The sequence below is a fragment of the Haliotis cracherodii genome, unplaced genomic scaffold (assembly GCF_022045235.1).
Source record: "Haliotis cracherodii isolate W230 unplaced genomic scaffold, xgHalCrac1.p SCAF_2, whole genome shotgun sequence".
NCBI lineage: Eukaryota > Metazoa > Mollusca > Gastropoda > Lepetellida > Haliotidae > Haliotis > Haliotis cracherodii.
Window position 1 is genome coordinate 12416393 of NW_027266275.1, and position 62910 is coordinate 12479302.

At 40.6% G+C, this 62910-nt stretch overlaps 4 protein-coding genes and 3 pseudogenes across 4 annotated transcripts; all 7 read left to right on the plus strand.

Annotated features, from left to right (window-relative positions):
• The first annotated feature begins 427 nt into the window (after nt 1-427).
• LOC139468699 (tripartite motif-containing protein 3-like) lies at nt 428-2716 on the plus strand. Its single transcript, XM_071250820.1, has 2 exons — nt 428-728; nt 1089-2716. Exons 1-2 carry the CDS (start codon nt 428-430, stop codon nt 2714-2716), a joined length of 1929 nt encoding a protein of 642 aa, XP_071106921.1.
• A 7294-nt stretch (nt 2717-10010) lies between these two features.
• Nucleotides 10011-10975, plus strand: LOC139467449 (uncharacterized; annotated as a pseudogene).
• An 11225-nt stretch (nt 10976-22200) lies between these two features.
• On the plus strand, nt 22201-22812 carry LOC139467450 (uncharacterized). The gene has a single exon (XM_071249004.1). The coding sequence runs from the start codon at nt 22201-22203 to the stop codon at nt 22810-22812; it is 612 nt and encodes a 203-aa protein (XP_071105105.1).
• A 1943-nt stretch (nt 22813-24755) lies between these two features.
• On the plus strand, nt 24756-25561 carry LOC139468700 (tripartite motif-containing protein 3-like; annotated as a pseudogene).
• A 4276-nt stretch (nt 25562-29837) lies between these two features.
• On the plus strand, nt 29838-34425 carry LOC139468701 (E3 ubiquitin-protein ligase TRIM56-like). The gene is made up of 3 exons (XM_071250821.1): nt 29838-30001; nt 31568-31859; nt 32148-34425. The coding sequence occupies exons 2-3, from the start codon at nt 31568-31570 to the stop codon at nt 33800-33802; spliced, it is 1947 nt and encodes a 648-aa protein (XP_071106922.1). The 5' UTR covers nt 29838-30001; the 3' UTR covers nt 33803-34425.
• A 7680-nt stretch (nt 34426-42105) lies between these two features.
• On the plus strand, nt 42106-43891 carry LOC139468702 (uncharacterized; annotated as a pseudogene).
• Nucleotides 43892-55400: 11509 nt separating this feature from the next.
• LOC139468703 (uncharacterized) lies at nt 55401-58356 on the plus strand. Its single transcript, XM_071250822.1, has 3 exons — nt 55401-55455; nt 55960-56260; nt 56589-58356. The coding sequence occupies exons 2-3, from the start codon at nt 55960-55962 to the stop codon at nt 58217-58219; spliced, it is 1932 nt and encodes a 643-aa protein (XP_071106923.1). The 5' UTR covers nt 55401-55455; the 3' UTR covers nt 58220-58356.
• Nucleotides 58357-62910: the final 4554 nt, after the last annotated feature.

Consider the following 62910-nt stretch of genomic DNA (forward strand, 5'->3'; position numbering starts at 1 on the left):
TATGAAATAATGCAGTTGATTTTATATGAAGAATAAACCCTATTACGATGGTAGCTGCTGATGGTTTGAGTGGTCGAACCTGGACATACTACAGATCACTATGATGCAGTTGACATGTGATGTTGATGGTGAAGAAACTTCATTGAGACAAACTACACATTCGACAGTCAATAACAGATGTCTCAATATATTTAATGACGCACTCAACACGTGAATGAATTTGGATATGTGCCACTTTGAACAGTATTTCAGTTATGTCAGCTTGGTGCGGAAGGTAAGTCCCATGTGGCTTTCAACAAGACATTTTCAAGATGTGCCAGCCAAAATACACATTGCCCCATTACAGAGACCTAAGAACTCCACCAGAAAAAACATATTTTGAAAATTTGAAAAATGATTGATGTGACCTTCAATTCTGGTTTTTCAGATGGCGACATCCCAGAATGAGAAAGTGATGGAATTCCTCACCTGTGTGATCTGCCAGGAACTGTACACAGACCCGTGTACACTGACGTGTGATCACACATTCTGCAGAAAATGTGTCACCAAGTACATACAAACCAGACCAGATGCTGTGCAGTCCAAGACGATACCATGTGCCTTCTGTCGACAAGATACCAAGGTCCCCCACCCCAGCAGGCCAGTGGAGGAGTGGGCGGGGCAGATCAAACCCAGCATCATTATACAGGGGCTGATTGACACCCTAGGGACTGAGGGTGGTGTACCAGGTTAAGTTCAACCAGAAGTAACATTCATATGGATCAGTTAATCATGTTCATCGAAAGATAAATCTATGACAAAAAGATCTTAAAACGTATTAATCAGAAATGATGTATGTCAATCCAGTTTGATGAATTAATTGGTGGAAGGTTAGCCAAGTGAACAACGTAAAGGTACAACCAGTTGTAATATTTAAGTTGATTTAATCACCTGTGTTTATGATATGGTATTTATTCATGAGAAATTGAAACTTGAAATAGTTCATCAAGTTGGATCGGTTATTGAACTTAAAATAAAGACTGTTTACATGCTTAGCATTCCCATATTGGTTTGTTTTAGAAACAATACAATCGTTTTTCTGTTCACAGAGACGTCAAGCACCTGCTGCATGATCTGTCAGCAACTAGGGGAGACAACTCCAGGTGCCTTGTGGTGTCCTGAGTGTGAAGTGGTCCTCTGTGACAGATGTGTGAAGACACACCGGGTGAGCCCTACGTCACAGAACCATGACCTGTGTGACCTGTCATCTAGGTCAAAGGGCAGACGGAGGGTCAAGTGTACAGAGCACAAGAGTAACAATGTAGAGTTCCACTGTAAAGACTGTCAGAAGGCTGCTTGTCAGACCTGTTATATCACCTACCACAGAGCTTGTAAAACTGTCGTCACCATTGACTCAATGAAGCCAGAGATGGAGGCAGCACTGCTGGAGAAGAGATTTGACATGGGGAAGAGACTGAAGGTGAGGTCGAAGAAAGTAGAGCTGAAAAATAAAAAACTCAACACTATTTTTAGAGCTAAAGAGTCAGCTGTACAACATATTAGGTCAATATGTCAGACAGCTATAAACAAGATTAAACAGAAAGAAACACAACTCTTGGATGAATTGAATCACATTACACAGACGTACACCGGCCAACTCCGCTCTGGTGTGAAGCTTGAAGAGATTGAAATGCAGATGTACAGACAACATTGTGAGTTCATTGACCAGGCCTTGGTATCGGACTGTGAGATGGACCTGTATGACGCGTATCAGGCCTGGGAGTTGGGGGCTGTAGAGATGGGGGATGTCAGGGACACAGATACAGCAGACACCTGGAGAATAGATAACATCAGGTTTACATCAAACGCTGAGCATGTCCAGCACATCATATATAACCTACATCTGGGAAAGATTCACGTCACATATCAGGATCAGAAGAAATGTCTGCTGTCGCCTGTGCTAGTTGGAATTACAGACGGGAGGATGGCGGGTGATGAGAATGAGCCTGATCTACGCGACGTCACAGTCCTGGTTGTAGACGGTATACAGACTGTTGTGGTTACCGACATGAAGAATGAGTGTGTAAAATCTTTCTACACAACAAACAACCAGCGATGTCAAAGTAAACTTCCCCTTGCTGACCTTCCATGTGGTGTAACACAGTTGAAGGAGAAACAGGTGATGGTTGCTGTCCCTGCATCCCGTCAGATTGTAAAAGTAGAAGTAACCCCTGACCTGGCCCTGCTCTCGTCCTTCACAACAAATAAGGTGTATTACAGTCTCGCTGTTCTGAATCCCTCCTGTCTAGCAGCAGGTGGATACGGCGTTGTTGATATCCTGGACATGGCGGGGCACGTGCTGAGGACACTCACTAAACGCAACAAGACCCTGTTTACTTTCCCCTACTACATGTGTGTCAACAGCAAGGGCAACATACTCGTGTCTGACGAGAGGAAGAAGTCTGTGACATGTCTAACTACAGAAGGCGATGTTGTGTTCAAATACGCACCTACCGGAGACAGAGCGCTCAGCTTGCCTCGTGGCATCGCAACTACCAGCAAAGGAGACATTCTGCTTGTAGACAGGAGCACCAATGAAATGATTCAGCTGACAGAGTCGGGGGAGTTAGTTGGAGATGGTCTCAAGTCAAAAGACGTGTGTGATGTATTCTGTGATAAATACGGATTCTTCTTTCTGTGTACAAAAACGGATGTGAGAGAGTATATGTTAGTCTGATAGAAAAAACAAAACAATCATGGATTGTGCATCATGAGGTTATTCTGAAAAGGTTATAAATTTATGTAAAGAGAATAGATCGAGTGAAAGAGTAGAATACATAATAATAACAGTCTTGGGTATCGCTTTTTCAGTCAAGCAGACAAACGATATTCAAATAGGTTACTTCCTGCAATGAATAATCCACGTGATCACAAGGTGAAAGACACCAGTCGTGACAGTTGTTATAGAGATACTTGTGGTGACATCGGCCACAGAAGGTCTACTTGGTCTCACTGTGGCAGACACAAGTATTAACATACAGTTTTGTTGTACATATGTTTTATCTATTTGAGGTCCTTTAGGTTTGTAATATTATTTTAAGTTGTTAAGAAAGTAGGTTCTTAGTTCAATATCTATTATGGGCTTCTGGATTAGTTTACTTATAATGTAGAGGGTGGTTGGGTTGGTCTGTGTTTGTGTCATTGTTTCTCCTCTTTGTTCTAACCCAAGCCTTGTTTCCATTGGCTTGTTCAAACTGTGCACTTTTCATTCATCTTGCACTTGACAATACACCAATTCAGAAGTCAGTCAACAATTTGGACTTGGACAGATCTGGCATAACTAATTCGATTATTAAGGTTGGTAATCTATAAAATTGCTAGCTAATCTCCATGTATGTATTTAAATAATAATATAACTTATGTTATCTAAGTTATGTGGAATGTTATTTCAGTATTATGAACATGCTTATCTTTGGTATGGTGATTGTGTCACCATATTACTAAGTTAATAATTAAATAAGGCTAAGTAAACACTATAAATGCTTTTCATCCTTCTTCTTTCTGTGTCTGAATGTTTGAATGAATGCGTTGATTTTTATCATTGTGTAAATACTGAATTTGTATGCAATGTCAATCATTGTATGATAGTTTGTAGTTAGTTATATTTCCTCAATTGTATTCTGTGTGTTACATTTATTCATAATTGATTCTGTAATTAGGAGCGTGCTGACAGCTACATAGCTACCACGCAAGGCGGCTGCCTGGAGAGAACAAACACCCCAGTGTCACCCACAGGGTACGCATAATTTACATGTTTGATGTGTCATGAAGTATATTTTGTAAATAGTGTATCATACCAAATGTATGATCAGGTAATGAACTAATATAGTAGTTTCAACAAAGTGGTAATTGTATTTGTAATGTTCATTGTATGTTAGAACCGTGGACCATCTATATATTGTAATCTTATCAGTAATGTCGGGATCGAGTTATCGCCCTTGATAAATCGTTTGTTTACTTCAGGCTAAGATAATGATTTTATATATCATTGATTATTAAGTTCATGTTGATGTAATGAATATAGACTATGTTTATATCAAATGAAAGGTCGCTTTGTATTGTATTAATATATGTGTGTATGAAACCTGTGTACTACTGTTTTTATAATCTTATTGTTTGTACATTACAGGGTGTCATTGTTATCTACTAAGGCAATAAAGACTCACACCCGTAGCCTGTGTTGGACCTTGTATTTGCCATCACAAAACCGGTTACAAAATGGAGCCCCCAGTGAGGATTTTTGCCTAAGAAATGTCAGCCAGCCTCTTCGTGGGATAGACAGCTCCCCTTTCATTCTGTGTACAGGCACATGTACTGAGATCTGTCAAGCCATGTGATTCCCTTCACTTTCACGGTATCTGTGACTGACTTGTGTGTATTGACATTTGTGGATACAACGTGGATATAACGTTGTGTATTTTGTAACTTGTACCTTATTCCCGTACACAAAGCATATTTCTGATATCTGGTAATTTGTAAATTACTTCCCTTTGCAATCAATCATGTAATATATTTTACATTTTACATAGTGTTTATTTGTCTTTGCCGGCTTAAGTTTTTCATTATTGTACATATATTTCAATTATTTGCATCTATGTAAGGTTTTCGTAATTGTAATTACATTCAACCTTTCTCTACATTTGTAATTATAGATATGTATCTGGCCAGTAAACCTTGTTATGCAGCATTTAGCAACTTGTGAAAACATTTTTTCGGTGATCACCAAGTTTGTATACTTTGGTATTGTGTACATTTGTTTACGGCATGTATCCTTAGTTTAGTTTAGTTTAGTTTAGTTTGACTATTGGATAAACTGTTTTGTTAGTTTCAATAAAGTTTGACCTTTCTACACATATGCAAATAAACTTGGATAGGTATTTAATAATAATAATAATCAGATTAGAATTAGTTTGGGTTGTTGTTTTTTCTGACTGCTCTACCACAGACTGACTTAGTTTGAAATCATTTTCCCAATCTGCACTTCTTTTTTTTTCACATTTACATAACAGCATGCCTTGATCTATTCCTTCGTGTTGTTTTGTGGGTCTTATATTCACACCGGGTTTTAGTTATCTTAGGTACTTTATTTCATTATGTAGCATTTTAGTATCTACTTTTATTTTTCACTGAGATTATTTTTTTTAGGAAATATTTTGCAATCAATTTTTTTATATTCCATTGCAGCTGTTTTTCTTTCAGATTGCAGTTGTGACTCGGTGATCATCTCTATTCATTTTCAGATTTCAGTTATCAGCATCTTTCAAAACTTCTGTGACTTCTGTGTCTTTGCACATCTTCTTCACATGCTTTTGTGACCTTTATTTGGATTTTGTAATTCTTCCACTCGACTGCATCGTACTCTTACATCATGAATCTTGAAGAAGAGGAGATGAAAAGTTTGTTAACTATATTTACAAAGATGGGACTGTCTCCAAAGGTTGAGAATCCGGATGACTTTAAAGCTTGGATTCAAGGAATGGCCCAACAGGAAGGACCTACTGTAAAGACAGAGCCTGATGTCAAAGGCGCCTCCTCAGCCACTAATCCTGAACTTGCTGCTCCACCTTCAACATCTGGCATAACATATCACCACTTTCCCAAGATACCATTCTTTAGCGGAGAGACTGGAAAGGACACTCCATATGACTTGTGGAAATATGAAGTTGACTGTCTTCTACAGTCAAAGACTCATTCTCTAGATGTTATACTCCAGGTTATCAGAAAATCATTGAAAGGGGAAGCCGCCCTGGTTGCCATGAAGCTTGGACACACTGCCACAGCTGAGGACCTCTTGATCCATTCTGCTTTTGGAACTTTGAGAAGGAAGGAGACCCTGATGTCACAGTTTTATGGTACTTTCCAAGGAGACAAGGAAGATGTTACAGTATGGGGTTGTCGGCTGGAGAACCTCATGTACCGGATAGCCTCCCAACGTCAGATGAGCTTTGAGGAAAAGGATGAAATGCTCCGAAGCAAGATGTGGGATGGCCTTAAGCCTGAACTGAAGTGCCTTGCTGCCCACAAGTATGATAACATCTTCAACTTTGATGAGCTCCGACTATGTTTAAGGGAAGTTGAGTTTGACATGAAGCGGGATCAAAGTCACAGCACAGGAAAGAAGACAGCTACCATAAAGATGGCCTCTACCTCTGACTCTTCTACTGCTGTTGCTACTAAGGAAGAAGTGATGGATCTTAAAGCCATGATGAGGGATATCAAGACAGAGCTAGCTGACCTAAAGGAGCAACGTCAACATTCAGCTCAAGTATTTCTTCAACAGCCTCATCAACCATCACCAGCCTCTCAAGGTACTCCTCAGACTTCCTGGAGGAGGAACAGCAAACATTATGGGAAACGGAATGGACCATCACATCAGACAAGCTCGTTCCAGTCCCAGATGCCATCTGTTATGCCTCAGCAACAGCCTTCTTACAGTCAGCCCGCGCCTCCAAGGCCACAAGCGCCATATATGCCCCAGCATATTCCACCACCACAACCACCTCAAGTTCATGGGTATGGATTGCAGCCAGAACCACAGGAACCCATCTATTGTTACCGCTGTGGATACCCTGGACATATTGCAGTTGGGTGTAGAGTGAGACTGGACCATCTTCGACGCCCTTTAAACTTGGCCAGGCCTATGGGAGGGGGCAACCATTAGGCTTTATTGGGCGCCCCAAGTATAAAGAGATTCCAGACGGACTAGTAGGAGATGCCACAGAAGTTGAGATCAGCATTGAAGGATTTCCTGTTCGTGCTCTGTTGGAGACTTGTGCTACAGTCTCTATTATATCTGAGACATTTTACAAGAATCATTTACAGACTTTGCCCTTGGAACCTATCAGTGATATCTTGGATATTGAGTGTGCCGGAGGGGAACAGCTTCCATATCTTGGATATGTGAGTGTAAGACTCAATATCATTGGTGGAGGAATAAGCAAAACTTCGGATTCGTGCCTCATGTTAATTGTTCCTGAAACAAGATACAATGCCAAGGTACCTGCTTTGCTTGGAACTAATGTGTTGCAGCATTTCTTGAATGAGTGTAAGCTACAACACGGAGCACGTTTTCTTCAGAAGGCCAATCTCCACACTCCTTGGTACTTAGCCTACAGGACTTTAGCATTACGGGATAAAGAACTAGAGCGACGAGGACACTGCCTTGGATTTGTTCGCAGCACCGAGAACAAGAACCTCATCATTCCACCCAACACCAACATGGTTATCAAAGGACAAGTAACCAAGGGGTTCAATTCACCAGTCATATGTGCTTTACCCCAACCTACCAGCTTTGCTTCATTACCACAGGATTTGGACATAGCGCCTACGCTTATATCTTACAACTATGACAGTCGGAACCCAGTGCTGTGCACATCTCCAACATTACAACTAGAACAGTAGTTGTCCCTCCTAGAGCTCTGTTGTGTGAGATTCAGCCTGTATCTATTCCGGAGCTACAAACTGGAGAACAAGGAGACCCAGATGACATCATCAACCAAGTCGATGTTGATGACACTGACCTGACAAGGGAAGAGATACAGATGGGACTTGACATCATCATGAAGTTCACAGACGTCTTCTCCAAACATGATGATGACATTGGATGTAGCAACATGGTGCATCATCGGATAGACATTGTTGATGAAGTTCCCTTCAAACAGAGACATCGCCGAATACCACCTGCAATGTATGATGAAGTTCGGAACCATCTTCAAACACTACTCTCAGCTGAAGTAATCAGGAAGTCACACAGTCCTTGGGCATCCAATATTGTACTTGCCAGAAGGAAAGATGGGTGTCTCAGGATGTGTGCAGATTTTCGCCAGCTTAATGACCGAACCATTAAAGATTCCTACGCTCTGCCGAGGATTGAAGACTTACTGGATTGTTTGGGTGGAAACAAGTTCTTCTCAGTCCTTGACATGAAAAGTGGTTATCACCAGGTGGAGATCGAGGAAGCTCATAAAGAAAGAACTGCCTTCACTGTAGGACCTCTAGGATTCTACGAGCACAATCGTATGCCATTTGGACTTACCAACGCCCCAGCCACTTACCAGCATCTCATGGAACGATGCCTTGAAGGTCTACACCTTAACATCTGTTTGATCTATCTCGATGATTTGATCATATTCTCTAACACGTATGAAGAACATAATGAACGACTCAAACAAGTTTTCCAGCGGATACAAGAATGTGGGCTCAAACTAGCCACCAAGAAGTGCAAGTTCTTCAAAAGAAAAGTTCGGTATGTGGGGTACATTGTTTCAGAACATGGAATTGAAGCTGACCCTGAGAAAATTGACAAAGTGCAACATTGGCCAACTCCTTCCAGCCCGGAGCAAGTCAGGAAATTTCTAGGATTTGCTGGCTATTGCAGAAAATTCATCAAAGATTTTGCCAAAATTGCCAAACCACTTTCAGAGTTAATGCCAAAGTCAGCTTCAAAGAAGTCAAAGCCCAAGGACGTTAACTGGATGTGGGGGGAAGCCCAACAGAGTGCTTTCAACGAACTAAAGCAGCGACTCTCCATGCCACCAATTCTGGGATATGCTGACTGTACCAAGCCCTTTGAACTACATACAGATGCCAGTGGTCATGGACTAGGTTCAGTACTCTACCAGGTGCAGGACGGACAGCCACGAGTAATAGCTTATGCAAGTAGAGGACTCAGTCGTTCTGAGAGAAATTATTCAGCACACAAGCTGGAGTTTTTGTGTCTGAAATGGTCTATCACAGAGAAGTTTCATGACTACTTGTGGGGTCATGACTTTGTGGTTATCAGTGACAACAATCCATTGACGTATGTGCTGACAAGTGCTCGATTAGACGCCACGGGTCATAGATGGCTTGCTGCTCTCTCCAGCTATAATTTCAGCATTAAGTACCGCCCAGGGAAATCCAACAGTGATGCCGATGCTCTGTCCAGGTTACCAGTCAAAGAAGACCCTGATGACATGGATGAGATTGCAAAAGATTATGTCAGAGCTATTTGTCATTCTACCCATGTGACGAATCTTGTGGAAAGTTTGTGCCTCTCTGCAGATGTGGTTGAAGAGGAAGACCTTGACTTAACTGAGGACAGATGTGAACAGAATGCCAGAGACTGGAGACGATCACAGGCTAAAGATCAAGCCCTTGTAGAAATTATCAAACACTTGAGGAATGGAGCAAGATCAGACCGGATGAACTACCTGAAGGATCCTGAAATGACATCATTGATGAAGAACTACACTCAGTTCAAACTCAAGCGAGGAGTTCTATACAGATTCGCCAGTGTTAATGGCGTAGACAGGGAACAGCTAGTTCTACCCTCTCGATTAAGAACTACGGCAATGAGGAGCCTCCATGACAATGTAGGACACCCTGGAAGAGACAGGACTGTATCACTTCTACAGGACAGATTCTACTGGCCAGGGATAACACGTGACGTGGAGACCCACCTAAAACATTGTGAGCGTTGTCTAAGGAGGAAAACAGCAACCAACATCAAAGCTCCCTTAATCAGCATCAAGACTTCCGAGCCACTAGAGCTTGTATGCATGGACTTCCTTTCCCTAGAACCTTCTAAAGGAGGAATAGAACATGTCTTGGTTGTGACAGATCACTTCACTCGCTACGCCCAAGCCTACCCAACCAAGAACATGTCCGCAAAAACAACAGCAGAAGCCTTTTTCAGCAATTTTGTCATCCATTATGGTCTTCCAAAAAGAATCCATTCTGATCAAGGAGCCAATTTTACAGGGAAGGTGATGCAGGAACTGTGCCAGCTTCTGAAGATAGAAAAGTCACGGACAACGCCATACCATCCAATGGGCAATGGGATGACAGAACGGTTCAACCGTACTCTTTGTAACATGCTTGGTACTTTGGAACCAAATGAAAAGAAGAACTGGAAGGCACATGTAGGTCCACTCGTCCACGCCTACAACTGTACCCGCCATGAGTCAACATCTGTAGCTCCCTTCTTCTTGATGTTTGGAAGACATCCAAGACTTCCAGTTGACCTTGTTTTTGGATTGGACATGGAAATTCAGGAAAGCAAGTCCATAACAGAGTACACCAAATCCTTGAAGGACCGTTTGAGGCAAGCCTATGACATAGCTTCAACAGCATCTCAGAAATCTCAGGCCAAGCAGAAGACTTACTATGACCAGAGGGCCAGAGCTGCAATGTTGGAACCAGGAGATCGAGTCCTTGTAAAGATTGTGGCCTTTGATGGAAGACATAAATTAGCTAACAGATGGGAGGAAGATGTATATGTTGTGCTGCGCCATCCCAATTCATCGATACCTGTCTTTGAGGTTGGAAAGGAGAATGGAGAGGGAAGAAATAGAGTGCTACATCGTAACCTCTTGCTGCCAGTTAGTTCTTTGCCAGTCAAAATGCCACCAGCCATTAAACCCAGACGACGACAAGTACCAATACCTGTGCCTAAGCCGAGGAAGAACACTGCTGTCGAAACAAGTGATGATCTGTCTGATGAGGAATCAGCAATTGGCTACACCCGTTCTTCAGAACCTTCAGTTCCTACTGAGATCACAGTGGAAAGGCCAACTGAAGGAGAGTCAGAAGAAGCTTTAGAAGGAGATGAGATTCCTACTGAAGAAGGGAGGGAAGAAGAAGAGCCAACTGATGATACTGTTCACCAGAACGAGCAAGATGAAGACAGATCTGAGACTGGGGCTACAGGTAGTGAGGATGACAGAGAAGAACAAACCAATATGCAGCCAGAAGATGCTTCTCAGCCACGGCGGTCAACCAGGACCAGGTCACAGCCCAGAGAAGTGGAGAATATGTTCTTTCTGCCATAAGTGATCCTGGAAATCCAGAATGGCTTGCCAGAGCCAACTATCTCAATTCTCTGCTAGCAGATGATAGGCAACACCGAGGGGCTGATACTCTTCTCGACCTTGTTAGCGGCAAGGTCAAATCATGAGACATCATTTTCCTGTGCAGGGAAGTATGTGGCAGACACAAGTATTAACATACAGTTTTGTTGTACATATGTTTTATCTATTTGAGGTCCTTTAGGTTTGTAATATTATTTTAAGTTGTTAGGAAAGTAGGTTCTTCGTTCAATATCTATTATGGGCTTCTGGATTAGTTTACTTATAATGTAGAGGGTGGTTGGGTTGGTCTATGTTTGTGTCATTGTTTCTCCTCTTTGTTCTAACCCAAGCCTTGTTTTCATTGGCTTGTTCAAACTGTGCACTTTTCATCCATCTTGCACTTGACAATACACCAATTCAGAAGTCAGTCAACAATTTGGACTTGGACAGATCTGGCATAACTAATTCGATTATTAAGGTTGGTAATCTATAAAATTGCTAGCTAATCTCTATGTATGTATTTAAATAATAATATAACTTATGTTATCTAAGTTATGTGGAATGTTATTTCAGTATTATCAACATGCTTATCTTTGGTATGGTGATTGTGTCACCATATTACTAAGTTAATAATTAAATAAGGCTAAGTAAACACTATAAATGCTTTTCATCCTTCTTCTTTCTGTGTCTGAATGTTTGAATGAATGCGTTGATTTTTATCATTGTGTAAATACTGAATTTGTATGCAATGTCAATCATTGTATGATAGTTTGTAGTTAGTTATATATCCTCAATTGTATTCTGTGTGTTACATATATTCATAGTTGATTCTGTAATTAGGAGCGTGCTGACAGCTACATAGCTACCACGCAAGGCGGCTGCCTGGAGAGAACAAACACCCAAGTGTCACCCACAGGGTACGCATAATTTACATGCTTGATGTGCCATGAAGTATATTTTGTAAATAGTGTATCATACCAAATGTATGATCAGGTAATGAACTAATATAGTAGTTTCAACAAAGTGGTAATTGTATTTGTAATGTTCATTGTATGTTAGAACCGTTGACCATCTATATATTGTAATCTTATCAGTAATGTCGGGATCGAGTTATCGCCCTTGATAAATCGTTTGTTTACTTCAGGCTAAGATAATGATTTTATATATCATTGATTATTAAGTTCATGTTGATGTAATGAATATAGACTATGTTTATATCAAATGAAAGGTCGCTTTGTATTGTATTAATATATGTGTGTATGAAACCTGTGTACTACTGTTTTTATAATCTTATTGTTTGTACATTACAGGGTGTCATTGTTATCTACTAAGGCAATAAAGACTCACACCTGTAGCCTGTGTTGGACCTTGTATTTGCCATCACAAAACCGGTTACATCACCGTAATGCTATAATTGATACTACCTGAAGTATAAACGTCCTGGGCACAAATTCAGCGAAAAAGAGGCCCCAAGAAAAAACATACTACACTGCTCAAGGCATGCATGGGACGCTGGCAACACTTACACACACACGCACGCACGCACGCATGCACGCACGCACGCACACATGGACAAAAGTATTGGTGATAAGGAGTTTAAAGGGTTCTAAATCGATTACTTTAAATATTTTGAAATATAAAATACACACGATAACCATGTATCTGCATTGATTCAACATTCTAGATTAGATAATATCCATTTTATTCATTTGTTCTGTAAAAAGGTCCGCCGTTTGCACCTTAAACACACATCATGGTTGGACAAACAAACTTGAAATCTATTGAGGCTGTGATTCTTGTCTTCAACTTTTTTGTGCATTTCATGGGTATTCGGTAATGCCAAACGTCATTGAAACTCTGTCTGTACTTATTGTCATCTAGAATAGTATGGTAAGCATTGGGTATCAAGCCCTTCATGCATTTTCTTTATGCGTATTTTAAATCTTTTATGTCCTTTTTTTGACGGATATACGCAGGAGGAAAGAAACTCTGCATATAGCTTTGTATTGCCTCCTCACTGTACAACCCCTAACAAGCTAGTGCAGCAGACAATACAGTGCATCACCAAAGAAACCCCCAAATCCCCTTCAACAATCTCCACCCTTTGTCATCAGCCTTTTGGAATTGCCAGCCATACAATTCAGAGACTCTAAAAGAAGCGGGCCAACATTGACGCCATCAAAGCCAAAGGAAAACCGCCAAACAGCCAACAGCAAGAACCATCAGGAGGTGTGTACCACATTCCGTGTAATTGTGGACATGCCTACATTGGCAAAACGTCAAGGCCCCTGAAAATCAGAATTAAAGAATTTCAGAGCTCAGTGTCCAAAGTTGATTCTAAATCACCTTTATTAGACCATGTCCGTGACGACCCCTGTCACAGCATCCAGTGAGACCAAATCAAAACCCTTACAATCAACCTCAAAGACTTCAAGATTTGAAAATTCCAAGAAGCAATCCTCATCAACAGACTCCAACTTGTAATGAACTGTGATCGAGGCTGTTACATACCTTTTGCCTACGTAACTCATTAAAATATTCAATCAGTCGTAATCCCCTTGTATATGTAACTGGTTTCAGCCCCTTGTTTATGTTACTGACATTTTTACCCGCTTGTGTACATAACAGGCTTCTCCATGCGACTAAAACCACACGTTAATTAACGTTTCGATCTGTGAACCTATTTTAACATATCGTATGCAACATATAACTCTGTTCTCGTGTCAACCAACATTAGTGTTTTGTAAATCTAACATGTAGATGAATGAGTGAGTTAGTAATTAACAAGTGCAAAAGTGAGCGTGGCTCACTAATACCCCCGACCCACCTAGTACTAGTGTGTCAGTAGTCACAAATTAAATAGCTAGGATGGGGTTCGGCAGGGTTCCCCCTAGACTCCAATATCTGAGAGTCACCTTGACTCAGCCTATGCATTTTGGGGAGTCAAAAATATTTTTTGAGAGTCAAATGTTTTATTGTATGATTAATGAAATTTAAAGTGTTCACTGTTAATGTTACACTTAAAGTTAAGTATCTTTTAAATATCATATGTCTTTAGTTTAAGTTAACAAGTGCTAATTAATGTTCTCAGGTGACTGTACTACAGAGAAATAAAGGAAAAATGAATGAAAAACAAAGTTTGTTGGTTTTATTTTTCACAATCTTTAATTACTTCACAGCTCATGAAACAATTTACAGTGACACTAATACAGGAGGAATAAATAACATCAATCTCAACTGTGAGACATAATTTTTAATCATGGATGGATATTAAAATACATTTCATGTCAGATTATAATTTAATACCACTAACTCATTTACATCTTTTATCTACTTATCTTGTATTATCTATCAACAGTGAAGTTGAACTGAAGAATTGTGAACACTCGTAATATTTTCTGGTTGAATACAGTTTATTAGCAACACCAAACACGCCCAAAGCTTAACATTTCGTATATACCATATTTATTCGTGTATAATAAACACTCGTGTATAATATGCACCCCTAATTTGGGGCAATTAAATCCTGAAAAAAATATCTCTTGTGTATAATACGCACAGACTTTTCTTCGGTCTCATTTCAGGCTGTCATGATCGGTCATCGGAAATAGCATAACAAATCCGAATTGAATTACCCAAGTTAATCCTGTTGTTACACTATCTGGTAATAAAAACGTGTTCTCTGTATATCTGACCTTATGTTTGTCATCTATTTTATTAATTTTATTTAAAATTTCATTCAATAATGTTTACCTAAATTTCGGCAAAAACATGTGTCCCTCCGATACTTACAACTTCCGTTTATCCCGTTCCATAGGTTCTGCTTAACCACATACTGTGACCGCGCAAAATCACATTATTCATCGCAAAAATGATAATATTTTCTTTTGTTTCATTTTTTACGAGTCTACACATCTAGATAAACATATGTCATGGTTAACTTTTAGTGAGAAAATTTTAAGGGTTTGAAAAATTCATAAAAAAATGGAAAATTAATAAACACATATTTTTTTCTTTTGACTGCACCCCTTCATATGACACAGATTATATGTACTAAGTTTGAGATGAATCCACTGAATAGTTTAAGAGAAATTGTGCGGACAAAGTTTTCAGACGGGCGTTAGGGTTTGAAATATTCATAAAAAAATGGAAAATTAATAAAAACAAAAAAATTCTTTTGACAGCACCCCTCCATATGACACAGATTATATGTACTGAGTTTGAGATGAATCCCCTGAATAGTTTAAGAGAAATCGCGCGGACAAAGTTTTTGGACGGACGGACGGACGGACAGACGGACGGACGGACGGAATTTTGGTATAACTATATATCCCCGACATTTTGTCGCGGGTATAATTAAAATATGATTTAATGCTGCGTTGAACAATTTTCAGTTATGCCATGGCGTGGTCTTAAGATGAAAAACACACGCGTGTGTCAATGCGTTTTTAACAATATCTAATTCCACTCCTACAGTGAAAGGTGATTGATAAACAGGCAAAGCCTATATAAATATATTACAGTATCTCCCCATTAAAGTTCGAACAAGGGTCAGTAGTATATATGTTATACAGCAGAATGAACTTGAAATTATGTCACACGAGGTATATCAGATGTAAACAGTTATTGGTGAGAAATATTTGCGTGCATGTTCATAGAGATTTTTAACTCATTGTGAAGAATCAAACAAGTATATATTACATTGTTTATCACAGACAATATCATTGGTGAATACTTAAAATAATAAGGGTCCTAACAGTGAACCTTGAGGGACAGAGGCAAGTACAGGTTTAACATTCGATTGATGTCCATTAATAACTTATATTGCTTTCTACCAGATAAGTAACTTTGGAACCATTTACAAAGAACCCCTTTATTCCACACTTGCTTAATTTCTTAAATTAATCAGAAACCTTTGTGCCAAACACGATCGAATGCGTTGCTAATGTCACAGAATATTGCCATAACTTCCTGTCCATCATCTAAGGCCTTACCTATGAAATCATAAAGATGAGTCAGTTATTGTCAATGTGACGAACTCTGTTACTGTCATGGTATCAATAGATTCTGCCAATTCCTGAACACCAATGTATTTATCACCCGAGAGTTATCGCTTGGACAGGATCGCAAATCTTGGATACCAATCTGAGATATTGTCAGTCCAGACTAAGAACCATCTTTCAAGTGGTGAGAATTATTCTCCTTTACAGTAATTATGAAGTATGGGACTTGCAGGTAATTATCTATTGTTCAAACTGTGTTACCATGTTTTGGTTTACTTGAAATGTGTTGTTTACACAGAATCTACTTTTGAAAAAATATAAAGTATATATTTAAGGAGGCCAACTTTGCCATAAATTATTTCGCTGCAATAATGTTCCATGGTGCATGTGGATTGTGGAACTAAGAAATGGTGTTTTCATCATTGTAAAACGTAATTCACATATCTAGACAAATCTTTACAAATAGGGAAAATATATTCAAAAATGATTCCTGCATAATAATGCAATAAACGGTAATTGTGTTTCCAAAATTCATGATATGTAAGTTGTTATTTTCTGATAAAAACACACATCAGATAATTACAATCTAGTCGTGCCTTCTTTGAAACCTTGGCAACAAATCATTTAACTTTCATTTCTGTAATTTCTCGGGATAACCTATACACACCAATAAAATGCTGCCTTAAGTTATTCCGGGATTTGTTCAAGCGTTTTATGTTTTGCGTTTCGAAGGTGGCAAGTCAGACTCATTTGGATTCATTCCCGAGCAAAACCCATGAGCTGTTTAATATTTATTGTAAAACTTTGTATACACATTAGGAAAGTTTGTCTATTGCTGTGTCTCTTTTCTAATTATTATTTGCATTTCCAAGACAATACCTCTGACTAATATAATGTAAAATGTGGACACGGTTCATTTCTCAACTCATAGTGAGTGAGTGAGTATGGTTTAACGCCGCTTTTAGCAATATTCCAGCAATATCACGGCGGGGGACACCAGAAATGGGCTTCACACATTGTACCCATGTCGGGAATCGAACCCGGGTCTTCGGCGTGACGAGCGAACGCTTTAACCACTAGGCAACCCGACCGCCCTCTCAACTCATAAGCTGTTTAATATTGATTGGGAATCTTTCACACATAAATCATGACAGGCACACAATTTTTAGGTCTGAGGCACCAAACTGGAATGTACGTGTGGATTTGTTGTACGCACTGAGCAATATTAGAGCTGAAAGTAAAGAGGTCGAGTCTGGACCAGACAATGTAGCGATTGATATTATTCACTGTGTAAAGGAAAAACGGGGTTTAACCGACCTGGAGATTACCCAGAGTTGGAATATAACCCAAATCTGCATGCATGCCCCATGCGAACATATACCAAGAGGGAACAAAAATGTACCAAACTATATATCAGGCTCCACAAAAGAGACAGATAGGCATTCCAGATTTAGAGTCTGTAGTCATGAAATAAGCAAGTAGTCAGCAATGATACAGAGTCATTATGCACTTTCAATGAAATTACAGAACATACGAGGACAACAAGGACATGGGGATATATTGTCAGTTAGTAGTGCCTGCAAACGCAATATAGTTGAGATAAAAGTCACTCATCATGTAGGAAATTGTAATGATCGCAGCGAACATTCCTCAATGGCTTTCAGAGTCCATGAGACGTCAGAGTCATTCAATATTCGGCGCAACCGAACAATGTATGTTGTTTATGTGCCACTTTGAAATGTTTGATACCGGCAGTGATTGATGAAACATGATATTGTCAATATTTTCATGTTAGGCGTGGGAACATTTAAGAATTGACTCTCACTTTGTGTGAGTTCATTGCAGTATGAACCTTCATATAGAGTGAGGGCCAAATTGTATGAACGTCTGAGCTTGTAACGACGTTCATAAAGTGTTAGCCCTCACTCTATATGAAGGTTCATACTGCAATAATTGTTTAATTTGAAGTTTACACGATATACAGCTTTTCAATTGGACGAGAGAGCGGTCACATGACCGCGGAATTGACGTTCATAAGTGTATGAACGACACTATTTGACGTTCATACGTTTTTCACGAGATCGTGTTCTTGAAATGACGTAAACACTGACGGACTACTTCCACATTCCTGGGGAAACCCCTGGGAACTCCCTAGCATGAAAACATAAATAAGCGTTCTTTCTGATGATTTAGAACCTTTATTCTTGGTCTCAGCGTTTCAGTTTACATTGAGAAATGTCAGAGAGCGTGACTGCATGATTGTTCACGAATATCCTCGCTGCAGCCTATCCTAATGAACAAACGAAGAAATGCACATCTAAACTATCGTAGTACCGAATCAATCCGTGCCTAGGCTGACATTGACCGTCCCCAGCAATCTATGAATTTACCTTAGTGTCTGTTTGACGTATCTTTATTCACCTTTCAATGATCGGCCAGTTGATCAATGATGACTAACACATGTAACCGCCACATGTTCATTAAGAACTTCGGAAATCTCTCCCGTCACATTTATCATGTCGGCCATTTTGACGCCTTGTACTTGATGTAAATGTATGACGAGGCGCTGTCATTGTGACTGACTTACTGAGGTATTTCTTTACAGACCTTTCTCATCTAATGAGGACACTTGTGATGCGTAAGATGTTTCTGAAGAGCAAGTTGTGCATCCATACGCCCATGTCATCTCTCTTTTTGAGGAACTATTTTATTCCGCAATATAGCTGGTTGTTGTATGGCTGTCAGTGTAAACATGAAGCCACACCATCTAAATAAAATTGTGTTTAGATCTTGGCCTACATCCTTTGAGTAACGAAATTGTGATGAAATAATTATAAGAATTGACTTTCACTTTGTGTGAGTTCATTGGAGTATGGACCTTCATAGAGTGAGTGCCAAACATTGTATGTACGTACTCCAATGAACTCACAAAAGTGAAAGTCAATTGTTATAATTTTTCATGTCACTATTTTGTACCTAAAAGGATCTAGATCTATACGCAATATTGAGTACGTATGACTTCATGTTTACACTTACAGCCATACAACAACAAGCTGTATTGCGGCAAAAAATGGTTCCTCAAAATGAGAGGTGACATGAACGTATGTATGCTCCACATGCTCTACAGGAACAACTTTTGTAGTTTCTTTACAACAAATGTATTCAAGTAATATCCTCATTAGATGAGAAATGTCTGTTAAGAAATACCTCAGAAAGTCAATCACAATGACAGCGCCTCGTAATACATTAACATCAAGTACAAGACATCAAAATGGCCGACACGATAAACGTGACGGGAGAGATTTCGGAAGTTGCTGATGAACCTGTGGCGGTTACATGTTTGAGTCCTCATTGTTCAGCTGGTCGATCATTGAAAGGTGATTAAAGATGTGTTAATTAGACAGTAAGGTGAATTCATAGATTGTGGTAGACTCACTATCATCCTAGACACGGATCGAGTCGATACTTCGATAGTTTGGGTGTGCATTTCTTCGTTTTGTTCACTATAGGTTCGGTCGTAGCGAGGATATTCTTAAACGATCATGCAGTCAAAATCTCTGACGTTTCTCGATGTACACTGAAATGCTGAGATCAAGATTAAAGGGTCTAAATGTAAAGAAAGAACGCTTCTGTATGTATTTGTGCCAGGGAATTCCCCGCGTTTTCCCAGGAATGTGGAAGTAGTCCGTAAATCTTTACGTCATTTCAAGCACACGGTCTCGTGAAAAACGTATGAACGTCAAATTGCGTCGTTCATACACTTATGAACGACAATTTCGCAGTCATCTGACCGACTTCTCGTCCAATGGAAAAGCTGTATATCGTGTAAACTTCAAATTAAAAAATTATCAATTTTTAACATTCAATGTTATAACAGAGAATAGGTAATTGGATTGGCTGACCAGACTTTCGTGTTACTAAACAGTCTGCAGTCATTCGAAAAATATACTGTACCTCAAGCAAATGGTCACATATTTCTAGCGTTGCTGAAGAGAGACATTTATCATCGAAAAAGAATGGATTCTGTCTTTTACGGATAGTTCTATAAGGCACATGAGACCGTAGATGACACACTGAACCGTTAATACTGATCTCCTTTTGGGCACATATATTGGCGCAATTATTAATGCGTATTACTGTCATCACTTTTCATCATTTAACATCCATCATCCGCATCCAGATATTTCCTGCACATACCGAATGACTGATCTCGGAAATGGGCGAGCAATGCCGATCGCTGTTATCAATGCATTGACCCAGTCAGTAAAAACGTAGATTTACCAGTATTCACATAGCTTAAGACAACACGTTTTTGAACTAGGATATTGCTTTTTATACATTGAACATAATCCATTACTGCTGTAGAAGGAAGTAACGTGTTGTAATTTCGTTATGACATTCGACCTAGACTTTGGATGTCTGTCACATGTGATAACAATGTTTACGCCCACCAGCTAGAGAGCAGAACATTCAGACAAACAGGCATGACACGGCGATGTTTTCAACTGTAGTCAACCCTGAAGGCAGGTACGACAATGTACACGAATGTCTCTATGTGCGTACAGTGATGTTTATTGCCTTTATTCTACATGACATTATTTTACTGTAATACAGTCAAGTCGCGTTAACCCGACATGGTTGGTTGCATATGATTATGTCGGATAAACGAAATTAAGTAATATCAACGTTCGTGATCGAAAATCTACACGATAGATAACGATACAAACACGTAATAAAAGAATAAAAATGAAATATTCATATTGTTATATTACATTGTTAGCGGAATATGTTTTCTAATCATGTAACCTCTAAAGCTCAACACAAAACAAATGTTACGGACTGTCTGACTTATTCAAAATACTTTAAAAAGCTTAGTCTGGAACGGAAGTCGCAAGTTTGAGTATATATATTTGTTTCCATCTTCGCATGCAAATGCGAGTAAACCTGTACCCTTTTATAAGGCAAGTTCAATTAAACCATTGTTGTTTTTATTGAGTAATATGAAATATATAATGTTTGAAACTAAAAATGTATAATACTCTATTATGAGTCCCATCCCATTATGCAGGCGTCACACTGTCCCGAAATTGACACCAGATGGACACACGATAAAGGAAATGTTCAAATTCGGCTCTGATCGTAAAAACATCGGGCCATTCGTGAGGGCATCTTAAGCCATCGTATGACCGCCGGTGGAGTGTCTCTGGCTCCGGCACCAACTTCGTGAGCGGTGGCAAAATCTTTGGCATGCCAAAAAATTGCCGAAAGACCTTGCGAAGGTTCATTTTCGTTTTGAATTCGTGTGTCCATTTTGCCCTTCGTAAGGCCATCGTGAGGGTATCTTGTCAAATCGTGTCATCTTCGTCTTTACTTCGTGTGATCATCGGTGCCATCGGGCATTTTTCGTCCAAGAAGACAATACGAAGGAAACAAGAAGCTGCCCGATTGTCTTAGGAAGGCAACACGACTACGTGAAGCCCTCGCAATGCCGTCGTGTAGCCATCGTATTATAGTACGATGACATCGAGATGGGACCAGGGTGTCGGCGAAGACAGCCGAATTTGAGTGTCATGGTAACGTGGACATGTAAAAGGCCAGCCTCAGAGCATCTTCCTCACTCAGTCCTGAGCAACTCTACAGAGCAGAGGCGTGTATAACTCCCAAAGCTTCAATCACAATTAATCACAATTCAGTTCCTCCAGAATGGCATACTTTGATGATGTGACAACCAGGAAAAAAAAGGCAGCAGCATTTCTTCTTTTGATGCACCTCTGAGAACGTGATAAGCAACTCTTACAGGCCCAGCACCTCCTCTTACAAGTAAACATTGTCTCATTTCACTTTGTCATTTCTTGCTATTTGCACCGAGTCCGTGGTCTAGTGGTAGAGCGGAAGGTCCGGGGTTAGATCCCCGACCGCATCATACCAAAAGACGTTAAAATATGGTACTTGTTGTTTCCCTGTCTGGCGCTCGGCATTAAGGGGCTAAAACAAGGACTGGTCGGGTGGAGTCAGTATACTGTGTCTGAGTGGGGTATTCATGTTAAACTGTGGCATGGTATCTCAGTGAGCTAGCACTATAAATCGGCATCAGTCCAGACTAGTACAAGCAGCCACACAAACACACACACATATATGCACGTCGCTATATAAGTGCAATCATACCCGACAATGTACTTATCTTGTTTTGCTTTTTATTTTCCAGGGCAAGGGCAAACCGAGGCGAAGGAGGAAACCGAGGTCTATGTGAGTCAGGAAATGGCTGTCTGACAAAAGAAGAGAACGCTATGGCCACTATAGCTCTCTACTAAATGAGCTGAAGACAGAAGATGAGAAGGCCTTCTACAACTACACAAGACTTCCCAGAGGCCTCTACGATGAGGTGCAGAATAGAGAAGAAGCACACATGGTACAGAAAGTCTCTCCCTCCTGGTCTCAAGCTGTCCATCACTCTACGACACTTGGCCTGTGGTGACAATTATCCAAGCCTGTCCTACAACTTCAGAGTTGCTCCAAACACCATCTCCCTCATCATTAATGAAGTCTGCGATGCCATCAAAGCCGAGTTTGCTGCTGAGGTGATCCAGTGTCCTACTACAACTGAAGAGTGGATCGCCATTGTTGAGCAGTTTGAGAAGAGATGGCAATTTCCACACTGCTGTGGTGCTCTGGATGGCAAGCATGTGGCGGTCACCTGTCCTTGGAATACTGGCTCTGTGTACAGAAATTACAAGGGCTTGGTCCTGGTCGACGCAGACTACAAGTTTCTATGGATTGATGTCGGCTCTGATTGTTCCAGCAACGATGCCAGTATCTACAAGGGGTCAGAACTGAAAGAAGGCCTGAAGAGTCCGAACAACATATTCAATCTCCCTGAAGAGAAGTCTCTACCTGGTGATGACTTTCCACATAGTAACACCCGTTTTCAATCAGAAACATGAAGCACCATGAGAGAATATTTAACTACAGACTCACAAGAGCCAGGCGTGTAGTGGAGAATGCCTTTGACATTCTGGCACACAAGTTCCAAGTTTTGCTGAGGACCATGAACCAGAGGCCAGAGACATGCAGACAAATCATTACAACTTGTGTGATCCTTCACAATCTCATCAGACTGAGATATCCAGCCACCAACAACAACCTGATGGACTTGGAGGACCAGAACCAGAATGTCATCCCAGGGGCATGGGGAAATGACAAAGTACTTCTGGTTGTTTACCATGAGAGGGCAAGGAATACTAGAACCCAGGAGGAGAGGCAAATTAGAAGATACCTGCGCCACTACTTTACCTCAAAGGCTGGTTCAGTGCCATGGCAGGACAAGATGATCATGTAATTATTCCCACAAAGCAGTGACAGTAAAATGAATACAGAGACACTAACATTGTGATGATGAACAAATTATTTTCACATATTGCATTGTAGTTTATAGCAAAATGTGTATGGAGTAATAAATTTTGTTTTTGAAATTTTGACTTATTAATAAAATAAAGGCCCAACATTTAGATAGTTTAAAAATCTCAAGTTTCCAAACAGTAAAGTCCCATACTACTTTAACATAGAAATTAAAATATGTAAAGGATTTGTAAAGTAAGGATAACGGACCCCCAAAAAGAACAAAGTGACAATTTTTATAATATACAATCTCAAGTTTCTGTGTGATATTTGCCGCTGAGGAGGCTGAGAAGGAAGTTGGACGAATGCAGCCTGGCGAGGACAAGGTACGTAGCCCTGAATAGAAGTGCTGGCTGGCCTAACTTGGATAAGGACTGACATCTTTCTTGGATTTCCTCCCCCTTCTCTCTCTCTGGGTTGGAGACTCAGTGGTGTCTTCTTGGATATCTAAATCATCAGTTTCCTCTGCTTTCGTCTTCTGAGTTCTGTATTTAACAGCCCGCTTCTTCCCTTTGCCTCTACCTGCTTTGGGTGGCATGTTAAAGTTGAATCAGCAATTGAATTTCCCACTGACTGCCTGATATAGAAGATTTAACGTGCGCTTTCCGACTGCAGCGTATTTCGCACACGGGCGAATTTGCCACGGTCGGCCGAAGGTTTTATACCATCGGGAGGTCACGTGACGCCTTCGTGACCTAGTTCGAACGCATCGTACTCTCAATACGACGTCGTGTAGCCATCGCGTGGCCTTCGTGTGTCCTGCGGGTATAAACTACTATAAAAATTATCATCTTCGTGTTGCCTTCGTGTGTGGTTCGGGTGTCATCGTGTGACCTTCTGTAGGCATCGTACTTGCTTCGCCTGTTGATTGGTTGTTGACCAAGTTCGGGGCCATCTTCGCGCGAAATTCAAAATCCCATATTCGTATGGCCATCTCGTGTTAATTTCGGGACAGTATGACGCCTGCATTACGGGTCACGTCAGAACGACCTTTCATCGGACCAATCAAAGCGTCGCTTACCATATCAAGAAAGTGATATGTTTTCTAATCATGCAACCTTGAAAACGTTAACATTGGGTATTCCGAACGACACTTACGACCCGTGCGACTGATTCCGTCAAAATGATCGTCTATCTCGCTTGCTTGGGATAAACATTTGAACAGAGGAGGCGTTGTACAGTTCGTGGGAAGCACTGCCATACAATCACAACTATATATTAGACATTCCGGAATGTTCGTCTGTTCAGTTCTTAAATTTCAATAGAGAAATGTGTCAACATATTTTTCAAGCGTAGTCTGAAATGGAAGTAGTCTGAAAATAGTGCCGCAAAGCTCGAGAAAGCCGCTTTCTAATTGACTGATGTCGACTTCTTGTTAGTCGTTTCAGTGGTCGGTCAAAGTTCGCGAAAGGTCGTTCTGACTATAGGATGTCCGCAGATCTTTGTTAAGCGGCAGGGAGTACTTAGATCTGATTTTAATGAGATTGACTGAAGCACTGTGTGCATATGACCACATATATGCAAACTGGAGTGCATACACTATCGAATCAGTGGCAAAATGTCCTTCAATATCCGTGACGTCGCAGTCCTGGTTGTAGACGGTGTACAGACAGTTGTAGTCACCGACGGGGACAATCACTGCATAACATCGTTCTACACCAGAAAAAAGACGTCACGTTTCAGTACGGGTCGTGTGAAACAATCTCCATGGGGTGTAACACAGCTGAAAGAGAAGCAGGTACTGGTTGCTGTCCCCGAATCATGTGAGATTGTAACAGTGGGTGTCAGCCCTGACTTGGTGCTGCTGTCAACCATCACAACACGTACTGGGTCGCTGTTCTGAGTCCTTCATCTCTAGCAGCAAGTACAGACTATTGTGTTGATATCCTGGATATGTCGGGGATCGTGTTGAGGTCAGTTAATGCATACAACAATAAGCGACTATTTACCTACCCCGACTACATATGTGTCAACAACAAGGGCAACATACTCGTGTCTGACTGGGGGGAGATGTCTGTGACATGTCTAACATCAGAGGGGGATGTTGTGTGGAGATACGTCCCTACCGGAGACAGAGCACTTGGTGTTCCTCATGGAATTTCCACTGCCAGGACGGGAGACATACTTCTGGTTGACAGTAATTCCAACAAGGTCATACAACTGACAGAGACGGGAGAGTTTGTTAGAGACCTCCTCTCGTCAGACGGTAACGTGTCTGGCCTGAAGAGTATTTACTGTCATACATCCTTCTTCATCTGTTGTAATGCTGAAGTGAAGGAGTACAAATGTAGTTGATACCAACTCGGTCGTGCTACAAGCGAGACCAAGACACCTAACAAAGGCAAGGTTTAGTCGAGATCCAGTACCAAGTAGTATGATAAGTTTCCGCTCAACAAACCAAGTCCTCAACAGGATTGTGGACGATAACAATAGTGATTAGTGTCAGAGTATTAAATGAAAAATATTAAAACTCACAAGATACATGTTCTGTGTCACAACGTTTAGCTTACTAAATATATATACAATTACTCTCTGTAAAATAGTAGTTTATGAAACATAAATAAAAGAGACTCTACAATTCAGACCCACCCCATAATGGTATTGCAGTGTTGGAGGATGTTTGTTAGAGACATGATGTTATTTCTCCAAGGCACGCATTTTTTTATGGGAAAGAAGAAGCCGGACAATTTATGATTTCACAGTGCTTTTTTCAGGACACAAAGAGAACAATTGTGTTTTTGTGATAAAATTACTTCTTGAAAATGTTTTGCCTGGAACAAATTATTTTATTCAAATGGTTCAAGAATTTGTCTTCAAAATGCATCTTCTTTTTCATTGTTTCTGAACAACCAACTTGTTTTCTCTCGTCATAATGGGCCACGATGTCGTTATACATAATAACCACGTCATTGATAATTATTGGTTTCATTATATGTCCATGCACGCAAGTCACAAATTGCTTGCCTGGCTTCATTATCTGTGTTATTTACCTGTGTTTATCATCTAAGTAGTAGTTACCTGTATTCATCATCTTTGTAGTATTTACCTGTATTCATCTTCTGTGTCCTACCTATATTCATTACCTTTGTAGTATTTACCAGGCTGTTACCACATATATAGTATTTGCCTAACTTCGTCATATATATGACAATGTAACATACGATGTGTTTTATAAATAAAGTGGACACAAATATTCGTACCAACCATTTGATATCCTTTGAGTGTTATTCAGAGGTTCCATTTTCTTAAAAAAACAATTTACCTCGTTTCATGAACAATGTTATATTTACCTGGTTTCACTATATATTTGTGTTTACCTGTTGTCGTCATATAATTATATAATATTTACCTGGTTTAATTTTGTATGTGTCTCATTTATCAATGGTAGATTTTGTAAACGTTTTAGCCTTTGTCATTCCAACAGGCGTTCCTGTTCTCTTGATTTAATAATATATCATTCTTCAATGCCTTCAGTAAACATCTTGAAATGGCTGACACTGGTTGTTATTGTATAACTGTCTCTGGTACTGCTGCTTCCTTTCATACACCTTTGCCACACCGAACAGTAATGGCACAACAGTGACAGGAATGGTGATACACACAAGCATGAAATTGGTTTAGTGACAGCACTGAGTACTGCTTCAAAAATATTGTCCTTCTCGACTGAAAGTCATATGGTGTCATGTATGAGTGAAGAGGGTATTCGGGAAGATTTTATCAACATAATCTAGCAATCCAAAGATGAACATTATCATTGAAATTATTATTGATGTTGTAGACCTTATGTGTAACCCTTAGTCGCAAGAGATTACAGTCCACGGGGTTGTGAGAATATCAGTTTATTCAGCAAGACATAAAGAAGACACTCCTGAAACAATTTAAAATCACAATATATCACGTGTTTCAGAATATATGTACAATAACACATTAAATGTAAAGTATCGATCTGCTTCTTAATAACTCATTACATCGTTACAGCAGATACACAAATATATTTCTGCCTCGATATCTAATCAGTGCAGATGTACCTTCATATACAAAGACAATATAATTACACATTATTAAATGCATAACTGAGGAAATCATTAAATCATCACATAATCATATTATGCATAATGAATGCACAACATGAACATATTATATAGATAAACTATATGCAAAACATACCCTGTGTGTGACACGAGAGTGTAACATAGCTTCTGCCAGTCATCTCATTCGACAGTCACATGACCCTAAATACAGATACAGTATTAATTATAATATTATAAATAACATGTATAATCACGGCATATACATGCATCACTGAAATACAACTTCAGTCATTCATTCATACAACTATCAATAAATACATGCATACATCTAGAGAGATATGTACAGAGTCTAGAAATACACCAGATTTACTAAATAATAGCAAATATGCATCAAATACCAAAATACACAAAATACCAAATAACCAATGCATTGAAATATAAAATATATGTATAGATAAGCAATACTCATGAATCAGACCCTAATCTCATCACACTCACCTCATTCACTCAATCTATCGTTTGTTTATGTTTACAAGTTATTTAAAACCTATTTTATTATTTATGTACTTGATTTAAACTGATGATTGAAATCACAATGTTTAGATTGGTATAGATTAATCATGATTACTAACCTTGATTACTAGATGCTCAATCCATTGCTGTCCAGTGTAGGTGTCTGTGCAACATAAGATTAGCAATGGCAGGTACGGTGAGAAAGGGATTTGAATTGAAAGGTATACTAATTGGCTAACAACAGGTAACCCTAATGACGAGCAAACAATAGAACAAAACACCCTTGGAAGTAAAATAGACTGGACCATTGACCTTTGATCCAGTAGAAAGTTATCAGTAGCAAATACTGATGAGGACACAACTAATAATAGATAGAAACCAGGAAATGACACAACCCTCTGTTGAATCAACAAGCTGAAATAGAAAAGACATGATACCTTATCTACACTAAAAATACTTACATATTTACAAGCTGCAGAATTAACACCTACTACATAGAGATAACTCATAAGCAATCTTGTTCCATTGTGTGTATGGGGCGGTGAGGTGAAATGGGGTTAACTTCTAGTTCAAGATTTGTTCACCTATACAGCCACGAGCATTGCCTTGTGTGTGGCTGCTTGAACTAGTCCGGACTTATGCCGGGTTTATAGTGCTAGCCCACTGAGATACCATGCCTCAGTTTAACATGGATACCACCCCATTATATTCACTCCGAGCCAGCGAGTCCTTGATTTATCCCCTTAATGTCACGCAGTTTAACATGGATAACACCCGATTAAGACATATTAAATTAACCCCGAGCCAGCAAGTCCTTGATGTATCCCGTAAATGTCAAGCATCAGACAGGGTTACAAATTGTACCATTTTCAACGTTTGTTTTGTATGGCGCGGAAAGGAATCGAATTTCTCTCTCAGCAAAATATTAATGCTCTATCCAGTAGATCACGGAGGCTGTTCAAGCTGTGTATATAGACAAGGACATAAGGGCGTCCATCTAAAACAGTGAGGAGACATGTGTAGGCGTTCTGTTGACGTGTGTGCATCTTAGGCAGTGAGGAGACATGGGTAGGCGTTCTGTTGACGTGTGTGCATCTTAGGCAATGAGGAGACATGTGTAGGCGTTCTGTTGACGTGTGTGCATCTAAGGCAATGAGTAGACGCGTAGGCGTTCTGTTGAGGTGTGTTCATCTAAGGCAATGAGTAGACGTGCAGGCGTTCTGTTGACGTGTGTGCATCTAAGGCAATGAGGAGACATGTGTAGGCGTTCTATATTAAAAGACTTGGCTCGGTCTATTTGAAATTCTTATCAAGTTTGGTTTGCATTTGTTAGCTGAAAGTATCCTATATACTTCAACAGATTGTCTAAACTCCACATAAACACCAATAGGTCTATACATGACCATATGTCATTTCCTTTAGACATACTGAGTGACTTCAGGCTTGAAGATCGACTGAGCCGAACTATGACTCAAATGAAATATATAAAGCTCATTCATATTTTGTTAAACTATCGAGGCCAGTATTCTATGCAATCGAAGTTGTGCTTTTAAATGACGTATTTATGACACCTTTTATCACAAGTCGATGTAGTCCTGCTGTGTTTGTACTCATTCGCTGTTACAGGCCGTCGGTGAGGAGGGACACGTGGTTTGATTGGTCATAGAACAGTTGTAATTGTGTTGTCGGAACAACTGATTCTTTGGCTAAGACGTTCTTGGATCTATTAAAATTCAATTTGGTACGACTATAGGTCCATGCATTGCAATGATTGAACCAATACCACCTTTATAATGGAAATTCACAAACGTGAGTGGACAACTTTGCTTACGGCTATATTGTGTTTACAAGGCGACGCAGTTTCCATTTACAAGTGATCTTGTGTGTATTGAAACGTGACACAGTGTGCCTCATTGACAGAAGCTTGTCGCCCAACTAGGGTGTAACAAATATCTTTGTATATTAGCTGCTGTTGTCAAAACATACATGACGTCATTCTTGCAAATGGCTACCGCCCGGCTCGGGAAGAGAGTGAAAGATACCTTCCTGCCGTGGTCCATCTGCATCGAGACGTACACATACCCGTGCAAGCTGACCTGTCACAAAACTTTCTGTACATTCAACCAGGCCAGATGCTGTACAGTCCAAGACGAATAACCTGTCTAGATTATCCGCCGACTTGCATTAAAAAGTAAGTATATATTGCCTGACTCCGCACAGAGGTTCTACTGCCATGCGACGGTGGCCTGTAAACAATTCAGATAATCAAGTGATCGGTGAACCAGAAAATCCAGTGACACGATAGGGGTTTGGGTGAAAGTAATAATAACAATGTTAACTTTGAATTACGCCTGTTGCGTGCAAGTACAGAGATTCTGCTGCTTATAAGTAAAGAAACGTTTACGACATATGGTCGTTTTGAAGCACAGTAAGAGGGAGGGCAGTTTTAATGTCTCGCCCCAAACATTTCTTTTGTAGTTCCCTCCGTGCACAGCTGTGTATCATGGCGGGATTAGGTTATTTCAGAGACCATGTAATAGATTATATGGTCTCTGACACAGCAGTACGTTTAGTTACCTGCCTTGTATTGTGAAAAGGGTGGGTCGGTGTGTCTATTGACTGTAAAGGAAAGCTTGGTGTTAACAAAATTTATTCATTTATTATGACCGTTGGTAGTTTTTAAAACTTTAATAGGAAACACGTGCGTATTTCAAATAAGATCGATAATGTCACACCCGCGAGAGATTAATTTGGCATCAATTAAGCCTGACCTCACAATATCACAATAATTCATATATTCAGTTTTAGTTCATCTCTGCAGGTAAATCCTGTGAGGAACAACAAGCTTGTTCTTATAGCAGAGCCAGTACGTCATTACGATAATGAGTTCAACTATAATGAGAGAAAGGTTTTGTTCAAATACAAGGATAAACAAATATGGAGATCTAGACCCACGTTTCGGAAAAGCCTTGTTTGGCGTTATATCAATATATGTATTCCTATAGGACTATGGAAGGGTCAATATAGACACATTGGGAACTCATATTTATATCTTCAAGTTGATTTGAAAAGAATATTAAAGTCTGATTTACTGAGAGACTATCCCACTTGTGGCTGAATATATATATCAAGTAACCAACGCTTGTCACAAGTGTGACTCAATTGGAATAGTTTCTTACAATGTGTGATCGTACCCTGACCTCTGGACTCAATTGTCGTCATACCAGCAGCTGTGGGGTTGCCTGGTGGACACTCGACATACTCACTGTCACTTTTGGAACAAGGAATTATATGTGATGTGCCAAATAGTAAACGGATTTTTTCAGCTTTTATGATAAAATGCAGTTGATTTTATATGAAGAATAAACCTTATTACGATGGTAGCTGCTGATGGTTTGAGTGGTCGAACCTGGACATACTACAGATCACTATGATGTAGTTGACATGTGATGTTGATGGTGAAGAAACAACATTGAGACAAACTACACATTCGACAGTCAATAACAGATGTCTCAACATATTTAATGACGCACTCAACACGTGACTGAATTTGGACATGTGCCACTTTGAACAGTATTTCAGTTATGTCAGCTTGGTGCAGAAGGTAACTCCGAAGTGGCTTTCAACAAGATATTTTCAAGATGTGCCAACCAAAATACACATTGCCCAATTACAGAGACCTACGAACTTCACGAGAAAATATGTATTTTGAAAAATTGAAAAATGATTTATGTGAACTTCAATTCTGGTTTTTCAGATGGCAACATCCCAGAATGAGAAAGTGATGGAATTCCTCACCTGTGTGATCTGCCAGGAACTGTACACAGACCCCTGTACACTGAGGTGTGATCACACATTCTGCAGGAAATGTGTCACTGCATACATCCAAACCAGACCAGATTTTGTACAGTCCAAGACGATCCACTGTGCCTTCTCTCGACAAGATACCAAGGTCCCCCACCCCAGCAGGCCAGTGGAAGAGTGGTCGGGGCAGATCAAACCCAGCATTATTATACAGGGGCTGATTGACACCCTCGGTGATGTACCAGGTTAAGTACAAACAGAAGTAACATTCAAATCGATCAGTTAATCATGTTCAAGAAAAGATAAATCTATGACAAAAAGATCCTAAAACGTATTAATCAGAAAAAATTGTAATATTTAAGTTGATTTAATCACCTGTGTTTATGATATGGTATTTATTCATGAGAAATTGAAACTTCAAATAGTTCATCAAGTTGGATCGTTTATTGAACTTAAAACAAAGACTGTTTACTTGCTTAGCATTCCCATATTGGTTTCTTTTAGAAACAAGACGTTCGTATTTTTGTTCACAGAGAAGTCAAGCACCTGCTGCACAATCTGTCAGCAACTAGGGGAGACAACTCCAGGTGCCTTGTGGTGTCCTCAGTGTGAAGTGGCCCTCTGTGACAGATGTGTGAAGACACACCGGGTGAGCCCTACGTCACAAAACCATGACCTGTGTGACCTGTCATCGAGGTCAAAGGTCAAACGGAGGGTCAAGTGTACAGAGCACAAGAGTAACAATGTAGAGTTCCACTGTAAAGACTGTCAGAAGCCTGCTTGTCAGACATGTTGTATCATCTACCACAGAGCTTGTAAAACTGTCGTCACCATTGAGTCTATGAAGCCACAGATGAAGACAGCTCTGCTGGAGAAGAGATTTGTCATGGGGAAGAGACTGAAGGTGAGGTCGAAGAAGGTAGAGATGAAAAACGAGAAAATACAAAATAGTTCAAGAAGCACGGAGTTAACTGTGCAAAATATTAAATCAATCTGTCAAACAGCTATAAACAAGATTAAAGAGAAAGAAACACAACTCTTGGATGAACTGAATCACATAACACAGACGTGCGCCGGCCAACTCCGCTCTGGTGTGAAGCTTGAAGAGATTGAGATGCAGATGTACAGACAACATTGTGAGTTCATTGACCAGGCCTTGGTATCGGACTGTGAGATGGACCTGTATGACGCCTATCAGGCCTGGGAATCGGGAGCTGTAGAGTTGGGGGATGTCAGGGACACAGACACAGTAGACACACGGAGAATAGATGACATCAGGTTTACACCTGACACTGACAACGTCCAGCACATCCTAGATGACCTACAGCTGGGGGAGATTGACGTCACATACCAGGATGAGGGACTATGTCCGCCGTCTCCAGTCCTCATTGACACGATCGATGGGAGGATGGCGGATGATGATAGGTTGGGGCCTGGTCTAAAGAACATCACAGTCCTGCTTGTAGACGGTATACAGACAGTTCTGGTCAGTGACTGTAGGAACATGTGTATGAAATCTTTTTATACAAGAAACAGCCAGTCAGGTCACGGTAGACTTCCCCTGGATAACTCTCCCCATGGTGTAACACAGTTGAAGGAGAACCAGGTGATGGTTGCTGTCCCTGCATCCCGTCAGATTGTAACAGTAGAAGTGACACCCGACCTGGTGCTGCTCTCAACCATCACAACAAGCAAGGAGTACTACAGTCTTGCTGTTCTGAGTCCATCATCTCTTGCAGCAGGTGGTCTAGATTATGATGGTTACGGCATTGTTGATATCCTGGATACGGCGGGACACGTGCTGAGGTCAGTCACTGAACACAACGATGAGACACTGTTTGCCTTCCCCTGGAACATGTGTGTCAACAACAAGGGCAACATACTCGTGTCTGACTGGGAAGCTGAGTCTGTGACATGTCTGACGTCAGAGGGGGATGTTTTGTGGAGATACGCCCCTACCGGAGACAGAACACTCTGCTGCTCTTGTGGTATCACAACTACAGGCACAGGAGACATCCTACTTGTAGACAGGGGGAAGGTGATACAGCTGATAGAGTCGGGGGAATTTGTAAGAGATGTTCTCACGTCAGAATATGATGATAACGACATGGAGGATATATTCTGTGATAAATACGGATTCTTCTTCATATGCACATGCACAGAAGTGAAAGTGTATATGTTAGTGTGAAAGAAAAAGAGAAATCAAGCTTGGTGGAAAATCAGGGTTCTGTCCAGATCTGTGGTTTAAATGTTTAACATTGATTGCACGTGACATAATACACATGGGGTAACTCTGGAAGTGGTTGTGGAGAAAGTAGATCCAATCAGTGTTATATAATACTGTGTATCAAATAGTCACTAAAATCGATGGGTATTGCTTATTCATGCAAGTGCAGACATACGACATTCAAGTGTGTCACTTCCAGCAGCGACATAGTAATCCACGTGATCACAACGTTAAACCCATCAATAGAAATAATTGTAGAGATACTTGGGGTCACCTGGGACATGTTAACTAGAAATCTACCAAGCACCAGACTAAGTCGGCCTCTAGTTCTCATCGCTGACACAGAAATCATTTTCCTTTGCACTGGCTCTTTTGAAAAATATTTCTGGTATTATACTATAATATTTCCTGAAACAATATTTACTGTTCAAACTCTTAAGATCAAGGTTTCATTTTGTGAACCTATGTTTCACTTATGCTATAGAACAGACAATCATGTTGTAGTGTGAACCAAAGATATAATATATATATTTTTTAGCTTTTATTGTTTCCCACTGACAAACCGCTCCCGATATAGATGAACATTAAAAGGAATGATATTAATATCAATATAGATGTATGTATCACCAAGAGCAATCTCTTGGAGAAGATCGCAAATCTTGTATAGCGACCTGAGATACTAACAATCCAGATTGGAAACATATTTAAAGTAGTGACGATTATACTTTTGGACTTTCAAACTTACGGTTGGTTGAATGGGGAATACATAGAGTGTGATTTTGTTCAAATTGTGTTTCTATCTCTTGCTCTGTTTATGAAAAATGTCAAGTACTTTTTTAAGGTCGAATTGATTTCTGCCATTTCCGTAAGATAATCTTTTACACTTATGAGAGAGAGGCGGAAGAAAATACCTGAAGCTGTTGTACGTAAACTATTGTCGTTAACTTTCCTGATATGTACAACCGCTTCCTGATATGTATTACTTGCTGCGAGACTAACAGAAGAATATGTTATGTGGAACCAGGAAGTGCTTTTTTATCATTGTAAAAAGTTAATATCTAAATTCTACAAATGGGGAAATATATATTTCAACGGACCTGGATCACAGGGAATTACTGGGTACGGTTCGTGTAGATTCAGGTCATGAAGGGTATCATTTTCAAATGAAGACACATGGAACAGTCGGATAATTTCAGTCCAGCTGTGCCTTGGTGAAACATCATTATAATTACACTTCAGTATTCGTAAGTTCCTTTTGACCTGGCGTCTAGCCAAGGCAATTTTATTGGGTATTTTTCAATATTATTTGACATGCCTTTCCTGATGTTTCTTCGTTGCGTCGGTTCAACCAACGTAGGTCAAACAAGGGAGGAGTCGCTTCCTAATAAGCAAGTCGGACTCAAGAGGAAATGAAGTTAAGGTTAATTTCCGTAGCACAACTCCAGTTGGGCAGGACATGCTACAGCTATTTTGCCCTGTATGCCAAATGAATCTGTTTCGGCGGATAATCTAGACTGGTTATTCTCTTGCATTAACAATTTATATTTAATATTTATTGTGAAACACATAAGGCAAGTGTTAATGTTGTGCCTCTATTTTGTTGTCTTGTATATACTCACCGCCAAAAGAAACGCGATCATATAGAGAAGTATGTACGTATAGAAAAGATATTTCCAATTATGTGTACCACTCAATGACAAAACTAACAATCAGTCGAGTGTTTCTACCGCGTGGCTTTATTCTAATCACTATATACTGCACGTGATTACCGCTAATCCTAAACGAGACAAATGGTGCATCTCGAGTCATGAATCTATGATGTCACATTTCATGCGTTCATGAGCGTCGGTTCACGCAACATAACAGTATGTTTGTTTTTGCGTCGAGCCAATCTAATATCTCTTGAATATGAATAAGTCATCATATATTAACCAAAACGTATGGCATTCGCGTTTCCTGTTGCGGTGTGTATAGTGTGTATTTCCAAGGCCATACGTCGGATTTATGTGGACATGTTGGTAGAGTTCACTTCTGGATTATAACTTATTATTTGTTCAGTATTAACTGTAAACACATTGTGTTGCATTTCAATATTCACGAAAGCCTTATTGTTAAGAGCTTGCCTTTTTCAAGACACACAATTGGAATGTGTTCAAATGTGCGTATGTGTGTTTGTTGGCCATGACATATTGACATATTCCAGTTAAATTGTACTGACAGTCCATTCTCATTGGTAGTGAGAATTGTTCTTTCTCGATGTTATTTTTGACTTGGGTTAGGTCGTGTTCTAACCTGACCAGCAATGTGGTCCTAGACGTGCGTTCAATTGCCGATATGTCAGCGCAGACTTTACGTTACTGACCATTTCTCTCTATCCTGTCGATAATCATTGTATGTTACTGGTGATTTCTAAACACCTTGTGCATTAACGAATAATGTGGCTTGTTTTTATACCCATATGCTTATTGTGATCATGTTGCACGAACAATACATGGTAAAAGTAATTTTACACCGAATTCAATGAACGCAAGCAAGATTTTCAGTTGCACCTGTGTATGTTGCATTTCTACGATTGGTTTGACATGATTTGGAACATTATTTCTTGTTTGAATCCAGCTGCTAATAAATTCTATTTTGATTAGGGTTTCTTTTTCTCATCAGTGTCTGTAAGGTGACAGTTGTTAGTGTCTGTGAACATTAATGTATATATTGAACGACACTACAAACCAATATTGATATAAATTCAATGCATGTATATAGCTTCTCAAAATGACAGCATGGTTATGAGACAGTGACAAAACAAACTGACAAATGGAAATCTGCTTTACTAAATGGAAATCTGCTTTACTAAAGACCTATATGGTAGGACAGTAATGACCGTACTGCAACCTTACTGAAACGTTCGTGAATTAAGGCATTGACCTTAATGTACGAAGACCAGTTTTAAAGTAAACCGATATAGAAAAATGATCGACACGAGGTATCCAACATAGATCGGGTATCAACAGAAGTGTTTCCAATTGTGTCTACCAACATTTCAATTCTGAAAACCATTTCATCCTTTGTATGAATGTAGGGATATTAGAGAATATATACCACCCATCTAATAGTCTAAACGCAGTCAACATTGTAGGATGTCAGAGAACATGAGTAGACTTGACTGCTGTTTATATCGATGCCATATGGATGTATATGAGAAATTAAAAGACGTTGGCAGTCGTTCTTACCAACAAACTGCCAACTTCAATTTATTGAGTATGTTTCCGGCATCCCAAAGCCGTTGACGCAGCCATGGCACAAGAAATGATGAAGGCCAAATGATACCTTTGATTTGGAACAAGACTATACCTTATGTAGTTGAAAGAAACAAAATTCTCCAGCAACCTTTGCTGATATCAGTTTCCCTCAATGTCCCACAATATTTCAAATTTCAGGAACCGACATCAGTTTCATTGTCCTATACGAGTACCATTTCACCCATGTTGGAACAAATAGGAACGTCTTTCAGAACTTTGATTTGGCAGCTAATGATGTTAATTCATTCGTGTGGCTGCCAAGACTCGGTATACTGCTGGTCATATAATCACAGGTAACTTCTCTATTGTGGACAATAACAACCTTAGGCAGTTTTTCAAATGTGGGCCAATATGTCGTGAGCAGCTTCCTACAAAATGGGATCACAACTTTTTTAATTATTATGGATGCTGTCGAAGCGTACCCCCAAAAAATGGCCAATAAAGAAGATGAACCAGTTGAATGTCTATGCGTCCCTGTCACTGCGTGATGTTGTCCTTGGTTGAATGCACAAACAGGAAAAGAGGAAACAGAATTGAATTATACCAATTCTGTCGAGTATGAGTGACAAATCAAATAATGCCACATATAAGGACAGGATGTTAAATGAGGAATAAAATTGCAAACCACGCATTAGTACCAACAATGTTTGACTCTTTTATTCTGGGTTCCAAATCTCCATTAAAATCCATTAATTAAGAGAGATATAGCGCACGGTCAAACAAATGTACAACCAAAATCTCATAGATTAAAAGTATTCCTTAATACAATAAATTGAGGATTATTTTTTTATTCACATAAAATATGTTGACTTAATACCATGTGATGCTCAAAACAAGGATTTCCTGAGTTTTTGCAATCTCAGTAAAGAACCAAGTTTAATCATGTCAACAGATTTGATTTTTCAATTTTGTCCACTTCTATTCCATACGACAAACCATTCCATAATCCATGGGGCATTTAAACGTGGTGACAAAAGATATAGTTACAACTATATCTTCAAGGACTCAGGAGAATTTGTCATACGTGAAAGCAAATAACATGTGAAGGTTACTGAGATAACAACATGTAAAATGCTCTGCTTCCACATTGCTAACAGCTGTGGGAAGTGAGGGGATAAGACATGAGGCAAGAAGGTGGCCTTTCCATGGGTACCAATAATTCTCCATTTCAAAAGAGAATTTGGCCAAGAAGTTGAATTTGAGCTTCAGATAATTACATCGATGATCTGGTGCCTTTGATTTAACAGCTTTGAAATACAATCAAGTATGTTCTTTCTATGAAGATTTCAAAAAGCGTAATACGAATCTTGCTCAGAAGTTGTTTGATACAACATTCAATGCCTCAGTTAAGCTTTCATAACGTTTAAGGGGCGGTCGGGTAGCCTTGTGGTTAATGCGTTCGCTCGTCACGCCGAAGACCAGGGTTCGAAGCCCGACATGCGTACAATGTGTGAAGCCCATTTCTGGTGTCCCCCGTCGTGATATTGCTGGAATATTGCTAAAAGCGGCATAAAACCAAACTCACTCATTCACTCTTAGCGTTTTATGAATGACTTGTAGAGGATATTTCCAAATTTCTGTATTTGACGAACCAATGACCAAAAATGATGTCCGTTGCAAAAACCTTATTTAGATCTCATGTGCACCCGTGCTTTTTTCAGGTGAACAATCGACTTGCCTTTGCATGTGAGTCACTCAAGTCAAAGCCTACCGTATAAGACGATGACGTGTGCAAAAGCCCGTCACATGGAGACATAGGCAGTGAGGAGACGTGTGTAGGCGTTCTGTTGACGTGTGTGCATCTAACGCAATGAGTAGACATGTGTAGGCGTTCTGTTGAGGTGTGTGCATCTTAGGCAGTGAGGAGACGTGTGTTGGCGTTCTGTTGACGTGTGTGCATCTAAGGCAATGAGGAGACATGTGTAGGCGTTCTGTTGACGTGTGTGCATCTTAGGCAATGAGGAGACATGTGAAGGCGTTCTGTCGAGGTGTGTGCATCTAAGATAGTGAGGAGACATGTGTAGGCGTTCTGTTGAGGTGTGTGCATCTACGGCAGTGAGGAGACATGTGTAGGCGTTCTGTTGACGTGTGTGCATCTAAGACAGTGAGGAGACATGTGTAGGCGTTCTGTTGATGTGTGTGCATCTAACGCAATGAGGAGACATGTGTACGCGTTCTGTTGACGTGTGTGCATCTGAGGCAGTGAGGAGACATGTGAAGGCGTTCTGTTGAGGTGTGTGCATCTAAGGCAGTGAGGAGACATGTGTAGGCGTTCTGTTGACGTGTGTGCATCTAAGACAGTGAGGAGACATGTGTAGGCGTTCTGTTGAGGTGTGTGCATCTTAGGCAGTGAGGAGACATGTGTAGGCGTTCTGTTGAGGTGTGTGCATCTACGGCAGTGAGGAGACATGTGTAGGCGTTCTGTTGAGGTGTGTGCATCTGAGGCAGTGAGGAGACATGTGTAGGCGTTCTGTTGACGTGTGTGCATCTAAGGCAGTGAGGAGACATATGTAGGTGATCTGTTGACGTGTGTGCATCTACGGCAGTGAGGAGACATGTGTAGGCGTTCTGTTGAGGTGTGTGCATCTACGGCAGTGAGGAGACATGTGTAGGCGTTCTGTTGACGTGTGTGCATCTGAGGCAGTGAGGAGACATGTGTAGGCGTTCTGTTGAGGTGTGTGCATCTACGGCAGTGAGGAGACATGTGTAGGCGTTCTGTTGACGTGTGTGCATCTGAGGCAGTGAGGAGACATGTGTAGGCGTTCTGTTGACGTGTGTGCATCTGAGGCAGTGAGGAGACATGTGTAGGCGTTCTGTTGAGGTGTGTGCATCTACGGCAGTGAGGAGACATGTGTAGGCGTTCTGTTGAGGTGTGTGCATCTAAGACAGTGAGGAGACGTGTGTAGGCGTTCTGTTGAGGTGTGTGCATCTAAAGCAATGAGGAGACGTGAAGGCGTTCTGTTGAGGTGTGTGCATCTAAGACAGTGAGGAGACATGTATAGGCGTTCTATATAAAAAGACTTGGCTCGGTCTATTTTAAAATTCTTTTCAAGTTTGGTTTGCATGTGTTAACTGAAAGTATCCTATATACTTCAACATATTGTCTAAACTCCACATAAATACCAATAGGTCTATACATGAACACATGTAATTTTCTTCAGACATACTGAGTGACTTCAGGCTTGAAGATCGACTGAGCAGAACTATGAGTCAAATGAAATATATAAAGCTCATTCATATTTTGTTAAACTATCGAGGCCAGTATTCTATGCAATCGAAGTTGTGCTTTTAAATGACGTATTTATGACACCTTTTATCACAAGTCGATGTAGTCCTGCTGTGTTTGTACTCATTCGCTGTTACAGGCCGTCGGTGAGGAGGGACACGTGGTTTGATTGGTCATAGAACAGTTGTAATTGTGTTGTGGGAACAACTGATTCTATGGCTAAGACGTTCTTGGATCTATTAAAATTCAATTTGGTACGACTATAGGTCCATGCATTGCATTGATTGAACCAATACCACCTTTATAATGGAAATTCACAAAAGTGAGTGGACAACTTTGCTTACGGCTATATTGTGTTTACAAGGTGACGCAGTTTCCATTTACAAGTGATCTTGTGTGTATTGAAACGTGACACAGTATGCCTCATTGACAGAAGCTTGTCGCCCAACTAGGGTGTAACAAATATCTTTGTATAGTGGCCCCTGTGGTCAAAACATACATGACGTCATTCTTGCAAATGGCTACCGCCCGGCTCGGGAAAAGAGTGAAAGATAGCTTCCTGCCGTGCTCCATCTGCATCGAGACGTACACATACCCGTTCAAATTGACCTGCCACAAAACTTTCTGTACATCCAACCAGGCCAGATGCTGTACAGTCCAAGACGAATAACCTGTCTAGATTATCCGCCGACTTGCATTAAAAATTATATATATATTGCATGACTCCGCACAGAGGTTCTACTGCCATGCGGCGATGGCCTGTAAACAATTCAGATAATCAAGTGATCGGTGAACCAGAAAATCCAGTGACACGATAGTGATTTGGGTGAAAGTAATAATATCAATGTTAACTTTGAATTACGCCTGTTCCGTACAAGTACAGAGATTCTGCTGCTTATAAGTAAAGAAACGTTTACGACATATGGTCGTTTTGCAACACAGTAAGAGGGAGGGCAGTTTTAATGTCTCGCCCCAAACATTTCTTTTGTAGTTCCCTCCGTGCACAGTTGTGTATCTTGGCGGGATTTGGTTATTTCAGAGACTATATAATAGAGTATATGGTCTCTGGTAAATAAAGATAGATAGTCTTGAATACTGACGTTTAGTTACCTCCCTTGTATTGTGAAAAGGGTGGGTCGGTGTGTCTATTGACTGTAAAGGAAGGCTTGGTGTTAACATAATTTATTTATTTATACTGACCTTTGGTAGTTTTTCAAACTTTAATAGGAAACACGTGCATATTTCAAATAAGATCGATAATGTCACACCCGCGATATAGCTGGTTGTTGTTTGGCTGTCAGTGTAAACATGAAGTCACACGTACTAAATAAAATTGTGTTTAGATCTTGGCCTACGTCCTTTGAGGAAAGAAATTGTGATAAAAATTATAAGAATTGACTTAATTCTTAAGTAACATTCATATCGATCAGTTAATCATGTTCAAGAAAAGATAAATTTATGACAAAAAGATCTTAAAACGTATTAATCAGAAATCAGTTCGATGAATTAATTGGTGGAAGGTTAGCCAGGTGAACAAGATAAAGGTACAACCAGTTGTAATATTTAAGTTGATTTTATCACCTGTGTTTATGATATGGTATTTATTCATGAGAAATTGAAACTTGAAATAGTTCATCAAGTTGGATCGGTTATTGAACTTAAAATAAAGACTGTTTACATGCTTAGCATTCCCATATTGGTTTGTTTTAGAAACAATACGTTCGTACTTCTGTTCACAGAGACGTCAAGCACCTGCTGCACGATCTATCAGCAACTAGGGGAGACAATTCCAGCTGCCTTGTGGTGTCCTCAGTGTGAAGTGGCCCTCTGTGACAGATGTGTGAAGACACACCGGGTGAGCCCTACGTCACAAAACCATGTCCTGTGTGACCTGTCATCTAGGTCAAAGGGCAGACGGGGGGTCAAGTGTACAGAGCACAAGAGTAGCAATGTAGAGTTCCACTGTAAAGACTGTCAGAAGGCTGCTTGTCAGACATGTTGTATCATCTACCACAGAGCTTGTAAAACTGTCGTCACCATTGAGTCTATGAAGCCACAGATGAAGACAGTACTGCTGGAGAAGAGATTTGTCATGGGGAAGAGACTGAAGGTGAGGTCGAAGAAGGTAGAGATGAAAAACGAGAAACTACAAAATAGTTCAAGAATCACGGAGTTAACTGTGCAAAATATTAAATCAATCTGTCAAACAGCTATAAACAAGATTAAAGAGAAAGAAACACAACTCTTGGATGAACTGAATCACATAACACAGACGCACGCCGGCCAACTCCGCTCAGGCGTGAAGCTTGACGAGATTGAGATGCAGATGTACAGACAACATTGTGAGTTCATTGACCAGGCCTTGGTATCGGACTGTGAGGTGGACCTGTATGATGCGTATCAGGCCTGGGAGTTTGGGGCTGTAGAGTTGGGGGATGTCAGGGACACAGACACAGCAGACACACAGAGAATAGATGACATCAGGTTTACACCTGACACTGACAACGTCCAGCACATCCTAGATGACCTACAGCTGGGGGAGATTGACGTCACATACCAGGATCAGGGCACATCTCCAGTGCGTGTTGACGTGATAGATGGGAAGATGGCGGGTAATGAGGTGGAGCCTGATTTCAGTGGCGTCACAGTCCTTGTTGTAGATGGTATACAGACAGTTGTTGTGTGTGAAATCCTTCTACACCAGAAACAACTTGATATGCCACAGTAAACTTCCCCTGGATGCCTCTCCATGTGGTGTAACGCAGTTGAAGGAGAACCAGGTGATGGTTGCTGTCCCCGACTCCAGTCAGATTGTAACAGTAGAAGTGACCCCTGACCTGGTGCTGCTCTCAACCATCACAACAAGCAAGTGGTATGGCAGTCTCGCTGTTCTGAGTCCTTCATCTCTAGCAGCAGGTACATATCACTGTGTTGACATCCTGGACATGGCAGGACACGTGCTGAGGTCAGTCACTACACACAACGATGAGACACTGTTTACCAATCCTTACTACATGTGTGTCAACAACAAGGGTAACATACTCGTGTCTGACTGGGGGAAGCAGGCTGTGACATGTCTAACATCAGAGGGGGATGTATTGTGGAGATACGCCCCTACCGGAGACAGAGCACTCAGCTTCCCTTATGGTATCTCAACTGCAGGCACAGGAGACATCCTGCTTGCAGACAGGAACACCAACAAGGTGATACAGCTGACAGAGTCGGGGGAGTATGTCAGGGATGTCCTAATTTCAAAAGACATACGTGATATATCCTGTGATAAATACGGATTCCTCTTTCTGTGTACAAACACAGAAGTGAAAGAGTATATGTTAGTCTGGTAGAAATCAAAAACTGAAGCTTTATTCCAGTGATGTGCATGGGGTTACTCTTGAAATATTTATGTGCCACTTTTTCACTCATTTGGTCACAAAAGGAATAACATTACTTAACATTGCCCATACAATTTAAACACAATGATATGCCAGAGTGAAAGTGAATATGAGTGAAAGTGAAAATGGTGAAAGAGTGAGCAGTTATATTTTTACAACGATTTCGGCAATAACATAGTCATGGAGTGGACTTTACATGCTCCCTGGTCCCAGTGTAGAAAAAAACAAGGGCAGGGGTTATTTTGTGGGACAGTTTTTAATTCGATCATAATCAACTCCAATTTGTTGAAATCTAAAATACGTATGATAGCTTTGTCTGTACGTGGATTCAACATTCTCATCAAGATAAGATCCCATCTATTTTGTTCCATGATGAAATCCGCCTTTTGAACTGAAACACACACCATAATTGTGACAAGAAATGTACGAAGAACTTTCTGTTTATTTGAAATTTAATCGGTGATGACAAACAGCATTGTTACTTTGCCCACACAATGCAGAAATATTCTGATCTGGAATGTTAATACCTGGTACGCATTAAGTGCGTCAATCCTTATGCGAATTATTAATTATGCAATGGACCAAATTTCCCATGTCAAGAAATAAATCCTTGCTGTATTATTAAGAAGACTGAATGTGATGCTTACAGTTTCTTTGTCTTGCCGGCTCTCAACACCTATACAGAAACCGCAGTATACTCGGTTTGTTTGTTGTTTAACGCCGCACTAAGCAATACTCCAGCTATATGACGGTGGTCTGTAAATAATGGAGTTTAGACAGGACAAAAGTGATATCATAAGCACCTATCTACGCATTTGGGATACGATGACATGTATCAACCAAGTCAGCGAGCCTGACCACCCGTTAGTCGCCTCTTACAAGGATAGTCGCCTTTTATGGCAAGCATGGGTTTCAGAATACCAAAATATATTGTAACCTGGATCTTCGAGGGTGAAACTCATGAAGTCAAAGTATTAATCTCAGTTTGTGTTCCAACTTTACAGTGATTGGTGGTCAGTCACATCTCGTGCTGGTGGGGTCTGGCAATTGTCTCCATTTAATGTCCGCTGAACTGAACTGTGACCAAATCAAGTTTACAATTAAAGGACCAGCAACCCCATACAATCACTGATCCGCCCCCGCATGCCATTGTTTCCTGGATGTTGGGCTGATGTTCCCCTTTGCCTTCAGACACGAGTCCTACCATCGGTGTGGTGCAATAAGACCCGACTCTTGTCACACCAAAGAGGGGCGTCGGGTAGCCCAGTGGTTAAAGCGTTCGCTCGTCACGCCGAAGACCCGGGTTCGACTCCCGACATGGGTACAATGTGTGAAGCCCATTTCTCGTGTCCCCCGCTGTGATATTGCAGGAATATTGCTAAAAGCGGCGTAAAACCATACTCACTCACTTAATCAGACCAACGAATCCTCCTCCATGACGTTCCAGTGTACTCAAGTCTGACACCCTGCTAAACGGTCCCGAATGCGTTGTAGTGAGAGGAGTTGGCCTGTAAATGGTCTTCTGGCCCTTAATTCTTCTGCATTCAGTTGACGCCTGCAGGTGCAGGGACAAGGGACACTATTGTTGGGGTGATGACTAAGAACAGCGCAAGTTGAAGTTGGCAGCCGTTTTGCCTGGCGTTCAAAGACCCTGTTCTCTCTGCCACTGGCCTTCCGTAGACGTCCTGACCTCAGCAAGTCCCTCACATGTACAATCAATAGCCCGACATGGTATGCTCGTATATGGTGCATGCTAATGATTTGACATCTTTTATTTTCTCGGATAGTGCGCTTAAGCATTTCAGTTACAATTGTTTCAAGAAAAGACTCAAATTGATTGAACATTCATACAAATTAATAGCAGTAAAGACGCATGACCTTTCTGTCATCAAGCATTAATTTCTATTGATAAACCTAAAGTGATGCATTACCATGGATACAACAGGTTGTTCTTTTCTCCGAAAATCCCTCTGCCCAAGGGATATTCTACAGAAGATCCCTCTGCCCACGGGATTTTCTACAGAAGATCCCTCTGGACTTTTGAAAAAAATAAAGCTTTTGCATCAACGTTTATTTCATGAAATGTTTACAGAAGTCTACGCGATGTGGACATTGAAAACAATAGGACGTCCACTTCCGGTTTGCTCATCTGGAGTTACTGGCGACTGTGTAGGCGTCAGTTTTTCCGACTTGTCAGAAATAGTCTCGCATCTCCGTTTCGGATCGGCACCATAGATAATTGCAGACACTGCCGACTTCTGTTGATCAGATGTACGCTTGTACGACCGCACGGCTTCACTTCGGTGCCCTGAAACAATATGTTTTTATTTAAAAAAACCCTGATGGTTTCTCTGAGATAAGCAAGAAAGGCAATCTAACCCAAGCTCAAGTACTGCGACTACAGCCTATAGTGGTCACGTTTTCGCAAAGAACTGCAAAAGTTAGAATTTTATATCTGATGCGTTATATAAAAGTACCAGTTATTTCACAAATCATCTGCTCGTCCACACCCTCTTGATACAACCTGATGGTGGCGGTCGCCCCGAGTGATTGGCTACTTTTCCCCTGGATACCACATCCTTTGAAAAGACGTTTGATGGTTGCCTGCAAGGTGTTGTGTCCAACCGTTTGGTCAACAAACCAGATCTCATCCTTCATCCTTTTGACTGAGAACTTTCGAGTGCTACAATTGAAATTTCAGAATTAAAGTTATGTCATGTAAACAAAAAAGCATCTTCATATCTGTCGGTTTATAAGTCATTAAACCTTCTCCTATGGCCATTTCCGATATATTTATCTTCAAGGCTTTATCCCTAATTGGACAGGATCCCAAATCGGGAATATTTATCTTCGATCTGTACAGTCAAAACTCAGAAACACATTTTAAGTAGTGGGAATAACTCCCACTGTCCGCCTCATGCATACAATGTGGAAAGGAAATATCGAAAACAACACAAGGTGCCCCCGTGAGAGTTTTGGGGGAATAATTAAGGTAACAGTTCTTGGTGTTGTCAGGTAAAGCTTATAAGCGTGAACTACCAAAAAATCTTACTCCGTGTTGGTGTCAACGTCAAACTGTTGTTCTGTCACATCTATAGCAGGCTGATGGGTAACAGATAATTAGGAGAGGTGGCTAAACATTTCTGAGCCTAAATTTGATGGAATCGGTTGCTAATTATTTTTCAACATACTCCCCTCCGAGGTCTACACGCTTCTGTCAAAGAGGAGGAGGAGACGTCAGATATTTCCACGCAGTTGACTCTTGTCTAGCCTCTAGCTGAAAGTGGTGAACTCAAGACTTACCCATGGTTACAAAAAGCTCAACAATATCAACTGAATCCGGTTAAAAACGACGTAGATTCCCACAAGAGATGACGAAACTGGTGCGTTTCTAATCAGAAGCCTTGAAACACAGCGTGCTGAAACCGTTGTCATGCCAGTTCATTCCTCAGAATGATCTCAATCTGTATTGGCTGTGTGTCGTGAAGTGAGTTGATCATCCATAATCATATCATGTATTTCATCAACATTTTCCGTTGTGGTGGAAGTTGAGAGTCTTCGATCCTGATCTTGGATCATCTTAGGGGCTCTTTCTTCATCTCTTGAACTCCTCTGGACACCTCGAAACTGGGGCAAAGGAAGAAAAATAATCCCGTTAGTTGCCACTTTGTCCCCATGCATGGATGAGTTGCTGTTCTAATTATCTCCATTGCATCAACAGAGAATACCTGGTCACTTTCAAAGGCAGCCTGTAAGAAAGGAAGGTATGGGTTTTGTATTGCAGTTAGGCTCAGAACTTTTCCGATTGATGTATCACATCGATAACACTTGCCATTATATGATCATTATGAGTCCATTACCTCGCTTTTCGTCGTTCAAACTACAGTAAGATTATCATATTCCCCATGCAATAAAATATATGTTTTTCTCATATCATAGTTTTTCTCTTAGGATATATATCAACAAATAACAGCGTTATCTGAGCCCTAATTCAAAACCTTTCCCGGATGTATAAAAAAAGAAAGTAAACACCGCAATACAAACTGTCACAATAGGAAGATGCACCATTCTAAATAGGAGGCGAAGTTGAAGAGACCCAGAGATGGGATGACACTGAACCGCCGAAAACATTCATCACTTTGGCCTCACCTCCTTTAAGCATGCCATGATATACCTAAGTAAAGGTAGAAACGGTATAAAGTACAAATAATATATGGATACTGTACAGATAATGCACAGATAATGTACGGATACTGTAAGGATAATGCACGGATACTGTATGAATAAAAAAAAGATAATCTACGTATAATGTACGGATAATGTATGGATACTGTAAGCCAGTAATCGGTACGCACTGAACTAAACTGTGAAATAAGTTCATGATCACTTCTTGTACAGACATAAACAACATTACATGTATACATGTTCACACATATTTGTTCAAAAACGGAGTGCATAATATCTTACGATAAAACAAAACACCATTTATAGTGTGTCCAGTGTGTGTATATTGAAATGTGCTGATCTCTCATGATGATATATATGGGGGCGGTCGGGTAGCCTAGTGGTTAAAGCGTTCGCTCGTCACGCCAAAGACCAGGGTTCGATTCCCGACAATGTGTGAAGCCCATTTCTGGTGTCCCCTGCCGTAATATTGCTAAAAGCGGCGTAAAACCATACTCAATCACTCACTCATAATGTTATAAGAATCATCCTAGAACCGATCCAGGAACCTACGTTGTCATCAGCTTTGATTGCTTTTGAATCACCACTTGTATAGATTGCACAGTTGCCTCCCTTGTACGTCCTTTGTAAGGGACAGGTTGGCACAGATTTGGTTATTTCAAGGCATCCAGGACGTACAATTAAGTCTCAATACAGTGCACACGAGGAGCTAAAATATATTCAGAACACCGATTGTGTCAGCTTACATAGGGTAATGCAAAATATGTTGATTTAACTTTCTTTTATTGTGATGATTTTTATGTATATCTGACAGTCTGGTGAACAACGTTATTTGTGGTTGTGTGAAATTGGCACATTTAAGATAGATATCAGATTTAGTCTCGAATACAAACATTCAGTTACCTCCCTTGTATTGTGAAAAGGGTGGGGCGGTGTAAAGGAATATGGTGTATGTATTAACATACTTTGTTCATATATACTTAGTGCTGGTAGTTTTTAAAACTTTTAAAACTTTTTTAAAACACGTGCGCATTTCAAATAATAACGATAATGTCACAACTGCGACAGTTTAATTTGGCATTAATTAAGCCTGACCTCACATTCTCACATTGAGTACATGTGAACTACTGACGAGGGATAACTAAAACGATGTATCGATATTAGAAAGTCCAAGCCCACCTCGTGTGTTCTTGGTATAGTTCTACCACAGTGATCTTGGCCAATTTGGGTTTTACAAACATCATCAATATAATTCCTGGATCTGGCGTCATGCCATCAGCCTTTAAAGTAGCTATTGTCAAGCCACTGTTAAAGAAATCCAATTTGGACCCTGATGAACTTAACAACTACCAACCAGTATCAAACCTATCTTTTATTTCTAAATAAATTGAACGTGCAGTTGGTGAAAGGTTGTCAAGGCATCTGTCAAGCAACAATCTATATGAGCCTTACCAGTATGCGGTTCGCCCTGATTATTGTTTTAGGTTCGTCAGCACCATACCGGTGCTCGTGGGTTTCACCGAAGTGGTAAACATCTGAGACCTGCATCAATTCAGGCTTTCTTCCCACATTGGGCTGACACGCCGCGATATAACTGTAATACTGTTAAAAGCGGCGTTAAACCCAACTCACTCACTCGCTCACTTACCAGTATGATATTCGCAGGAAGAAAGTAAACCACCATACAAGTCAACAACAAGAACCATCAGGGGTTGTGTACCACATTCCGTTTAATTGCCTACTTTGGCAAAACGTTAAGGCCCCTCAAAACCCGAATTAAAGAACGTCAGAGATAGGTGTCCAAAGTTGACTCTAAATCACTTTTATCAGACCATATCACCCCAGCCACAGCATCCAATGGGACCAAATCAAAACCCTTACAATCAACCTCAAAGACAACAAGATTTGAAAATTCAAAGAAAATTCTAAGAAGCAAGCTACATCAACGGACTCCAACCAGTAGGCAACCGTGATCGAGGCTGTTACATACCTTTCTGCTCATAAAAATATTCAATCAGTCAGTTGTTTATGATACTGACATGTTTACCCGCTTGTGTACACAACAGGCTTCTCCATTCCACTACAACCATAGACCAATCTTTCTTTTCAACTGTATAAACTCTACAGCTGTACTTCAATTGCTTCATAACGATATTAGAACCTACATCGAAACGTCGCTCCAAAATGTAATAAAGAAGTTGTCTGCCTATATATCTTATCCTTACTTTGTTTTGCATCTTGTCACCTCACAACATCGACAAAGAAACCGTTTACTGCGCACGGGCCCTTTTAAAAAACGATTTCTCGCCTTAAATTATTGAGGTGAATGTTTCGATCTGTGAACCTATTTTAACATATCCCAAGCAACATATAAGTATGTTCTAGTGTCAACCAACGTTAGATTTTTGTACGTCGAGCATGTACATGAATGAGTGAGTTCGTAATTTATGATTTAATGCTGTCTTGAACAGTTTTCAGTTATACCATGGTGTAGTATAAAGATGAAAAAGACACGCAATAACATGGACGGCCAATGTGTTTTTAACATTACCCAATTCCAGTCCAACAGTGGAAGGTGACTGATAAGACTGGGAGGTAGAAATGATTTTTGTTATATAATTCATTTCGGCAATTAGGCTCATTCTGTTCATTATTATTCCCTATGTGTTTGATAATGTGGACGATCTAATTCTGTTACAGGTGCCATTTCACAGAAATACTTTAGCGTTGTGCTACTTTTCATTTTATGAGATATGCATAATTTGAGAAAGTGCCGTCTATCTGCCAAGGATAGGCCGGTTTCGTTATAATCATAATCAGAGGCGGTCGGGTAGCCAAATGGCAAAAAGCGTTCGCTCGTCACGCCAATGTGTGAAGCCCATTTCTGGAGTCTTCCGCCGTGATATTGCTTGAATATTGCTATAAACGGCGTAAAACCATACTCATTCAATCACCTTAGTGCATCAAGATCTTGACCCTTGGTACAACTATTTGATTTATGGTCACAGTAATCAAACAAGGGTAAAATGGATGAACAGCAGGTCGTATGTAGACTGCGTCTGTTCATTGGTATTTCAGACTACGAAAGCAATATATCAATGGGCTAACCATGGCAGTTAGATTTTCAATAAGGCTATGCCAATGTCCATCACTTTATAAAGTTAGCCATGGGTGTGTGTGGCTATAAATATTTCTTATTTTTAAATTATTCTTGAAATAAATCAGGTATATTGGAGACGTTCCGTTTTCTTGAAAATTTAATTGCTTCTGTATTATCTGGATTAACTTTTTTCTTTTCATTTTAGTCCATTGAGATATACGTTCCAACTCATAATTTAATAAAATACTTGTTGATATTGGATCATCAACAATGTCATATAGCGATGTATCATCAACAAACAATTATATATTTCATTGGATATTACAGTATCATTGATGAATGCTGAATGCTTAAAATAATAAGGGTCCTAAGAGTGAACCTTGAGGGACACAGGCAAGTACAGATTTAACATTCGTTTGATGTCCATTAATAACTGTATATTGCTTTCCAACAGATAAGTAACTTTGGAACCATTTTAAAAGAATCACTTTTGTCCCACACTTGCTTAATTTATGTGACAAACATTTCGGGTCAATATGACGAACTCTATCACTGTCATGGTATATATAGATTCCTGAACACCAATGCATTTATCAGCCGAGTGTTATCGCTTAGACAAGATCGCAAATCTTGGATATCAATCTTAGATATTGTCCAATCAGACTAAGACCCATCTTTCAAGTGGTGAGAACTATTCTCCTTTGCCATAATTATGAAGTGTGGGACTTGCAGGTAATTATCTATTGTTCAAAGTCTGTTTCCATGTTTTGCTTTACTTGAAATGTGTTGTATACACTGAATCTATTTTTGAAAATAAATATAAAGACTTGCTGCCTTTTGATATTCGACATTTGTTCAAGCAGTTAAAGTTTTGCGTTTCCAAGAGAGAGAGAGAGAGAGAGAGAGAGAGAGAGAGAGAGAGACAGACAGAGACAGAGACAGAGACAGAGACACAGAGGGAGGGTGGAAGAAACAGAGAGAAAGGGAGAGAGAGACACACCCACAAACACAGACACACCCACAAACAGACACAGACACACACACGAGAGAGAGAGAGAGAGAGAGAGACAGAGAGACAGACAGAAACACCCACAAGCACACACCCCCACACAGTCACAGACACAAACACACACTCAAACACACACAGAGACACACACTGACAGACAGACATACACACCCTCACACAGACACCAACAAACACAGAGACAGAGACAGAGACAGAGACACAGAGGGAGGGTGGAAGAAACAGAGAGAAAGGGAGAGAGAGACACACCCACAAACACAGACACACCCACAAACAGACACAGACACACACACGAGAGAGAGAGAGAGAGAGAGAGAGACAGACAGAGACAGAGACAGAGACAGAGACACAGAGGGAGGGTGGAAGAAACAGAGAGAAAGGGAGAGAGAGACACACCCACAAACACAGACACACCCACAAACAGACACAGACACACACACGAGAGAGAGAGAGAGAGAGAGAGACAGAGAGACAGACAGAAACACCCACAAGCACACACCCCCACACAGTCACAGACACAAACACACACTCAAACACACACAGAGACACACACTGACAGACAGACATACACACCCTCACACAGACACCAACAAACACACACAGGCACACCCACAAACACAGACACACAGACAGACACAAACACACAGACACACACACTCACACACACAAACACACACACAAACACACACGGACACAAATGCACAGACACACACACGCACACACAAACACATGCAAGCACGCCTCTTTATAAGTACAATAATCTCGAACACAACATTTAACCCCATTTCACCTCACCTCACCTTGGTACGAAAGCCAAGGTGGGACAGAGATTACCCGACTGCAGCATGACTACAAATTGACATTAAGGCATTGACTACAACATGTGAAGACGAGCTTTAAAGTTTACATACACAGAGATTGTGTCCTTGGAGGACTCAGTGGTGACAGAGACAGTAGTGACATGAACAATTGAATGGTATTTGATAATACTCTGACGAAACCATATCACAACAGGGAACAGTGCATCGCCACATCTTAATCAAAGCACGTGATTTACCAGTCACAAGTCCAAAGTGCTACAGTGAAGCTATGTCGACAACATCAAAGCTATCGGACTGTTATAGAAGAGACAGGTGTTTTTCATGTCAACCGTCGGGGCAATGCTTCTTTAAAACAATGAATGTTGTTTATGTGTCAATTTGAAATGTTTGATACAAAACACGTGATTTACCAGTCACAAGTCCAAAGTGCTACAGTAAAGCTATGTCGACAACATCAAAGCTATCGGACTGTTACAGAAGAGACAGGTGTTCTTCATGTCAACCGTCGTGGCAATGCTTCTTTAAAACAATTATGTATGTTGTTTATGTGCCAATTTGAAATGTTTGATACCGGCAGTGATTGATAAAACATGTTATTGTCGATATTTTCATGCTTGGCGTGGAAACACTTTTAAGAACTGACTTTCACTTGTATGAGTTCATTGGAGTATGAACTTTCATATAAAGTGAGGGCCAAACTGTATGAACGTCGGAGCTTGCGATCATTGAATGGTGATTAAAGATGTGTTAATTGGACACTAAGGTAAATTCATAGATTGCGGTTGACTCACTTTCATCCCAGACACGGTTCGAGTCGATACTTCGATAGTCTGGTTGTGCATTTCTTCGTTTTGTTCACAATAGGTTCGGTCGTAGCGAGGATAATCTTAAACCATAATGCAATCAAACTCTCTGACATTTCTCAATGTACACTGAAATGCTAAGATCAAGATTAAAGGGTCTAAATGTAAAGAAAGAACGCTTCTGTATGTATTCGTGCCAGGGAATTCCCTGGGATTTCCCAAGCAATGTGAAAATAGTCTGTTAATGTTTACGTCATTTCAAGAACACGGTCTCGTGAAAAACGTATGAACGTCAAACTGCGTCGCTCATACACTTATGAACGACAGTTTCGCGGTCATGTGACCGACCTCTCGTCCAATGGAAAAGCTGTATATCGTGTAAACTTCAAATTAAAAAATTATCAATTTTTAACATTCCATATTTTAACAGAGAATATAAATATTTAAACAACTTCTGTGTGGGTGGCTTGTTCTCCCCTGGGTGTTGGAGGCGCAGTTAACACGGCCCTGGCGATAGGCCAATGATGTCTGCTGCTGAGTAATGAAACGCAGAACACTTGCTCTATTTGTGCTCCATTGAAATCTTTTCCAGCATCTGTTTCTCAGTGACTACATGCATTCACATCACTGCACATTCTTAGTACAAGCTACCAGGGATCCTGACAGCACCATAACATGAACATCACTTAGTCACCACAAAGAATGGAAACTGTACCTCTACCGTACCTCACGAAAATGGTCAAATATCTCTAGCGCCGCTGAAGAGAGACATATATCTTCGAAAAAGCATGGATTCTGTCATTTACCCATAGTTCTATAAAGCACATGAAAACAAAGTCATTGTTAACTATTACAGTTGTGTGTCTTGTAACAATACCCGAGATACTCTTTAGCATGCGTTCAATGATCGCACTCTTATTTGATACTGGAGACTGTAGACGACACACTGAACCGTTAATGCTGAGGTGAGGTGAGGTGAAATTGGGTTTAATGTCGCGTCCAAGATTATGGCACTTATATAGTGACGTGCATGCACGTGTGCGTGTGTGTGGCTGCTTGTACTTGTCCGGACTAATGCCGATTTATAGTGCTAGCTCATTGAGATACCACGCCGCAATGAATACCCTACAGTATACTGACTCCGAGCCGACCAGTCCTTGTTTCAGCCCCTTTTTTGCCGAGCGCCAGACAGGGTTACTACAAGTACCATCTTTTAACGTCTTTTGGCATGATGCGGCCGGGGATCGAACCCCGGATCGTCCGCTGTCCGGGCGGAAGCTCTCCCACCAGACCACGGAGGCGGTCCCGTTAATACTGATCTCCTTTTGGACACATATATACATGTTTGGGCGCAACTATCAACTATTACTGTCATCACATACATAACTTTTGATTATTTAAAAAAAGAGACTGACAACACTTATCTGGTTCCAAAGGTTTCTTGTACATGCCGAATGACTGATCACGGAAATGGGCGAGCAATGCCGATCGCTGTTATCAATACATTGACTCAGTCAGTAAAAACGTAGATTTACCAGTTTTCACATAGCTTAAGACAACACGTTTTTAAACTGGGATACATTTTTTTATAAATTGAACACAATCCCTTACTGCTGTAGAAGGAAGTAACGTGTTGTACTTTCGACCTGGACTTTGGATGTCTGATTATCATGTGATAATAATGTTTACGCCCACCAGCTAGAAAGCAGAACATTCAGACAAACAGGCTTGACGCGGCGATGTTGTCAACTGTAGTCAACCCTGAAGGTAGGTACGACAATGAAAACGAATGTCTCTATGTGCGTACAGTGATGTTTATGGCATTAATAACAGGGTACAGGTTTACTCGCATTTGCATGCGAAGATGGAAACAAATAAGAATGTGCAGTGATGCAGTGATGTAGTCACTGAAACAGATGCTGTTAACAACGCCACCAACACTCGGGGGAGAACTAGCCATCCACACATAAGTTATCGAAAAATCTAATGTATGGTTAACTCAAAGAGCACGGCCCTGGCGATAGGCCAATGATGTCTGCTACTAATTAATGAAACAGAGAACAGTTGCTCTATTTGTGCTCCATCGAAATCTTTTCCAGCAACTGTTTAAGTGACTACATCAATACATCACTGCACATTCTTAGTACAAGCTACCAGAGATCCTGGCAGTACCATTTTCGGGATTTGCCAACCAAAATACACATTGCCCCATTACAGAAACCGACGAATTTCACCTGAAAATAATTTTTGACCTTCATTTTGGTTTTTCAGATGGCGACATCCCAGAATGAGAAAGTGATGGAATTCCTCACCTGTGGGATCTGCCAGGAACTGTACACAGACCCCTGTACACTGAGGTGTGATCACACATTCTGCAGGAAATGTGTCACTGCATACATCCAAACCAGACCAGATGCTGTACAGTCCAAGACGATCCCCTGTGCCTTCTGTCGACAAGATACCAAGGTTCCCCACCCCAGCCGGCCAGTGGAGGAGTGGGCGGGGCAGATCAAACCCAACATTATCATACAGGGGCTGATTGACACCCTCGGGACCGAGGGTGATGTACCAGGTTAAGTTCAACCAGAAGTAACATTCATATCGATCAGTTAATCATGTTCAAGAAACGTATTAGAAATCAGAAATAATATCAATCCAGTTTGATGAATTATTTTGTAGAAGGTGAGCCAGGTGAACAAGATAAAGGTACAACCAGTTGTAATATTTAAGTTGATTAATCACCTGTGTTTATGGTAAATTAAATATTCATGAGAAATTGAAACTTGAAATAGTTCATCAAGTTTGATTGTTTATTGAACTTAAAATAAAGACTGTTTACATGCTTAGCATTCCCATATTGTTTTGTTTTAGAAACAATACCTTCGTACTTCTGTTCACAGAGACGTCAAGCACCTGCTGCACGATCTGTCAGCAACTAGGGGAGACAACTCAAGGTGCCTTGTGGTGTCCTGAGTGTAAAGTGGTCCTCTGTGACAGATGTGTGAAGACACACCGGGTGAGCCCTACGTCACAGAACCATAACCTGTGTGATCTGTCATCTAGGTCAAAGGGCAGACGGAGGGTCAAGTGTACAGAGCACAAGAGTAACAATGTAGAGTTCCACTGTAAAGACTGTCAGAAGGCTGCTTGTCAGACATGTTGTATCATCAAACACAGAGCTTGTAAAACTGTCGTCACCATTGAGTCTATGAAACCAGAGATGGAGACAGTACTGCTGGAGAAGAGATTTGGCATGGGGAAGAGACTGAAGGTGAGGTCGAAGAAGGTAGAGATGAAAAACGAGAAACTACAAAATAGTTCAAGAATCACGGAGTTAACTGTGCAAAATATTAAATCAATCTGTCAAACCGCTATAAACAAGATTAAAGAGAAAGAAACACAATTCTTGGATGAACTGAATCACATAACACAGACGTACGCCGGCCAACTCCGTTCTGGTGTGAAGCTTGAAGAGATTGAGATGCAGATGTACAGACAACATTGTGAGTTCATTGACCAGGCCTTGGTATCGGACTGTGAGATGGACCTGTATGACGCGTATCAGGCCTGGGAGTCGGGGGCTGTAGAGTTGGGGGATGTCAGGGACACAGACACAGCAGACACGCGGAGAATAGATGACGTCAGGTTTACACCTGACACTGACAACGTCCAGCACATCCTAGATGACCTACAGCTGGGGAAGATTAAAGTCACATACCAGGATGAGGGCACATGTCTGCCGTCTCCAGTGCCAGTTGACGTGATAGATGGGAGAATGGTGGGTGATGAGGTGGAGCCTGCTCTATGTGACGTCACAGTCGTTGTTGTAGATGGTATACAGACAGTTGTAGTCACTGACGTATATAACAAGTGTGTGAAATCCTTCTACACCAGAAACAACTTGACATGCCACAGTAAACTTCCCCTGGATGACTCTCCATGGGGTGTAACACAGTTGAAGGAGAACCAATTGATGGTTGCTGTCCCTGATCCCTGTCAGATTGTAACAGTAGAAGTGACCCCTGACTTGGTGCTGCTCTCAACCATCACAACAAGGAAGAGGTACTTCAGTCTAGCTGTTCTGAGCCCTTCATCTCTAGCAGCAGGTACTACCGCCTGTGTTGATATCCTGGACATGGCGGGACACGTGCTGAGGTCAGTCACTACACACAACAAGGAGACATTGTTTCCCTTCCCCTGGTACATGTGTGTCAACAACCAGGGAAACATTCTCGTGTCTGACTGGGGGAAGAAGTCTGTGACATGTGTGACGTCAGAGGGGGATGTTGTGTGGAGATACGCCCCTACCGGAGACAAAGCACTCAGCTACCCTTATGGTATCTCAACTACCGGCACAGGAGGCATCCTGATTGCAGACAGGATCACCAACAAGTGGACACAGCTGACAGAGACGGGGGAGTATGTCAGGGATGTCCTAATTTCAAAAGACATATGTGATATATCCTGTGATGAATACGGATTCCTCTTTCTGTGTACAAACACAGAAGTGAAAGAGTATATGTTAGTCTGATAGAAAACAAAAACTGAAGCTTTATTCCGGAGAAGTGCATGGGGTTACTCTTGAAATATTTATGTGAAAATAGTGTGGAGAAAATAGATCCAGTAAATGTATAGAACACTCAGTATCAAATAAAGTCTTAACCAAAACCTGAGGTGCCACTTTTTCACTCATTTAGTCACAAAAGGAATAACATTACTTAACATTGCCCATACAATTTAAACACAATGATATGCCAGAGTGAAAGTGAATATGAGTGAAAGTGAAAATGGTGAAAGAGTGAGCAGTTATATTTTTACAACGATTTCGGCAATAACATAGCCATGGAATGGACTTTACATGCTCCCTGGTCCCAGTGTAGAAAAAACAAGGGCAGGGGTTATTTTGTGGGACAGTTTTTAATTCGATCATAATCAACTCCAATTTGTTGAAATCTAAAATACGTATGATAGCTTTGTCTGTACGTGGATTCAACATTCTCCTCAAGAAAAGATCCCATCTATTTTGTTCCATGATGGAATCCGCCTTTTGAACTGAAACACACACCATAATTGTGACAAGAAATGTACGAAGAACTTTCTGTCTATTTGAATTTTAATCGGTGATGACAAACATCATTGTAACTTTGCCCTGACAATGCAGAAATATTCTGATCTGGAATGTTAATACTTGGTAAGCATTAAGCTCTTCAATCCTTATGCGAATTATTAATTATGCAATGGACCAATTTTCCCATGTCAAGAAATAAATCCTTGCTTTATTATTAAGAAGACTGAATGTGCTGCTTACAGTTTCTTTGTCTTGCCGGCTCTCAACACCTATACAGAAAGCGCAGTATACTCGGTTTGTTTGTTGTTTAACGCCGCACTCAGCAATACTCCAGCTATATGACGGTGGTCTGTAAATAATAGAGTCTGAACCGGACAACCCAATGACTAATATCATGAGCACCTATCTGCGCAGTTGGGATACGATGACATGCATCGACCAAGTCAGCGAGCCTGACCACCCCGTTAGTCGCCTCTTACAAGGATAGTCGCCTTTTATGGCAAGAATGTGTTTCAGAATACCTATATATATTCTAACCTGGATATACACGGGTGAAACTCATGAAGTCAAAGTATTAATCTCAGTTTGTGTTCCAACTTTACAGTGATTGGTTTTCAGTCACAGCTCGTGCTCGTCTGGCAGTTGTCCCCCTGAGCTGAACTGTGACCAAATCAAGTTTGCTTTCAAAGGACCAACAACCCCATACAATCACTGATCCGCCCCTGGATGTTGGGCTGATGTTCCCATTTGCCTTCAGACACGAGTCCTACCATCAGTGTGGTGCAAGACCCGACTCTTGTCAGACCAACGAGGGGCGGTCGGGTAGCCAAGTGGTTAAAGCGTTCGCTCGTCACGCCGACCGAAGACCTGGGTTCGATTCCCGACATGGGTACAATGTGTGAAGCCCATTTCTGGTGTCCCCCACTGTGATATTGCTGGAATATTGCTAAAAGCGGCATAAATCCATACTCACTCAGACCAACGAATCTTCCTCATTGACGTTCCAGTATACTCTAGTCTGACACCCTGCTAAACGGTCCCGAATGCGTTGTAGTGAGAGGAGTGGGCCTGTTAATGGTCTTCTGGCCCTTAATCCTGCTTCATGCAGTTGACGCCTGAAGGTGCCAACGGACACTGTTGTTGGTGTGATGACTAAGAACAGCGCAAGTTGAAGTTGGAACCCGTTTTGCCTTGCGTTAAAAGACCCTCTTCTCTCTGCCACTGGTCTTCCGTGGACGTCCCTCACATGTCCAATCAATAGCCTGACATGATATGCTCATATATGGTGCATGCTAATGATTTGCCATCTTTTATTTTCTGGGATAGTACGCTTAAGCATTTCAGTTACAATTGTTTCAAAAAAAGACTTTCAAATTGATTGAACATTCATACAAATTAATAGCAGTTAAGACGCATGACCTTTCTGTCAGCAAGCATCAGTTTCTATATAGAGACCCCCAGGTGTGCATACGGCTCGCATGAACGCGCCCACAAGGTTGCGCAGTTAAGCCGGCTACCATTCTACATGCAGATGATGTGTCAGCACACAGTGTACCATTTGAAAATCTCTTCATTGAAAATCTCTCGCAATTACACTCCAAGTTTGGTGGTGCGGTACTTTCGACGAGGTGAATATAAATTCTGCCATTTCCGATATATGTATCTTCAAGGGGTTATCCCTAATTGGACAGGATCCCAAATTGGGAATATTAATCTTCGATCTGTACAGTCAAAACTCAGAACACATTTTAAGTAGTGGGAATAACTCCCTTTGTCTGCCTCATGCATACAATGTGGAAAAGAAATATAAAAAAAACACAAGGTGCCCCCGTGAGAGCTTTGGGGGAATAATTAAAGTAACAGTTCTTGGTGTTGTCAGGTAAAGCTTATGAGTTGGAACTACCAAATAATCTTACTCCGTGTTGGTGTCAACGTCAAACTGTTGTTCTGTCACATCTACAGCAGGCTGATGGGTATCAGAAATTTAAGAGAGGTGGCTACAACATTTCTGAGCCTAAATTTGATGAAATCGGTTGCTAAATATTTTTCAACATACTCCCCTCCTAGGTCCACACGCTTCTGTCAACGATGATAGAGTATCTGGTTCTCACTGGTATGGATGGCTTCCTCCTAATGGTGTTAAATAACCTCGACAGCAGACTTGACGTCATCATCATTTTGCATCATGCTTGCCAGACAGTTCTTTCTTCAAGTTTGGTGCCAAATATGGTAGCAAGGGAGAATGTTCAAGGACTTTTAAGCCACGGTCATGCATTGAAACCATGACAACAACAGACTTGTGCACATGTGCATTGGCGTTGGGAAACAAAACACCTTTAGTAATTTATCAACAACGTTTAACAATTAGCCTTGATATCCACGCGCAGTTTGAAAGTCAGATTGACGTAATATTTGCCTTGAATGGTCGGTAGGGAGTTCACTAGTAGAATTCTTTTGGAATTCAAGAAAACTGCTAGCTGATGGAACTGACTTTGCCTTCTTCGATGGAGGAGGATACGTCAGATGTTTCCACGGCGTTGACTGTTGTCTAGTCTCTGGCTGATGGTGGTGAACTCAAGACTTACAAATCGCTAAACAATCGCTGGATCCGCTTCAAAACGTTTCTAATCAGATGCCTTGAAACACAGCGTGCTAAAACCGTTGTCATGCCAGTTCATTCCTCAGAATGTTCTCAAACTGTATTCCTGTGTATCGTGAAGTGAGTTGATCATCCATAATCATGTCATATATTTCATCAAATTTCCCGTTGTGGTGGAAGTTGAGAGTCTTCGATCCCGATCTTGGATCATCTACGGGGCTCTTTCTTCGCCTCTCAACAGGGACAAAGGAAGAAAGATCACCCCCTTAGTTGCCACTTTGTCCCGATGCATGGACGAGTTGCTGTTCCTATTATCTCCATTTCATCAACAGAGAATACCTGGTCACTTTGATGCCTACCGAAATATGCTTCTTGGTTGAGTATTTGGTTCAAATGCAGCCTGTAAGCTTGGAACGTATGGGTTCTGTATTGTACTTAATACTTGCAAACTGTTAAGGGTGTACTATTCATCCTTTGCAGTTAAGCTCAGAACTTTTCAGCCACCCCTCGTACATCAACACAACCCCAAACCCGCTATATATTCCAGATGATTATGAGAGCATCACAAGCAGAGGGCACGGCATGAACCAACATGTAACATATATAGCCAAGTTTTTATTGTAAAAATAAAGAAACCTTTAATTAAGGCCAAAATTAACTCATTACTAAAGCAATAAATTTGGTTAATTATCATTCATGATTATAAGGTATCTGTAATTGTACCATAGAGGTAAACCTCATGGATAGAATACATAGAGCGTATTAGCCGAGTGTGTTTCCGTGTTGTAAATATCATATATTAGGAATATAAGCATATTTTTATCCCTAACATAAGATAGTCATGGTACGGAAACATTCGAGTCTAATATTATCTTTATCATATGATGTCATTCCGAAATATTGGATCTTTCACACATAATATGAAAGTGGATGGAAAAACCCTCTAATGCCCGATGGCAGCGTGGGTTGTATACTCCCCAGGTAGTTGAGAATGATCACTTGAATGCAAACGAACTCCCTGGTCGGGGAACAAATAAACTGCATTGGAGCAGATACTAGTACCTGGATAAGCGCGGTATATAAATGTGTGTAATATAATAATATCATAACATAATTTCACCCAATGAGGTAACTTTAAAAACCGCGTATTGATACATAATTGAGTGAACCGCCCACTTTATCTTATGTACCAATGACTGATATGTACATTTTTGGCTACAGAAAACACGCATGTAGAAACCAATAACATATTGGGAACGTTAGACTACAGTTTATTGAGAAAGAAATTGCATCGATGAATGGAGCTTGAAAGTAGTTACTGGTGGGCGACCTCATTTGCATATTTATAGGATCGTGATACCATGTTTAGCATATTGGTGTATCGCATCGATAACACTTGCCATTTTAGGATAAAAGTCCATTACCTTCAAACTGCAAACTACAAACTACAGTATTATTATTTTCCTCGTGCAGTAATATACATTTGTTTGTTGGTTTGATCTTTAACGCCGCACTCAGCAATGTTCCAGCTATATGGCGGCGGTCTGGACTAGAC

Excerpts from the sequence above, each read along its gene's own strand:
- LOC139467450 (XM_071249004.1), top strand. The coding sequence starts at position 22,201 with ATGAGAAGGCCTTCTACAACTACACAAGACTTCCCAGAGGCCTCTACG.
- LOC139468699 (XM_071250820.1), top strand. The coding sequence starts at position 428 with ATGGCGACATCCCAGAATGAGAAAGTGATGGAATTCCTCACCTGTGTG. Across the intron at positions 729-1,088 it reads GACTGAGGGTGGTGTACCAG|AGACGTCAAGCACCTGCTGC; the intron begins GTTAAGTTCAAC and ends TTCTGTTCACAG.
- LOC139468703 (XM_071250822.1), top strand. The coding sequence starts at position 55,960 with ATGGCGACATCCCAGAATGAGAAAGTGATGGAATTCCTCACCTGTGGG. Across the intron at positions 56,261-56,588 it reads GACCGAGGGTGATGTACCAG|AGACGTCAAGCACCTGCTGC; the intron begins GTTAAGTTCAAC and ends TTCTGTTCACAG.
- LOC139468701 (XM_071250821.1), top strand. The coding sequence starts at position 31,568 with ATGGCAACATCCCAGAATGAGAAAGTGATGGAATTCCTCACCTGTGTG. Across the intron at positions 31,860-32,147 it reads CACCCTCGGTGATGTACCAG|AGAAGTCAAGCACCTGCTGC; the intron begins GTTAAGTACAAA and ends TTTTGTTCACAG.